This window comes from Juglans microcarpa x Juglans regia, chromosome 6S, assembly GCF_004785595.1.
Source record: "Juglans microcarpa x Juglans regia isolate MS1-56 chromosome 6S, Jm3101_v1.0, whole genome shotgun sequence".
NCBI lineage: Eukaryota > Viridiplantae > Streptophyta > Magnoliopsida > Fagales > Juglandaceae > Juglans > Juglans microcarpa x Juglans regia.
This window is the reverse complement of record NC_054605.1, coordinates 15,349,441-15,421,529: the sequence shown is the minus strand read 5'-3', so window position 1 is coordinate 15,421,529 and position 72,089 is coordinate 15,349,441. Positions and strand designations below refer to the sequence as shown.

Sequence of the window (72,089 nt, the reverse complement as noted above, 5' to 3'; positions counted from 1 at the left end):
GTATCATTTTTTATATTATCATGAACAGCAAGTAAAATGAAAAAAATAAACAAAGTAGTAAACACGAAAAATAAAAACCATACATTAATTACATCTCAAATATATAATGTTCAATACAACATAAAAAAGAAAAATAATAACTAAAACAATCATTGGGTCCTTAGTAGATCAACATCTTCTTGCAACATTTTAATAGATCATTCCAGATCCCTAAGTTTCTCCATGATGAGCTCAACGAACTCCACAAACAGAGCTCGTACCTGATCCAAAGTAGTCCCAGGAGGCTGTCTCTCAACAATAGCAGCACTACTAGAAGCTGGATCTGTGGGAGGAATACTAGGTTGTTCTGGTGCAGCCTTCCACAAGTGCCCATTGCTCTTGCTGAATGTGATCTTGTTAAGGGGCCCCATCTGTGGCGACCTCCGCTCAGTGACCCACATTGTAACCCCCGATCGGAGTAGGAGGTTAGATATCAGCTATGCGTGGAAAGTTTACTCGAAATGTTCATACAGCTCTCACAGAATTAGGGGGATTTTTCAAAGATATTTGTAGTAGAATATTAAAAGTTGATGCATTGTTAAAAATGGAAGTTGACATTGCAGTAATATTGTGCAAATTGAAGAGTTTGTACCCACCTTCATTCTTTGATGTAATGGTTCATTTGGCTATGCACCTACCTCGTGAGGCTTTAGTCGCTGGCCCGGTTCAGTATAGATGAATATATCCTATTGAAAGGTTTTTGGAAAAAAAAAACTTAAGCGATTTGTAGGGAATAAAGTTCGTCCAGAAGGTTCGATTGCAAAGTCATATATTGATAATGAGTGGCATACCTTTTGTTCAATATATTTTCATGAGGCTGATACTAGATTTACAAGACCATACCGAAATTATGAAGGTGGGCGAGAGATGGGAGTCTCATCGATATTTACTGTATTTTTCCAGACCGTATGTCCCATAGGCACACAAGGGGGCAACGATCTATGTGGGCGAGAGTTTGAAAGAGCTCGATGGTATGTCTTGAATAACTGCACAGAGATTGATCACTACTTGAGGTTAGTGATGATCATCTAAATCAATATTATTTTTTATAATAATATAGTATAACTTCATACAAATTAAACATTCACATGAACATGCACAGCGAACATATACAACTACTTCACTCGAATTGTGTAATTGACGTAGAAAAGACGTACGAAGAGGAATTTGCCTCGTGGTTTGAACATACGGTATTACTGTTAAGCCTCATTTTATAATACGAATTTCATGCCACTAAATTATACTTTTTTCTATATAATAATATTTATTGATATAGGTTGCATTGAAATATGGTAAAAATTCAGAAGAAATCTCACCAGAACTGTATGCTCTAGCATGTGGTCCGTACAGGCGGGCCATCCAGTACTCAGGATGTTTGGTGCGTGGATATAGATTTCACACAATTGATAGAGAACGATATAGAAAAACTCAAAATTGTGGGGTCGTAGTCAAAGGAAGCCATGGGGATGATAACATTGACTTCTACGGAATTGTGGAATATATCATAGCGTTAAAGTACGTGGGGGGATATCTGGTCTAGTTGTTTAAATGTAATTGGTGGGATGTCTCAAATCCTAGGTTGGGAGTGCGTAACGATGATTATTTTGTGAGTGTCAATACATCTCGCACATGGTATGAGGACGATCATTTCATTCTCGCTTGCCAAGCGAATCAAGTTTTTTATTTAGATAATCTGGAGTACGGAAACCCATGGTGGGTAGTGGAGAAGTTTGCACCAAGAAATGTATATAATTACATTCCAGAGGCAGACGAACCACAAGAAGAAGTTGATAGTCCAGCAAATAAAGAAGCATATCAAGAAAATGAAGTAGGCATCAATCTATTTGTTGATCTAAGCCAATATGATATGGTCTCATTGCGTAGAGAAGATATTCAACCTGAAGTAATTGAGGGTGAAATATCAGAAGAAGATAAATCAACTGAAGTGTCTAGTGAGGATGAGAGCGATTAGTCCAGCAAAACGGATAGTAAATGAATTTCAAATATGAATTTTTGTAAGCAATATTAACATATAAAAGTTATGATAACGTTTGTTTGAATAATAATTTGTTACAATTTCAAATAGATATGTCTCCCAAACGCAAAGCAACACGTGTGCCATCCCATCCATTACTGACTTCCTATGTAGTTCACCTGTCATGAATAGTGAGCCAACATCACTAAGTCCAGAACAAGGTATTTTATCAAATTAACATATCATATTTTATTCTCAGTTTAAGTAATATATCTATAAAATAAATTAATTTAATTAAAAATGTATGCTTTAATTACTGTATATATAGCTATTGTAAGCAAGCGCCGAGGTAGAGGCACTACGAGGGGTGTCTACATAGAGAAAGTAAGGAAAGTTGATAAAATCGAGGTTGATATTCCTGATGATCACGCCGGTGGCTCCGGAGATTCGGCAGCGTGGCTTTCTTCTTATGTTGGTACACTTACTCGCACGTATGCACCGATTACTACATCCTCTTGGTCTAAAGTTTCCCAATATGTGAAGACCGCATAAAAAACTGTTGTTTGGTAATAAGCTACATCTCAAGCAACTAAGTATATAACATGTTACTTTCAAGTTACTTTGTATTTATATTAATTCTTTATAATTTTTGAAATGATGAGTTTGAGTTTAATTTTGGCCAAAGAGATGATCGATTAACGGTTGAGAAACTGATGTCAAATGCATTTCAGAGGTACAAAGGTCGATGTCATGCACATTATAAGAAGTTCAGTACTACAATAGAGGCGCGCCAAAATCATTCCAAGCAATTCCATCAAACGAATGGGAAAAAGTTTGTGATATGTTTGAAGATCCTGCTTATAAGGTAATATCGCTGCTATCTTTTTTTAATAGTATATTACATATGTATTAAACATATAGACTAATATTTTTTTTTTAGTAACGGAGTACTGTAAATAAAGCAAATAGATTAAATTTAAAGATAAATCATCATGCAGGTTCTCGATCTTTCCATCGTTTGTCTAACAAAATGGTAAGTTATTTTAGTGTCCGTAAAATATTAACATATAATACACATTTTATGATTTAAATTCTAATATAAATTTTCCTTTTGCAGAAAGAAGAAGGTCTTACTGACTATGATTTGACTCAATTGTATGTTAAAACACATAAAAATCGAGATGGTGTTTGAGCTAGTCCCGAAGCAGAGGCAAATTATGTAAGTTTAAGTTTTTTTAATTCTATTGTCACATAATATTTTTGTTACTTATACTAACTTTAATGTTTTTGTAGGACAAGATGATATCTCTTAAGGAAACTGTTGCGGATCCATCTGATGCATCATCTGTCAACGATGCTCAGATCCTTTCTCAAGTTCTTGGATCATGTTCTGGATATTTGAGGGGTTTAGGACATTGCTTAAAACCATCATCATTATCATCCTATTTTCGAGCCAGATCGAATGACGACAAGACTAAGGAATTGGAGGAAACAACACTTGAGATAGAACGATTGAGATCCAAGGAAAAAGAGTTGCTGGCCCGATTTGATCAAACAACGAATTTGGATGCGAGATTAGAAGAGATGATGCAGTTGAATAACCAAAAAATATTTGAACAATTCTAGTCAATGATCTCGCAAAACTTTATGCCACCACCATAGTTTTCAAATTTATCTTTTCTTTCATTGCATTTATGATTTATATTATGATGTTCTAAAATATTTGAACAATTGTTGTTTGAATTATAAATTGTATAATATTAATATTATATTTTTAATTAAATTTTGATTTGTATAATTAATATAGTTTGAACGGTAAATTATCATTTGTAATTACATTCGAACCAAAATAGACCCATTCGAACAAAAAATAACCCATTCGAACAACAAAAGAGAAATACGGACGTTTGAACAATAAATTATTTGTTCGAACAACAGTTATGTGCAAAACCCTGTTCAAACGGATATAATTTCTGAAAATAAAATTTTTGTTCGAACAGACATAATTTTTGTTTGAACACAAGTCGTTTGAAAAACTTATTAGTTCGAACACATAAAATATGTTCGAACACTCCGTTCCTTCGAACAGAATCAAATATGGATATTAGTTTGAATGAATATTTCATATTGTTCAAATGGACATCTCGGTTCGGACAGAGAAATATTTCATTCAAACAATATATTGAGACGAAATCGGTTCGTCTAAAAAAAAAATTATCCGTTCGAACTGTTTCGACTGGATTTGCCCAATTTCGTCTCTAAAAATAATTTTTTGATACGAATTTTGATTTTTGTCTCCAAAAAATTTTTGAGACGGTCTTTTCTAGACAAATTTGAGATGAAATTTTTTTGTCAAAAATTGTGTTTTTTGAGACAATTTTTTGTCTCAAAAAACACAATCTCTTGTAGTGACTACGATTGAAGAAATTGAACTTCATGTTTAATTGACAGCAAAATTGCCTATATATATATATAGCATAAATCTCATGTATTCATGGCTGATCTTCATAGAATTCTCCCTCGCTACAAGAGATCAGTGAAAAGATTGCATAATATATAAGGTTCTGAATGCACATAGCTGGTTTATTGTATTTTCTTTATAGCATAAATCTAACCTTCGACTCTATATATGTACTAGATTACATTTAGATGTTTGTTGATCATCTGATCAGATGATTTGTAAATAATAATAAAAAAATAAGAGTTAGTCTACATACAATCTCCATATGGGAATTGCTTATGCAAGCTTATATAGTTATGTTTAAAAAAAAATTATAATTATAATAATATCATTTTTAAAATAATATTTTTTTCTTTTTTACCTCTATTCATTAATAGGACTCACACTCAGAACTATAAATAGAATTTCTCAAAAAATAAATAATAATAGAATAGTATATTTGAGTCAAATCACCTCAATAACCAAATATAACTCTAATTAATGTTAATTACTAAAATTGGCATTTAACAAATTAAAAGATGATTTTCAAATGGAAAATGCTAGACCTCTCGTTGGAGCTTCCCGCTGGGGTCTAGCAGTATATTTTAATGTGTTTTTTTAAGTTGTTTTTTTATATAATTTTTTTTAATAATTTTAAATATTTTAAAAAAATAAAAAAAATCATAATATTATTAAAAAATATTTTTTTAATTTTTTATTTTACTTCGTGATTAAGAAAATATTTTTTAATAATTTTTTTTTACTTTCTGATTAAGAAAGTATTTTTTTAATGTTGTTTTAAATTTATTTTATTTTTTTAAAATATTAAAAAATATTAACAAAATTTATATAAAAAATTACTTTAAAAAAACACAAAATAATACTACACCCCCCGCGGGAGCTCCCAGCGGGAAGCTCCAGCGAGGGCTGTAGCATGATAGTTTTCAAATTTTAAAAATAGAAATTTAAAACCTGTTCTGCTTGCAATCATTAAAGGTATTATTTTGTAATTATTATTTTATGTACTTCACTTTTGTTTCCGTTTTCTTTGGCATTTTATCGTACGTGCATGCAGATGATAATGATGAGTATGAACCGTCAGTTCTTAATTTTTGGAATGGCTCTTGCTTTCTGCAGCTAGGGGTCGGATTTCAGGGGCATGCACCTTAATTATGGGCTCTATCAAGCACCATCATATTGTCGTTAACATTAAAAACTTAAATGTTGGATTTAAAATGTAAAATATTTAATTAAATAAGATAAAATATAAAGTTAAAATTTGAAGTTAGAATTACTATTTTAATATCATGTGAAATTACTAATTATTTTAAAAATTTAAGTAGACAAGAATATATAAATTTAATTATTTATATTATATTATTAATATTCCCAATAAATAAATAAATAATAAAATAAGTTAAATGAGTGGATCATTGATGTTCAAGAACTAAGCAAGTTGAGAAGATAGAGCTTACCCTCTCCATAAAGTAATAATAGAGCAAAAATGCAGTCATTATCAGCCACATGGGCCGCTAATAATCATATATAGTGCATTACCGGCCACAATTTTCCTTAATCTTTTCAATTAAATTAATGATATTCAAAGTACTATATTCCACGGAATCTATGCTCTAATGCGTGGGTTTGGACAATTATTTTGTTCTTTATTGATGTGTAGGGACACTTTGAAAACAACAAGGAACGTATATTATTATTATTATTATTAATATTTCTTACTGTCATTAGTTGAATATTATATATTGTGTTCACAAGTTGGCTTAATTTAATGTGTAAGCATTTTTCAAAAAGATGGTTTGGCTGTGTTTGTCCATGTGATGTTGCTGATCAGTTGGAGTCCTTTCAAATGGTATACAACTAAGAAAAGTGCTATTCATGTCATTTTAATCATTATTCGATCTCACATCTTCGAATCAAATAATTAGTAAATAATAGAAATATAACAAATATTTTTCTAATAATATTTTAATGACACTTCGTGAGATAATAAGAAAATTGTAAGTAAAAGGATGTTGAGTAACATTACATTACAAATAATTTGATGGTGGTGTGACTAGCAAATATTATTATATGTTAAATGTTCGGATCATATGTGTATGACTTGGTGCTCATTAGTGAGAGAGAGCCTTAATTAATATCGGAAAGAAAAATTATATTTATAGTCTTAGAATGTTCATGCAGATCCTGCACATTCTCTTTGAGAAAAAATAATTAAATATAAGATTCACATGAAAAAAAAATATATATATATATATATATATAATTAAATGGACACTTTTTTTTTAAAGGTGTGCACAGAACTTGCACACTCTAAAATTGTATCTAATATTACTCTATAGGAAATTAAACACTCTGAGTTTGCAATGCCCAATGCTAGTGTATGTTATACCCCAGACACTTCACTGTTCTATCAAATAAGATTACTTCATGATCAGTAATCAGTCATATATAAAAGAAGAAAATGAAAGGAATTGATTATCAAAGACGATCGCGTGTGTACGTGATTTAATTACATGAATATCTAGTGAAGATTTACTGATCAGATCTGATCACATGCATGCATGCATGGAACCACTAGTACTAGTATTTCTGAATCTCCGCGCGGCATATAATATAGCTAGTTTAATATTTGACTTGTAAAACTGTAATTATTATCCATTTTTTCATCAACATTATTATTAAACACAAAAGATCAGCCTGTTTTTAACGTGCATGGGTTGCATGCATGTAATTGTTTATAATCTTCTAGTTAATTATGTTGTTTTCAAATGATGGATAAAATAATATATAGTAATTAATTATATAATATTTGAACAACTCGAATTAATTAAAGATTGAAAAGAATATGTCACTTTGTCATAATTAGTATATATATATATATATATATAGACCCAATTATATATGGTAGGTGTATAGTTTTCCTAATTTTATTATTAATCATGTGTACTATATGGAACGAAATGGATTCTGGTCATGTCTCTACAGAAGTTCAAGTGCTGATCATCATATAAATGATTGGTCCAAAACCAATATAATTATTTATCCCGAGGTTAGCCATTTCCAATATTATCCAAATCTTCAATGGTCAGTATAGAAATGACATGATAAAATATAATTATAATAGAAAGCACTTTTTAACTCATTAATTAACAAAATAAATAACCAAAAACATGTGAAAAGTCTACATGCTATCATAGATTTTTCTCAAATCAAAGGACACGATCGATGAACTTTGCAACTCAATAATATTTAAATATTGAAGGTTGTTATAAGTAGCTATAACATATATATAACTTTGCAACTCAATAATATATATATATATATATATATATATAACTCCTATGTAGTTGCAAAACATTTAAAGTCTGTTTTTCCTAATTAAAATCTTCTTGTACGTACGTGCATGCGTGGTTTTGCTGGATTGTTTAATTTGCCAGTGCTAGCTATATCATGTATCTTTGAGTTTTGCTCGTGGTTGTTAGCTAGTTTTATTTACCTATATATGTTGTGTTATATAACATGCTCTTAGTAAGGATGGAATTTTCCGCAAGTACATTCCGAATAATTTAAAGAATAATTTCTCCAAGTTGATGACTCTAAAAGTATGAAATAATATAGAGTTCTAATCCTAAAACGTCCCGTTTATACGGCTCACCCAATACTAACTACGTACTATACACCTGAATTATTTACTTTATATATTTAATTTGCTGGTACGTACTCATGCATGTGTCTTGATCGAGGACGCATGCGCCTTTATTAATGGATGGCTGTGTTTGTGTGTGTGTGTGTATATATATATATATATATAGAATATTAATCCCCTCTAGCTCCCCCCAAAAAAATATTACAAAGTGCTAAGTAATTATATTTAAATAAGTTATTCTGCAAACAAAAGCTAATTGTGGGGACCTTGGATTCAAGCTTTACATATATTAATGGAAGAAAATAGATAATTTGGTGTCCAAAGATCACACGTTAATGCGATATTATTGGTTGAGATGATGTTATCAAATTAATTAATGACATGCATTGTCAATATTTTATGCATCATGTATTTAATTAGACTGACCCTTTGGGAGCTAGCACTTACTTGGAAGCATCAAAGGCCGGGATAGCTAGCCATATTATAAATTAATATTAGTGCTCTCAATTATTTGAGATTTTCAAATATTTATGACATGGATGCATGATCATAACTATATATGATTCTGGTTTGTTTCAAGACCCATGCCCTATATATTCAAAACTCGATGGCCGTTACCATCTTTCATATGAACGACACATAAATAATGTACATCGATCTTAAAGCAATAAATTATTCACAACGATCTGAATTAGTACTGCAAGATCAAAAACGATTATCTGTGATAAATTAGTTGCAATAACAATGACTAGTTAATGTGAGAATCTACTTATTTTGATAAAAAAAAAAAAAAAAAAAAAAAGTCATTTTCGTTACAAATAATTGATGACGTATAAGCATTTTTCTTGTAGTACCTTGATCGCGGGTTTCAAATATATACGGCTTCCCCTTTGTTAATTAAATACTTCGTTACATGATCGGTTTTACTATTTGATACTGGTCGTAGCAACCATGCATATATAATTTTATACCAAACTTGGAATGCCATTATCATGCTGATCATCGAGGTATGTAAAAGGAATGTGGTCCAGTTACATTGATAAAGAAAATGCATGATTAAAGCTAATAATATTGGTTTCTCTGATACCACGCACGCACATATTCACATGACTTAATTACACTAGTACCGAAACACACAAAGTTGTTGACAAGCATTTTCCAAATTTTATAGCTTATGAAATGAGTTCAAAACTTGAAAGATCCTATAGATGGCCAGCAAGTACGCTCATATATATGACCCCATGCTTGCAGAGAGTGGCTCACGGTATCTAATTCTAGGGGCGCTCCAGCCCCGTGAATAAGGGTCGGTGCATGTTCTAACATGAAGCCACCGACTCCGTTAACGTTTGACATTTGAGAGAGAGAGAGAGAGAGAGAGAGAGATGGTGTACGTATTGATGTGTGAGATAGACACGGAGCATATATGGCAAAGATCGAGGGTAGAGATTGGTGGATCGATGTTCCATATTTATAAATGCATGCATGGATGATATGATGGATATTGGACTGAGTCTAGTCAACATTAAGGTCAAGAGAGATTGGCTGCCTGGGCGTTGCTTTCTCTCTCTCTCTCTCTCTCTGCCCCTTTGATTGCTTTGAAGGTCATACCTCGTGGGTTTGTCTTTTTATGAGATCAAAGCGATGTTACACTCCTCTGCGCGCATTTATAGTTTAAGATTGAGAGAGATCAGAGCCTTTAATTTGGGGATGACTCGTACATGTGTATGTCGGTGTAAGAGAGAGAAAAACATGAAGCTATCCGGTGGCCTGAATTAATCCTCGGCCTGTGAGTCAAAAGACTGCAGGCATGTTCAGCTGAGTTTGGAAGCCACGTGCCACCAAACCGAATACGTAGATCAGGGGGAATGAGGAGAGACAAATATGAAGGGACCCCCCCGGGATTTAAGGGTTTTAGATGTGAAATATAAAAGTGATCGAGAGAGGGAGAGAGGGAGGGAGTACTCAGACCATTTACCAATCCAAAACGACAAAGCTGACTCGTGGCCGACAGCTCTTCCGTGCATGGCCCCTTACCCCAATCTACGTTTTTGTTTTTGCACCTCCTCCCTGATCCCTCCCTCCCTCTTATCTCTCTTATAAACAAAAAATGTTATTTTTATTTTTATAATTTGAATAAGTCTATTTATAAATATCTCTATTGACAGTACCACAACCATACTTGAAAGCTTAGTACTATATCTATCAGTTTATATAAAAAACAAGTATTTATATATACAATAGGCATATAATTAAGTAACATATATATATATATATATATTTTTGTTATCATTTCATGTATAATTGATGCGACACATGTTGACTAGTGCCAATCACTTAAATGAAGAATCGCATCGAACTAATTGTATGACTAAGGATTATATTTCAAAATGAAGATTAATTAACAAAGCTTTTGATCGTGCAAAAGAACAAAGATGCGATCAAAAGACAATATATTTTTGTGTGCATTAAAATTAAACACATCCAAAATATGGATAGGATAATACTTCTTTTATATATTCTATATATATATATATATCACAAAATCATCATGTTATTGATCATACAATTAATTACTTTTTTTTAGTATTAATATTTAATTATGACGTTATAATCTATCTATCCGTTCCAAAACTAAACAATAACTACTCCTAAAACGTGCAAGGAAATTAAGAAGGATTCAAAGCAATCTTGGTAGAAAACGATAGCCCCAACTACTCGATAAGCATGGACTAGCTGATCTCAAGTCAAACCAATCGTCAAAGCACCGTTGGAACTTGGAACATCGTCGTACATATCCTTTTTGATACATAGGAACTTATCTAATATCTATTACTGGCAACCTGACCCCTCAGTGTATATATGCACTTGGACCTTCTAACAAATCATATGGGATTGCCTTTGTGTGGTTGAGAATAGTTTGGAGTTGTTTAAATTCTAGCAGATACAAGGAAGACAAAAAAAAAAAAAAAAAAAAAACATCTATATATTATATATATATATATATATATATATATGTATAGAAAATAATTAGCTAGGTATATATATATGCATGTCCATATATAAAACATCGTGACAAGTTTTCTTGCTTCGTAAATAGTCATGTATATAGTTGATGTTTTATTATAAGAAAAATGCTTTAGCTCCCTATAAAACATCCCGATGATCGGTCTTGATGAAATTTTGTATTTTATTTTTACTTAGTGATTAAGAAAGTATTTTTTTAATAATGTTGTATTTTTTTTTAAATATTAAAGGGGATTAAAAAAATATATGAAAAAATAAAGAAAAAAAAACAAGAAATGCATTAAGCGGGATATATAATGATCTCTCGGGAGCCATCATCAGTGTTATAGTGCTACGTTATTATAAATAACTCATGATCACAAATATTTATTTTTATTGTAAGGACCATCTATTAATATTAATACTACTTTTGATGATATTGTTTTTCCCTTTATAAAAGCGAGTAGTTGTGCATTTAAATGCACTTAAAATATACGGAATGTATTTTTAATTTAGTTTACGAACTAAGGTTATATTACCTACGTATCTAAGAATTGGATTTGATAATTATCAATCCTTTATTCAAGTACAATTACATCCTCAAAAAGGAATGAAACGTGGCTCCACTTCACATGTTCGTACAACTTTGCCGTAATTCCCTTAATTTTTTTTTTCCTTTTTATTTTCTTCCAGTACCAAAAGGGTATTAACAATTTTTATATGTGTGCTTTGACACAAATAAAATCATACAAAACATGCATGTTTTTGTACTAGAAATGTTAACTGTATGCCCATAAAAAACGTATAAAGAATTTACATGCATATATGGACGTGGCCAGATTTTCTCCTTTTTTTTTTATATATCTTGACTTTATAAAATGAAAATTGTGTACATGTGAGAAAACCATGTAAATGTGTAAATTTTTTATATGTTTTTTATGCATACAGTTAGCATTGCTCTTTTTGTTGTTGTGAAAAACACACAACAACAATTAATGACAAATTATAAGCGAAAGTAAATATAAGTAAATCAATCACACGACATGAAATTAACGTAGTTCAGCAACGTGTCTATGTCTATAGAACTCACTGTTTAAAACATTCAGGGCATACTAAATTATTCATTAAGTATATATTTATAGTATCATACAGCGAAAACTCTAACTTTTACTTTTCTGCTTTATTTGTTCACACGGAATCATGTCAACCGCGCCTCGAATGAAATCTCTGTCGAATTCTTGCTCAAGCTACATGTTGAGCGAGACTTGAATGAACTCTCAGCCTTAAGCTTTATTTGCTTGAGCTGTCTGTCACGCGAAATATTAATAATTGTGTTTAAATCTTAGTTTAGATCGATTATGTGCGCGCAGCCCTGCATCTAAATTATAATTCTGGCTTCAACCTTGTTAATACCCCTTTTGCATGGTACTTATCCACCTAATTAATCAAGGAACTCTAGTCAATGTTGTCATTCACTTACGAAACTATTGTCATTTAGGGGTAAAATTTCAACGCACGTGGCGGCCTCCAACTTGGCATATACGGCTAGCTGCATATTGGTTAATTGGTTTGAACGACAGAGTCGTGATAACTCGTCCAATAATATTGTAATAATATAATATAATATAATTAATTTTGCTGATCATATTCGGTAACAATTTGAATTGAAGGTCGCAATTGGTGCACTGGTCTACTTCTTTGCTGAATTTTGTCGTGCCTAATATATATTATATTCTTTTCAGTAGGAATTAATCTTTGATCAGTTAGGTAAGCCATGGTCAAGTAAACGTTAATTACTATGATCTCTCCATAAAAATAATCAACCCTTGCGCTTCTAATTTTACAGTTTAGACCTTGAAATTCAGGGCTTAGTCTTGGGTCTTTGCTCTATTACTTTGAAAATTAAACTAATTCTCTTTAATTTCCAGCCTGTCACGTGAAACAAGCATGCATATTTTTGTTTAGGTCTATATTTATATAGTAATATTAGATACAGTTTTAGAGTGTGTAAATCTCGAACACTCTTTAAAAAAAAAAAAAGTGATAAGGTCCATGATTAAAAAAAATAGTTTTTTCACGTAGGTTTCAGATTTATTCACTTTTTCAAAAGGAGTATGCTTAACTTGTATACTCTAAGACTGCAAATATCAATTCTCGTATTTATAGTATTCTTCCGAAACTTAATTTGGTGGGAAAATTATAGTATGCCCTATATATCTCCATCATGTCAAACGGTATATTGAATTGTTTTCATACAAGCTAGCTAATTAAATTGAATATTTGTATGTTTTTTGTCTAAAGGGCTTGCTAAATATAGTACCCCCGTACGTAGCTCCTTGATGTATGTCCCCTCTCCATGCATGTTTATTGATGTCGAGTTTATTTTCGAACATATTGATAACCAACTATGAAGTCTCACGCCATGTTATATGTATATATTTGAGCAATAGCACCACCACCACTTGTTAAAATCATTTGGTAGCAAAAGAAGATATAATATATTCTTTGTTAGCTATAATTGTCTAATTGCCATTATTAGATGCCGATTAAGCACCTCAGCTTTACCCTCACGATGCCTCGGTCTTTCATCCTATCATTCAAGTGATCTGAAAGGCGCTTGAAGGCCACACGCCACCTCAACTCACGATTTGCTTTGTATAGGTTTGTGTCCTTGCCATCTCTTTCACCTTTTTCTAACTCGCAAATATAGCATGTAATCAGAATACATATATGACATGGTCAGCAGCTTCAGCAACACCTTGCGTGGTCTCTGCTCTTCACCATAATTTCACCCCGTGTACACATCTAACACCTAATTCCCACTCGCTCACGAGAGAATACATTTTTTTTTTTGAACCATTGACATATATTAGAAAATCCTTTATTAAGACAAGTTGGGCATTATTTTAAACTTAAGTACTTCAAATTCAAAAATAAAATAAAAAATGAATTAAGACTTTTAACCAAACATGTTTAATTGTATTCTCAATAGTTGTTTGAATCTTGCATTCGATCCCAACCCTCATGTATTACTTCTTCTTTATCAATATACTATTAATTACATATTACCGAGGAAAAAAAAAAACGTGTTAGGCATCACATATAGCCAAAGGTTGGAAGCACAGCTCACATTAAGGAGAAAGACAGACTAGGGCCGTCCAATGTCCATATATGGTGGGTGAAAGAAGACAAGGCTGGATGGGTCCCATCCCCGCAGCCCCATCTCCCACTTGCCCATTCATCCTCCTCGTTTTTGTATATAATTTTTTTAAATTAATTAATTAATTAATAATTGTCCCCTCCTCAAGTTTCAATTTAACCCCAAACCTGGTCAACTTCCATACTTTAACCATGGTTAGGTTAATTCGACCCAAGAAAATTCAGACCCCACCATTATTTTCAAATTATATTATTCGTCGTCTAACCCCACCCACACACTCACCTCGTCTAGGGTTTATTTGCTCATATTTATATATATGTGCTTGTGTCATTGGATCACAAAACCTCCCCACGCGCCCTCCACATATATTAATATAACTTTTTATTTTATGTATTTGTTTTTACCTTATTCAATAGGATTGGAATTTAATTAAAATAATTTATATGATATATATGTATAATTTATTGTTAGATTAAGATATTTGTAATTTATGAAGTTGCGGAAGTATTATATAAATTAAAAGCCAAGCCAAGACACGTGATTGAAGTTAGAATTCCAAAATTCTAGCTCCCTTTTTATGAAACATGAGTTATAACTAAGTAATTAATTAAGCTTAAAATAGAGAAAAAAAAAATGAACTAGTTTCCAATCCCACAAATATGGTAGTGTAAATATTTTTTTTTTAGTAATACTAGATACTGTTCTGGAGTATGTAAGTCCTGTTAGACATCTTTGTTTTTTTTTTCAAAATAGGATCCATTGTGAGAAAATCAATTTTTTTCGTGTGGGTCTCATATGTGCTCCACTTCAAAAAAACGCACGAGATTTGCAGTACAAATCATTTTCTTATTTTTCTTGTTTAAGAATCACGAACTTAAATTAATTTTTACGAATCTCTCGTATTTTATATAAAAGGGTGGAAAAGTTTTATATATATATATATATATATATATATATATATATATATAAGAGTCAAGATTTGAGTAGATAAATGTTTTTTCTTTTTCAATACCTTTTCAAAAGACAATCTCGTTAATTAAATTCTTGTTGCAAATCTTTGTCTAAAACATTAAGATAACCTTGATTCCATCCTTAAGTTATGTTAAAAAAATAATTCACCACTTCAATATGGATAAAACCCAAAAAACAAATAGAACTGAAACTGATGAATAAGTAATATTTAACCTTGAATAATCTTATGATAGGTAAATTTATGGTGATCAAGATTTTTTATTTTTATTTTTTTTAATATTCATTAATGGACAAATTAGTTCTATTATTGGGTACATGATGCCCTAATTTTTAGCTCCAATATGCTCATGACTACCACAGTTCTCATCAGCATGATGTATAGATTTCAATACACTCTCTCTAAATGAGACTCAGATTTGCATCAGATCCCTCCTCTCCTCTGTCTACACAAGAAAGCAAAGCAAATAATATATAATACACAAACATTTCAACTAATTATTATTCTATGTCCAAATATTTAAACTTTTCGTGTGTGAGAAATGACTGCGTTCTGAGTCTTTGTCCCCGGCCCTCAACATCCCCCCCCCCCCCCCAGCTTATCATCTCTCTTTTCCTCTCCTCGACTTCCATTTTTCTACAGTCTGCACTCGAACTTGCTCTTTCTCTTGTCGTAGAAATAAAAAAATCTTAAGAAAATATCATTTTAAATGTGAGCTTCGAGTATCGGAGCTATCTCTCGATCTTTCTGATCTTTTCCTTTCTCTCTTGTTTATTTTTCTTTCTTTATCCTCTCTTTTTCTTAATATTTTCCCACTTCCCTTAAAATAAGCAAAAGCTAAAAAATAACAGTTTAATTTGATTATTTTTAATATTTTTCTTGTTTTCTGTTTTCCTTTTGTTTCCCTTTGATGTGTCTATGGCTGGTTTGGATTTAGGCCCTTCCCCAGCTCGCTACATGCACCACCTTCAAAGGCCGGACTTTAACCACCAGAGGCAACAACAGCAACATCATCAACAACATCAACAGACTGATTCCGATGACGACAACAACCAAGCCGGACAGTACTCCGGGGATCACCAGGACGATGGTCACCATCAGGGCCTCGAGCTGGTGGCCGGCAACGCAGCGGGACCCGGGGACATCGTGGGTCGGAGACCCCGAGGCCGACCCCCAGGGTCCAAGAACAAGCCCAGACCACCGGTCATAATCACCCGAGAGAGCGCAAACACCCTCAGAGCCCATATTCTTGAGGTCGGAAGCGGCTGCGATGTGTTCGACTGTGTCGCCACCTACGCGCGCCGTCGACAGCGCGGGATCTGTATTCTAAGTGGCAGCGGGACCGTCACCAATGTTGTCCTCAGGCAGCCAGCTGGGGCAGGAGCCGTAGTCACGCTTCATGGGAGGTTTGAGATACTCTCGCTCTCTGGATCTTTCCTGCCACCGCCGGCCCCACCTGGTGCAACCAGCCTGACAATATTCTTAGCCGGTGGGCAGGGCCAGGTGGTGGGAGGTAGTGTGGTAGGGGAGTTGACCGCAGCCGGGCCAGTCATCGTCATAGCGTCGTCGTTTACTAATGTTGCATACGAAAGGTTGCCACTGGACGAGGAGGAGCAGCTCCAAATTCAGCAGCCTGCATCGCAGGATTCGGGTGGTGGCGGTGGTAGCGGAGGTGTGGGGAACAATCCATTTCCGGACCCGTCTGTGGGGTTTCCTTTCTTGAATTTGCCGCTTAATATGCCGCCGAATGTTCAGTTACCAGTTGATGGAAATTGGGCTGGGAATTCATCTGCACGAGGTCCGTTCTGAGGGAATTGGAGTTCATCAGGATGTTTGCTGTAATGTGATATTTCGGATAGGAGTATTTTAAAGGCTTTATGCTGGAGGCTTTTGGATCGATCAGATGCTTAAAGGTCAGAAAAAATCATGCTGTCATGAACATGGTTATGTTTCTTCTTTTTCTCTTTTCTTTTTCTAGTTCTTCTTCTTCGGTTGTTGGTGTGGTGACTACTCTTAATTTCTACTTGATCTTCTTCTACTGCCAATTCCTTTTCCGGATTTTGGTCTCTTTGATTTCTGGGCCGGAGTAGTATTCTGTATCTTACTTCTTAATATTAAATGGTTTGAGGATTCAGCTTTCTAACAACATTTGTGTATTATTATTATTGTTTATATCATTTGGTTTAGAAACTGGCAGTGACTGATCATCTTTTACTGATAGTAATAGATTGGCTAGGTTTCTCGTTTCTTCCCCTTTTTGATATGGAGTACTAGGTTATCGATCTATTCTTGGATCAACTATTATATGTTTACCCTTCTTTACGTACATAGTACTATGATAGTAGTTCTCTCTCTCTATATATATATATATAATGAATCTATGAAAGTGTGTTCAATTTGTACATGATCTTATAGGATTTGGGAACATGGGATTGTGTTTTTTTGCATTGTTTTCGGACAATAATATATACAACAGTGTTAAAGGACAAGGGTTTTTCCAAGCGTTAGGATTCTAGCTAGCTCCTACCTAGTTGGATGGACAACGTAGGTGTCGGTGCCAAGCCAACAGATCGAACTTACATTAATGTTCAACGTTGCCAAGAAAAGAAAACAGTAGTGCTTGACCTGAATTTCCTTATCTAATCCTTTTGGGAAATGTGGAGCTCCTTTGTTTCTATTGAAGTACTCAATTAACCTCTTCTAATTATCCAAATCAATGTGTTGAAAATACAAAAAAGAAACACAAACAGCTAGCCGGGCATATGATCAACGTGTCTTTTGGCGAGTTTCTAGTGCTAAAACTATTCTTCTGATCTCGCCCATAAAGTACTCCACATGCATGCATGGGCGAGTACTATTTGATAATAATTCATGCATTAGTTACTCCAATATTTGTTTTTTCGGAAAGAAAAGGTAATTCGGGTTCTTTCTTAAGCAACTAGCTAGCTTATTGGGTCGATCGTGTTTAGATCTGATTGTCCTGGCCAGCGTTAATTCTAGTAATCAACAGGCACCATTACCTGCGTACCCGAAGGAGATCAAAAGAGTTACACACACAGTACACAAACACATATATATGGACATTAGCCTTGGAACCTTGATTAATTCTGCTGCGGCGTCCTCGATCGGAGTCAAGCATCGATAGATCATATTTGGTTTAGACACTGTTTTGTAATTGCAGGAAACATCCAGGCATGCATGCAGTAGTACTACACTGTTTGATCATATACATAAATATTAGAGAAACTGCTTAATTCGATTCTCGATCTCTAGTAAAGTTCTGATCTATTTGATATACTTCATGTTTAATTAGGGAAATTACAACAACAGTACTTAAGTACTGCTTCTACTGTTCTACATGATATATATATATATATATAGATATACACACACATGAATGAATGGTAATTAGAAGTTAGAAGCTAATTTTGCCAAAGGTGTTATGCTCAAAGATGAGTCTATTATGACTAGATTTTGGTGGGGTTAAAAGAAGAATGAAAGAAAGATCCATTGACTGAGTTGGAAGAGTATGTGTGAGCCAAAGCATAAGGGTGGGCTTGGTTTTAAAGATCTGAGAAGTTTTAATCTTGCATTGCTAGCAAAACAAGGTTGGAAAATCTTGCATGAGAAGGGTTCTCTACTTCATAAAATTTTATAAGGCTCGATATTTTCCCGAGGGTCAGTTCTTTGATGCAGGGCTGGACTATAACCCCTCCTATGCTTGGAGAGGTTTATGGGAAGCAAAGAAATGGTTGATTCAAGGTTGTAGATGGAGGATAGGGATGGACAGGGGGCAAAAATATGGAAGGGCTGCTGGATCCCGAGGCATCAAGCTCTCTGTATAGAAATGTCTATAAGTAGTGAAGAACAATGAGAGGAAACAATGAATAGCTTGATTGATAAAGATACAAACTGGTGGAAAGTAGATAAAGTCAGAGCTCTATTCAATCCAAATGTTGCAGCTGAAGTCTTGAAGCTTATCATCTACCCTGGCAACCATTCTGATAAATGGATAATCTGTCCTGGCAACCATTCTGATAAGTGGATATGGGGTTATGAAAAAAGTGGAAAATTTACTGTGAGAAGTATGTACAGACTAATCAGAGAAGAATGTCATTACAGAAGGGGTCTATTGTTTCTGTAAAAGTGTATTGGAAGACTTGCCGCATGCCATATTGCATTGTCAATCTATTAAGAAGTATTGGAAAGAATATTTGCCCATAATAGGAAATATGGAACCACAACCATCCATGATGGAGGTTGTAATGAAATTGAAAACAAGAGGAAGTATGGAAGATTTGGAAGTGTTTTTCTCAATGGCTTGGGGTGTTTGGTTCAAGAGAAATAAGATGGTTCACGACAAAGAGAATATGGAGCCTAGACAAGTCATCGAGCATGCATTGTCATTACAGAGGAGCTTTGCAGTTTGTAAGTACCTACTTGTTACGAAGACTAGGGACTATTTCAAATGGCAACCTCCACTTGCTGAAGCTTTGAAATTAAATGTGGATGATGCTATGTTTAGTGATACACACAGAGCAGGTGTTGGGGTAGTGCTTCAAGATGAGAGGGGTGACATTGTTATGGCAGCAAGTATGCTAGAACCTATTGTAGTTGAGCCTGAATCCATAGCATTACTTGTTCTATTTTGGGGCATGCAATTATGTGCAACGATGGGGATCAATAGACTCATGGTGGAAAGTGACTGTTTACTCATGGTGAGGGAATTGCAAGCTAAAGAGGATTCATATGCTATGTATGGTATTCTACTGCGTGAAGTAAAAAAGAGTTTGATGTTATTTGAAGATTGCTCTATTCAACATGTAAGCCGATTGGGTAATGAAGTTGCTCATGATAGGCTTGCTAGATTTGCTTGTAATGTTGAAAGTTTAATGATGTGGTGAAATTATATTGCAGACTTTATTTTCCAAACTGTATGGCTTCATAAATGTATGTACGTAATCACTTTTTTAATATGAATGATAGTTTGTTTTGTTATATAAAAAAGAAGAAGTTAGAAGCTTTAATTTCTTCCCCCGGTGGCCACCTGCAGTCGCCGATCCATAACATGCATGATCACACACGCACATGAATTGATCAGCTCATCTTTCAGTTGATTAGACAAATTCAATTAATTTCCTGCTTTGATGAGTTAAACTTCTTATTCTGTAACGTCGTAGATTATAGGGACGGTGATCTGCTGATCAATACTTACTAGTCATGATCAGTACTAATTAGGTTTGCATGCATTAGATGATGATGATCAGGTTATAACCTATTGTAATAGCTAGTACTCCGCGTGTCAACTGACCTTAATTTTTCTCCAGTACTGAAATGATTAAGCTAGCTATCTAGCTGCCATTATATTTATGAAACTAATTATCATGGATCTTAACTTTGGACAACTGCATTCATGTATTCCTTTATAAAGCACTTAATTAGCTAGTTTATTAATATGCTTACATATATATATATATATATATATATACACTAGCTAGTGAATTATATTGTCAAGGAAACCTTAGGTTACATTTATATTAATACGATTAATGTGCATGCAGACTTGTGACCTAGCCTTGCATGAGTATGAATGTACATGTGTGCCTGCATGTCATTCTATAAGGAAAATAATTTCTATAGATTAATTTGGTCGCTAGATTAATTATATTTAAAGCTTACATATATATATATATATATATATATATATATATATATAATAGAGTCAATCATGATGTTTATTCATGCCAAGGGGTATTTTTTTAAGCTCGATTAACAGTACTCGATGGTTTCTTAATTAAGGAATTATATAAGCGCGCGGCCTTTGGAGACCAAATATTTATTCCTTATATCCAAGAAATTAACATACGATGGAGTTTAATATTGCACGTGCATGCATGGCTGGATTAATGCTACTTATGTGGATTAAGAATTGTAAATTTACTTGTTTATCGGATATCATACATGATGTGATCAATGTGAGACTATTATTAATATTAATCGGACAGCACGAGTCATGATGTACAACTCCATCGGTTTTATGGTCATGTCCCTAAGCATGCACACATGCATGCGCGCAGTAGGCTTGTGCAAAAACACAATAAACCCGACCCACCCGACAAAACGGATCCGATCAACCCGCATAAAATCGGATTAAAATTAGATGCGGGTTGGATGATGTCCAACCCGCTTTTAAGCGGATGAAACCGATCAAACCGTAGCCCCCCTCTCTTCTTTCTATCTAGCACAAACCCTAGCGCTCTCTCTCTCTCTCTCTCTCTCTCTCTCTCTCTCTATGTAGCAAAAAGACGCTATAGACGAAACCCCTCTCTGCGAACTGCATTTCACCTAATAAGAGATGAGAGTCTCGAAGCAGTTCAGCCCATCCAAGTCCTGTGCGAACCGCGGTGAACTCCGCTGCTGCAGCTGCTTCTCCTTCTTAACATACGTCGCCGATGGTGGCTGTTTCTTATTCACGTCAATGCTGGCGGTAAAGTAAGAAGAAGACGCTGAAATGCTGAAATGGTTTACAGAAAGCGTTAAAATGGTTTTTTCCTCTCTCTCTCTCTCTCTGTTTGTTTCCCAAGAAATTTCCTTCCGTTTTCTCTTTTATTTTTCTCTTGTCGGTAAAGTAAGAAGAAGACGTTGAAATGCTGCAAACTGCACTTTTCATTCTTTTTTTGGGATGTTGATCTGAGATTGATAATTTGCTATTGGATCATATAGATGATAGAAATATTTTGTACATCGATGCAGAAGTGAAGAATGCAATTTTTTTTTTGGCCCTCTTCTGTGAATGTCGGGTCATACGGGTCCGACCCGATCTCTGTTTGTTCGGGTAGAGTCGGGTCAGTTTGGAACCTTGGATGTGGGCACTCGGGTCGGGTCGGGCGCATACCCGGTTGTTTCAGGTCGGGTTGTAGCCTTAGCACGCAGTACAAACTGTTTTTTTCTCTTAATTCAGAAAATAAAATAAATAATTAAATTTAAGGTGTGATAGAAATTCTGCTAATGGTTAATGCATGGGGAAAACCCTCCGACTTTTTTACGAAGAAGAAGAAGAAGAAATATTAATGGTTTTGAGATTTGAAAAAGTTGAATTATTTATTATATACATTTTGTCTGGGAGTTTGAGAAAGTTGTAATGATGAGATGAAACTGTTTGATCTATATCCAAACGGGCCTAAATTTATAAATTGATATAATTTGATGTGGTATATTAAAATATAAAATTATTTTTATTGTAAAGAAAAATCTAACATATCATATAAAAAAATATGATCAGTTTATACATTTATTTTTTCATATCAAGAATAACTCATGAATTTTAGATTCCCGCAAGATCCGGTAAGAAAATGTTTATATTTAATCAGTTAGTTATGATAAAAATATCTTTTGTTTTTTATTAAAATGAAGCTATTTTAATCATAAATAATTATTTTTATTTCAAATAATTGATTGTAAATACCCGTGAGAAATAATAACATGTAACGCATCTCCACGTATGGTACTGATCAGCATCAAACAAGATATATGTTTATTAATTAGGAAAGCTTTGAACCACCCTAGCTATCAAACAAGATGTTTAATTAGAAATTACCACGTACCCTAGCTATCTATCTAGCTAGATAGACACAGCATGAATATTAATGTGAATTCCACGAGGAATAAAAACACATATGATCTGTTCTACCAAAACCACTCAGAAACACACTCAAACACAAAATAGAGACAATATGTAAGTGGTTCGGCAACTTGCCTACGTCCAGTGTAGCGGTAACAGTAGATTTCAAAGTGTTTGTACAAAATCTACAAACTCCAACAAAATTATCTCTATCTCTACAAAAGGCTCTCTTCTATGTCCTACATAGATACTATTTCATTTACAAATGATTTCATTTTATAGGAGAAGCCTCAGGAGACAAACAAACATCAAAAGTGGTTGTAAGAGAGACAAACTTGATATTTTGGAAACAAGCTTGATATTTAGAGACAAACTAGATATTTGAAGACAAGCCTGATATTTGGAGCAGCTATCCAAGACTGTTGAGGAGCTACTGTTCACACTATGGGTTAATATTTAACAATCACCCCCTCCACCCATGTGTGCCATATTAAGCTGTTGCAAACTATTGTTTCCTCCAAATGATTTCACCTCTTTATTTGAAATACTCGTTAGATCTGCCATGAGAGATTTCCGCTACCAAATGTGCCCTAAGACACCAACGCACCCGAAGGTACTTAGCAGTGTGAGATATTGATCAATTCTAAACAGTGTTGGAATTTGATCCCTGTGACAACTTTCGTCAACATATCTGCTGGATTGTCTTCAGTGCCAATCTTCTGAAGTAGAATATCCCCTTCATCTAATATCTCACGTATGAAGTGAAAGCGGACATCTATATGCTTTGTTCGAGAATGATACACTTGATTCTTGGCCAGATGAATTGCACTCTGACTGTCACAGTAAACGGTAACCTCTTGCTGTTTAAAGCCCAAATCTGTTACCAGTCCCTATAACCAAATGGCTTCTTTCACGTCTTCTGTCACAACCATGTATTCAACCTCTGTTGAGGATAGTGCAATTGTAGACTGCAAAATAGATCGCCAACTAACTGGTCCTCCAGCCATAGTGAACACATATTCAGTTGTCGATCGTCGTTTGTCAAGATCACCAGCATAGTCTGAGCCAACATATCCAGTTACTAGACTATCTTCACTCTTCTCAAACTTTAAACCAAGATCTATGGTCCCTAGAATGTATCGTAGAATCCATTTAGCCGCATGGCAATGTGTCTTTCTAGGATTATGCATATAACGGCTGACTAAGCTAACGGCCTGGGAGATATCAAGTCGTGTACACACCATGGCATACATTAAGCTTCCTACAACACTTGCATACAGGACATTTTTTACATAGTCCCGCTCTTCATCACTTTTAGGAGACTGCAATGCACTGAGTTTGAAATATGGAGCCATTGGAATACTTACAGGTTTCGTCTTCGAGTTCATGTTGAAACGTTGTAGTACTCTCTCCAGATACTGCTTCTGAGTAAGGTGAATTGTGTTTTTCACTCTATCTCTATTAATCTCCATTCCAATATTCGTCGTGCTTCTCCTAGATCTTTCATTTAAAACTCTTGACTCAATTGAGCTTTCAATCGATCTATCTCCACCTTGCTTTTACATGCAATCAACATGTCATCTATATATAAAAGCAAATATATGAAAGATCCATCTGCAAGTTGTTTGAAATACAATGATCGTATTGGCAACAAGTGTATTTCAAGTCAATCATGAAGCGGTCGAAACGTTTGTACCACTGCCGAGGTGACTGCTTCAAACCATAGAGAGATTTCTTCAGACTGCAAACCAATTTTTTTTTACCGGCTTCTTTAAAACCTTCCGGTTGAGACATATAAATCTCCTCCTCCAGATCACCATGTAAGAAAGCTGTCTTCACGTCAAGCTGGGCTAACTCAAGATCATATTGTGCAACTAAAGCTAGCAATATCCGAATGGATGAATGTTTAACAAGATGAGAGAATACCTCACTATAGTCAATTTCCTCTGTTTGAGCGTAGCCCTTGACTACCAATCTAGCTTTGAATCGCACCCCACCTTTAGTAGCTTGATCATCTTTCTGATTGAAAACCCATTTACAACCAATTGTCTTCTTTCCATTTGGAAGCGGCACAAGCTCTCATGTCTGGTTCTTATGAAGAGATTGCATCTCCTCGCTCTTTGCACTTTTCCATTCAGTCTGTTCACTAGACTGTATGGCTTCTTTGTAAGTGGTTGGGATCTGATCTGCTTCAGCTGGAAGTGCATACGTCACAAAGTCTGCATAACGTGCCGGTAAATGTGTCTCTCTTTTCGGCTTGTTTGTTGCAATTGATTCAGGTTGGCTTGGAGATATCGTGTTTGGACTATCAACCTCAAGTTGTCCATGCTCTCCATTAGCGACTCCTGATATTTGGAGCAGCTATCCAAGACTGTTAAGGAGCTACTATTCACACTATGGGTTGATATTTAACATGATCATTAGGGCATGCATGCGCAGTGGCTGGCGTCTGATCAAGGTTTAAGACCCAGCAGCTAATATTATAAAGTGCTAGCTATATAGATTATTTTCTCAGGGTATATATTAAAAATAACTAAAATTGTATGCAAAATTAGATTCTAATTCTGGGCTCGTTTGTTTTCAGAGATGAGATGAGATGAGATTAAAGTTAAAAAGTTGAATAAAATATTGTTAGAATATATTTTTTTATATTATTTTTATTTTGGAATTTGAAAAAATTGAATGTTTATTTTATTTTGTATTGGAAGTTGAGAAAGTTGTAATGATTAGATGAGATGAGATGTTTTCTGAAAACAAACGAGGCTTTAGTTATGTACTTTGAATTAATTATGGTTGCACGATTTTTAACACAATCCGCGAGTACTCCAACAACATATCATTAGCAAGTTACGATTAATTCATGTATGATATACATTTGATAGAAGGCATTAATCGAGCTAGCTCTCTGTTGATCCTATAATTTCCATCTGGCAAGACGATTAATATGGCCAGTATGCTACGTTTGGATATTAAGATGAGTTGAGTTAAGTTGTGAATAGTAGTATTTTGTAAGTCCCATTAAGATGATTTTAATTTTTTTAGATTGAGATGAGTTTAATTTTTTTATGAAAAGTTGAAAAAGTAGTAGATTCCATTAATAATTAATTTAAGATAAGTTGAGTTTGATTCAACAACCAAGCGCAACTATTGCACAAGGAATTATGTATTTTTTTAATCTTTTTCACCCATTTGATCTTGGTTGTAACTCGAGACTATAGAATATGAGTAAGGCCCATAAATATGGGCCGCCAAGCGAAACTTTATACATCTGAATGGGCAGACAAAGATAGATATCCAAGAAACCCAAAACGAGCCCAATAAGTAGATGGACACGATGGGCCGAAACCAGCAAAAAAATAAAAAGTAAAAGGGTTGAAAACTATGTCAATCGACCAACTCGATGGGTTGGTGCATGGCCATCAATGGGTGTGGACTTCGGCTGATCAAAGGAGAAGGTCGACAAGGATTCAATCGTCAAGCTCCCACGAACAACAATCACCACACCGATCGCTATAAGTCACCCCTAGAAAGCGAACATCTGATTTTAATTTCAGAATGCGACGAATGATCAAGATGTCAGCCACATCAAGAGACATCTTCTCTGGTGTCGTGAATTTCTCTTTTCCATTCAACTCTTGGATTTACTGATTGTCAAGTTGCTTGGTCGTATTGACGAGAAAGATTCTTATGAAGTGCTTCCTGTCTGGAATGCCAGATTTGAAGTTGGGTTTAAATGATCAAATTGGCCTGGAGAAATAGTGACAAATTAAATCACGTCCTACGAAAAGGTAATTTGATGACACTTTCTAGTTCTTCCTTTTAGATGGTCAAGTGTTCGTAATAAGTTCTCTTCCGTATGCTTTCCATCACAATTACTCGTGTTTATGAAATGCTGGATTGTGCAAGGCAGTATCTTTATATTTTTGTTTGGTCACTCTTATCTCCGAAAATGCTGTGTTTTACAGTGGTAAAACAATTGTGCATTTTCCATCAATGTGTGAATTTGACAAGATTTAACTCAGAAGACACTGAGTTTTGTGCCACCCGATGGAAACAATTCAGCTTTGACCTACGACGATGTCTTTTCCACCCTTGTAAAATTTGTTCATCTGTAAATATTGAGTTTCGTAGAAAACAATTCATTAACCCACTAGCCTCTGTTTCAAAAGCATATACAACTTGCACCCATTTTGATTTAAAAAGCTGCACATCTACTCCTTTATTTTCCTGGGGAGTGGATCCAAACATCATTGACAGCTTGGAAAAGCAATGTTGTAATACATTTTGTTCATTATCATTTAGCACTTTTTGTCTTGTCAAGGTACCTCTATTTTATCATTTATCAATACGGAGTTTCTTGGATTTGCCTCTGTTTTCTCGTCTTCTGTGGACAATATTTGTTTTCTTTTGAGCTGAGAAATGTCTTTCGCCTTTGTCATTTTCCTTGACCGATGAGTGTAATACCTTGCCAAGTTCTACATCCGATGCCGATTTAGAGGTGAATGAGTAAAAGTACACTGAGTGCTATGTCCCACCTTGCTTTATGAGCCTAAACATCGTTTATAGGTGGACTGACTCGAAACATCGTTTGTGCAAGTTCCTCCCATGTTCACAGCATCTGGCTTACAGAGTCCATTTCCTCGAGGTTACTTTTATAATTTCTCAGTATGGTCTTCTGCGTGCTCAATTTTTGAACTTTTTTGCTCCCAACAGTTTTCAAGTTTGATCATTTTGGTTCTTGTCACTCTCCTGTTAGACCTACTAATGGCATCCATTTCACCTGACTCTTACACCAAGTCATCTCTGATGGGATGTTGACACATGTGGATATCCTATTGGTGCTGACTTGACTTAGGAGCCATGTGGCATGGGCTTGATTAGTGCGATTGATGGGAGGGTAATGGATGAATTAAAATGATCGAACTTAAAATCACAAGGACTAAATAAGTTCTACCGGAATTTAACCGTATTAACAACTGTGACATCTACCTCACTGGTTTTACTTGAAAAGTTTTACTAATAGTGATTCACTTTCTACACACTCCGTTTGGATTTAGAAATAAATTTATATGAGGTAAGATAATTTGTGAATAGTAGAATAAAATATTGTTATAATATTATTTTTTAATATTATTATTATTTTAAAATTTTAAAATAATAAATTATTTATTATATTTTATATAAAAATTTAAAAAAATTATAATGATAAGATAAATGAGTTGACGAGATTCTAATCCAAAACCGTATATGTCAAAATTACGATATAACAACGGATAGATTCGTGAAGACTTCGCGTCTTATCAAAGATGACATGAAGCCATAAAAAAAATCTAGTGATTTTGAGAGGGGAATATGAAGTTCGAGCCCTCGAGTTGACCATTTACATATAAAATCCATAGAGGATGGAAAAAAAAAAAAAAAAACTTTAATTTTATGTTGTGTTGGCCGTTATTATCCATCACTATCAGATCATCTTTTTCCAAATACGATATCATTAGGTTTATCACATTAAAAAACAAAAATAATAATTAAAAAAAAAAAAAAAAACAGCAATAACAACAACAATTCCTCTTACAAAAGAGGGCTCCGAACTCCAACTTTTTTTTTTAAAAAATACATATGATCAAAACGACGTAGTTCCACATCAAGGGAAACGACGTCGTTTCACAGATTCTATTGAAGCGAGAAACAACATTATTTTGTGAAGGAAGAGGGTCCAAAACGCAGGACCCCCTTCTTCCCCCTCACTTTCACACAATAGTTTCTAGTGAGTCACTTTCGCACAACTCAGTTGAGCTCCGAATGCCGTCTGCCGTCACTTGAGGCCGCCATCTGCGACTCTGCCGTCACCAGAGTAATTATAAGAAAGATTTATAACTTCCTCCTTAATAGATTTGTTGTTCCTCCGAGTAATTATAAAATATGATTTGTAACTCCATTTGTGAAATGTGTATGATTTGTTGTTCATTTCAACTTCTTTATTGTTTTCATTTCAATGATTTCGATTTTTAGGCTGTTAAATTTAAAAATTGAAGGATTTAGGTTTTGTAAAAATCGAGTTTTTGGTTCCAGGTGACATTTGCTCAAGTGGCGCTCGAATGTGGCTCGAGCGACATCACACAGATTGTTCGATTGAGCCTTCGCTCGAGTGTGGCTCGAGCGAACATCACACATATTGTTAAATGACTATAAAAAAGATAATGCATCTGATCAATAAAAGTTAAAACTTCATGCAGGAAAATTGAAAATCACTATCGAGTCATCAATTCAAATGCATAGACTGTCAAGACTGATGTTGGGTATTGTGGCTATTTCATATTTAAATGAAATCTATAACATCATTCAATATTTTGGTGATGTAAATTTAAATTTATTGTGATTTGTAGTTTTAAATTTAAATTTTTGGTTTGCGATTTGTAGTTTGATTTCAAGTGGCGCTCGAGTGTGGCTCAAGCAACATTACACAGATTGTTCGATCGAGCCTTCGCTCGAGTGTGGTTCGAGCAAACATCACACAGATTGTTAAATGACTATAAAACAAATAGTGCATCTGATCAATAAAAGTTAAAACTTCATGCAAGAAAATTGGAAATCACTATCGAGTCATCGACTCAAATGCATGGACCGTCAAGACTGATGTGGGGTATTGTGGCTATTTCATATTTACATAAAATCTATGACATCATTCAATATTTTGGTAATGTAAGTTTAAATTTATTACGATTTGTTTTAAATTTAAATTTTTGGTTTGTGATTTGTAGTTTGATTTAGTTATTGTATTTAAATTTTAGCTTTTAACTTATTTTTTTACAGTATTTTAGATTTTTTTAATTATTTTTCTTACATTATTAAATAGGGATTGATATTGGGCCGATCGAAGCCCATTTTCTCAGTAAGGTAACTAGGCTTGAAAAATTCCATTTTCTATTCCGATCGGAGTTGGAGGGGGTTTTAACCTTCGACCCCAATCGGAGTCGAAGGTCGAAGGTGGGCATTCTGACTCCGTCGGAGTTGAAGCCCACCCCTAGTTCTAGAATAATTTGTATTCTCATTTCCTGTATTATTATTTGAATTTTATAAATCAAATTATATTATATAAAGGATGTGCAGTATAAAAGTCTTTAAATAAAATTATTCTTTATCAAATCACCCCTCATCATGTGTACGAGCAGGATGTAAAAAAAAAAAAAAAAAAAAAGGAAAACCGGAAAAGCGGTCCAAACCGGTCCGGAACCGGTTTCCGTAATGGTAAAACCAACCGAAACCGGTCTAGGTTTGGTTCCTGTTCTAGGCTTTTTCGGCTCGGACCGGTTACATATAATATATATTTTAAATTATTTTTTTAATATTACATATAATATTTTTATATTATATATAATTTTTATATATAATAATATAAATTATAATTATATATAAAATAATGTTATTATAATTTATAAAATCAAAGTTTAATCTTAAATATGAAAATTTAATTGGTCATATATTTTTAACATAATATATATATTAATAACTTTTTATCATAAATTAATTTAAAAATAAAAATTATAGTAAAGCAGATTTTAGATCTTCACTTAAAATTAAGTATATTCTTTTATCAAATATATATATCCTTTTCTAATTAATTTAAGTAGTATTTTTTCGTCTTATGTACACAGAGAGACAATTAAGCAGCTGCTAGATTAATGCCCATTTGTCTTCCTCGGCCAGCCATTTGAATTCAAGCCATACAACAAAGATGACAGTAGTGTTTCTGCATATATAATTTATATATCTCATTCAAAATAATGTCAATTACTAGCTTTTAGTAAAGCATATTTGAGTAAATTAGATTTTTTAGTAAAGTAGATTTTTGTAATAGTAACAGATTTTGGAATAAAAATATAAAACAAATTTTTTATAGCATTTTTTTATAATTTTTTTTTTTACAAATTTACAATTTATTAAAACTGAATCGGAACCAATAAAATCGAAAGTATCGGTTTATGGAGATAACTAGTGCGTAATTGATTTTTTAAAATATAAAATCGGTACATTCCGGTTCAATCTTAAATTTTATCCAAACCGAATCAGACCGGACTAATTACACCCTATATACGAGAGCTCCGACATATAGCAAAGGCAAATAGCCACCTCAATATCTCCCCTCCCACCACCCTCACCAAATAATTGTAATTATAGTTTTTTGTATGGTTTTTATTTCTATTTTACTTTTATAAAATTGATATGGCATATAAAAAAAATAAGGGTAGTGGGGCGTGCCCCGCCCCCTAAGCCAAATCACAATTTTTTTATTATTTTTTTTTTTTATATTTTTTTAAATATTTTTAAAAAATAAAAAAAAAATATACCAATACATTAATAATTACTTAATTATTAAGTAAAAAAAAATTAAATGAGAGAACATATTATGATTTTTCAAAAAGTAAATACCCTCACATATTCGTTGCTCATAGAGAATGTATCACGTGATAAAAGGACATGCATTTGGAAATTCGGATAAAAGAAGTTGATTAATTGATGATACTGATTAATTGTAGTAAATTGATATAATTATAAGTTTATTTTTAATTTAAGAAATATTTTAGAATTTAACCCAAAGCTTAAAATTACAAAAACCCTATAAATGTAAACCCTATTTTATAAATAAACTCTATAAACTACAAATTTTACGGCTTCGCTTTATGATTTCCAGTTGTATTAATTTCATCTCCACTCCCTCTTTCTCTCTGGCCGACGTAGGTTTGAAGAATATTTACTCCACTGATCCAATCTAGCTGCATTTTCCTCTAATTTCCCGCAAACCAAACACCCCAAGAAGTCAAGAAAAACCCAAGAAAGAAAAAACTTGTTGAATGGATTCACGGGAAGCTCCTCCTCCTCCTCCCCGTCCTCCACAGAACATGATGGTGGGCCCCACGTCGTACGCCATGCTCAACACCATTGCCACCTCCAACAACAATTCCAATGTTCCTATTATGATCAACACCAGTTCCGGCGGTGGGCCCACGATGATCCCTCCTCCTACCGCGGCCCGTTTCCCTTTCAACTCCGCGGTCTCGGCAAAGCCGTTGGATTCTTTCAACAGCAGCAACAACAACAACAACAACGCCAACGCCAGCGCCAGTCCCTACGATGGATCGCCGCCTTCGAGGCAGTCAGGGTTCAGCATTGACAACCCCTCCGCCGCGGCGAAGAAGAAAAGGGGCCGGCCGAGGAAGTACTCGCCTGACGGCAACATTGCGCTCGGCTTGGCTCCCACGCCTATCTCCTCTTCTTCCGTCGCAAATCACGGGGACTCCGGCAGCACCATGCCGTCCTCGGAGCCTCCCCTGAAGAAGCATCGGGGTCGGCCGCCCGGCTCCGGGAAGAAGCAATTGGATGCTTTGGGTAAAATCTAAAATTTATTATCGATCAGTTTTGATTGTTGTTCATTTTCGGAAAGGTAGGTCGTGTTTGTTAAGATTAATTTCGTGTTGCAGGAACGGGCGGTGTCGGCTTTACTCCGCATGTTATTATGGTGAATGCAGGCGAGGTAAATTTTATTGTAGTAATTGATTGCAATGTTGAGACTATTATTGTAGTTTGTCTTCGGCTCTATAATGAAAATGTTATTAGTTGGGCTGGAAATTATTTTTTTTGTGAGATGAATGCTTTATTGTTATGTTTAGTTGCATATATTGACAACTTCTAGCACCAAAGAATTATCCTTAATTAGTTTATTGCTTTAATTGTTTGAAAGGAAACTGTAATTATTATATTAGTGAGCTGAAAAGGTTTCCCCTGACCATAAAGCTCGAAATGCTAGAGTTGGGTAGTTTTGAAAATCTTTTGTGCTTTTGAAGATGCTAGTCCTTTCTTTCGAGGCTCTATAACACGTAAAGGAATCATCATAAAAGTGATATTCAGAGTTGGATGCACCAAAATGAAGAGGAATCATTTTGATTGCAATAGAGTACACAACGGATGCTTTTGTTTCTAATGCTATTTCAATGTGCAAAATGGTTTATTTGCTTCCATGGAAGTACAAAAGAAAATTTTTTGTAAAATGAAGGTCCTTCAACTATTGTTTAATGCGTACACAAACACCTACACACTTAATTATACCCAACTATTCAATGGAGCCAGCCTTCATGACTTTTTTGTATCACTTTCTAGCTCCTAACTTGTGACTAGGTGTTCTCAGTCGTATACATCCAATGTACTTGGGCTATGCCCTATTTACTTGTTTTAATAAAACTTTATTTTACCTATAAAAAATTATGCTCAACTAAAACTTAAATCCCCAGATGGGAGATTGGCTTTATGAATCCTTTATTAGCCCATTGTGTTTGATGTGTGATTTTTGGTTTGATAAGTAACGATCATTTAATTGGTAAAAGCAAGGCATAGCTTGAGTACGCAGGTCGTATATAAGATAAACGCTTAGCTAGAATTAGAAGCCAATACAAGGAAATCATGTACCTTAAGTCCACTAAAATGTATGCATGAGCCCAACAGAACAAAGTGTTAAAAGAAAAAGTTTTTTTTACCTATCAAAAAAATAGTTTTTTATTTCATCCATGTGCTGCTTGCAGTCTTCAAAACTTTTGTTGTTCCGTTCCCTCTCAATGCGCAATAGTAAGCATAAGGGAGCCATCTTCCTTGTCGCTGCGATTTGAGGTTTGTCATATAGACGTCTCCAGGATGTAAGGAAGCCTACTGCCCTTCTTGGCATGACCCAAGCTAGCCCCATTTTGCCAATAAATTGTTCCCAAGAGCCTGGGCTACCTCACAGTGAAGAAGTAGATGGTCCACATTTTCCCATCCTGTTTGATTGATAATTAAAACAAATTCCTACTTGCACATCTTGTAGCTTGCTTCCTTTTGCTTTTCAAAGGATGAGGGACTACCTTGGAAGTCTTTATTTTGGCTACTTTTTTTGGGTCGTCGTGATGTTTTTCCAGAATATCAACTTTGTGATTTACCATGCCCATTATGATGCTTGTTGAATGTTTTCATGCATAATGTAGTTATAATAATTGAGTCATAATCTATTTGATCTCGAACCTTGGGTGTTGACACTTAAGGTGACAAAATAACCAAAGGACGTTAGTTGTGTTAAGACAATAAGCAGAGAAGGTATCTAGCTCTCCCTTTCAATACACATACAAACTCATAGAAATATAGAATAAGTTTGATGCTGTCTTATCCATGTGAATATTTATTGAGGCACAGAACTAGTCATGGATAAGTTTGATGCTGTCTTACCTGCATTAAAGGAGTTGCAAATGTAATTGATTATTAGATGCAGTTGATGGAATTAAATAGTTGATTTGCTTTTAATTAAGACGTACTTTTGGTAACTAATGTTTAATTTGTAAGATGTTGAAGCCATGAACTTATTTATATATAACAAAAGAATCTTTTGAAAATATAGCTCTTGATATTAACTTTTTTAATGATAAGGAAAATAAACAGTTTGTTGGCTCATGCAAGTCTTGATATTAATTTGTGTGTTTAGTTTTGTTCATCATTAAGCTTCTGAGTGAAGCATTGGTGATATTGGGGAAGTTATAGCCACCTTTTAACTTCTATTGTCTTGCACATTAATTGTTGTGTTGCATGATTAGTTGCAACTTTTAGCTGGATCTTAGAAGGGAGCTATTTGCGTAATTCATAGCAACCTCCTAATTATTCTAGCATCGTGGTTTTCAGGATATAGCATCCAAGATTATGGCATTTTCACAGCAGGGGCCACGCACAGTTTGTATTCTTTCTGCAAGTGGTGCCATCTGCAATGTTACCCTTCGTCAAACAGCATTGTCAGGTGGTACTGTGACATATGAGGTAACTTTAATTCTTATAAGATCATGTGAGATAATTATTTTGAGGTTATGTTACATATACACTGATATGGGAACATGCATGTGTTACAGTAGGGTACCCTAATATGGAAAGTTCCTAAATTAAAGAAGATTTAATGCAGAAAATGAAGTACATAAATACCATCGTAAATGTGTATATATCCCATCCTTGCATTCTACTGAAAACTTATACTCACCCTTTCTCTAATGAAATTTATGCTATTCAAGTATTAATGTGAAAGGTCTTGTTCACCTCTGCAGAAGCTACATGTCCAAAATTCATATCTGCTGAAGTTTATCAGTAAGAACTAATGGCAATCAATATTGATAGTGGTGTTTCCTTTTGGTGTTGAGAAGATTCTATTTGAATTTTAAATAGTATGGCTCAAAGTATATGGCTTATTCGTGGCTTAGCTTACTTAGGATACCTCGTAAACAAGCTTGTGCTATTTTCAACTCTTATCTCTAGAAAATCTAGTTTTTAAGACTTCAATGCTAATTCAAGCATGAGGTGTATGAAAGACTACAACCCTGCTAGCGCATATGCCCTGTAAGTCTTAATTTTGAAAATTCTTATGATTTACCTTTACTAAATAGGCATGCAGAAGTTATTAGAGGGAAAAAATAAAAGCAAAATTGTCCTGGACATGCTAATATTCTTCTAGTATATTGACTTATCAAAAAAAGATTCTTATAGTATATTGATTTATTTGAAAAACTAATACAGTCATTTCAGATTTGAAGATTGTAATTGAAATTTCTCTAATGAAAAAGCAGAGGCATCTTTTAGGTAGTTTTACTAGGTTCGATGTACTTGGCACTATGTTGTTGTTTCTTGGACTAAGACTACCTTTTATAGAGTTCAATTTTGACCAACCAAGCAATGTTTGTGGCACATTTGTACTGGATAAGAGAGCTACATGATGAGGTCCTTGATCAAAGTGAAGTTTTGCGATGTATGGTGATATGGTCTTCCGCTTAGAGCAACCCACTTCTCCATCTCTCTCTCTCTCTCTCTCTCTCTCTCTCTCTCTCTCTCTCTCTCTCTCTCTCTCTCTCTCTCTGTGGGTTATAGTTTGTTAACAATTCTGCAGTGGCTTCACATATGTACTGCTTTCCATACTAGAAAAATGATGTCACGTGTAATAGATCAACCCTAATTCTGGAACATAAAATCTTATAACTCTATTCACTAGTTAAGTTTTTGTGGCATAAAAAAACCCTTGCACATGTGACCATAAGATACAGGGATACATGAATGGAGCTAATAATTGTTTGTGCTTCATTTTTCTTCTCTTTTCATTGGAAAACCATGGGGAGAAGGGAGAACAAAATGAAGCCCCTTTAGGAACGTCTATTTTGTCATATCGGCAATGAGAAGAGATTGGAATGACATTGATGGGTGACATCCCCAAGAATAACAGTTCCTGGTTTGCACTTGATCCAACTATTTCATCTTGTGGATGGGAAGATAACGAGAAAAATGCATGAAAATTTAATAGCTTAATGGTAGAGAAATACTGTAACTTGAAAATTTGCAAGTGGTTTTATTTCGTTGTTTTCAATTATAAATGATAAGAATGTACCGCCATGCCATAATAGATATATTAATTTAGAATGACATGATTGCTGGTGAATGAAAATGTAAAACTTAGTTATGTTTCTTAAATATCTTTTCTTTATATATTATAGGGGCATAACTTTTAATATCAGTCTGATTTACTTTTTGTAAGAAGTGTGGGTAATATAACAAATTTTTTAAGCAAGACCACTTTTGGAAACTGGGCATAGAATTTGGGAAGTCTCCAAAATGGAAGTAAGAAAGTGGAGGGGAGCTCGGCGCCACCACACAAGTATACGACAAGGCACACATACTTCACCTCTTTTGTAGTTATTATACAAGTGATACTAAAGGAAAGTAAGGGGTTAAAATGGTAGGTAAAACAACTTTCCCAAATTTAGGCTATATAAAAATTTCATTAAAGGAACCCAAAAAAATTGAAATTGCTGTCCATCTTCAATGCAAGCTTTTAAGTGAACCGATGTTTACAAGGAAAGATCGAGAGAAATCCACATCGGATACTTCAAGATGGCTCTCGATTTTAAGTTTTCTGTACAAAGTGAGATTAGTTCCCTTATTAAGATGGTGAGTATTATCTTCCAATTTGATCCATGTACATTAGAAATACATTGAAACGTCCTCTGAAATGCCTTCTGCTTAAGACGATACTTTGCAGTTTTTGTTTCTTGTTTATGGCAAAATGGGACCCAATGCAAACCACAGGGAAAAATTAGTTTTCCATTCGAACATGCTTAGATTCTACTGTCAAAATTTGTAGCTTGAGATTTTTGGGCGTTCTTTTTTTTTTTTCCCCTGTAGAGTTGGAAAGATCTCCAATATTACTTACATAGCTGCCCTTGCTGTTAGTTTTTCTTTTTGTTTATTTTTTTATGTGTCTCATAAATAAAATTAAGATGTACTTTATGGAGTAGAATGGTGGATAATGTGATACTGTGCTGCTATGATTTTAGATAATGTCTTGGTTTAAAATTGCACATCTATTAGTGAAAAGTTAAAAATATAGTGTTTTTATTGAATGCTTCGTGAGATTTCAGTATTTGAATAATGGAAAAGCCATTGAAGAACTGGAAGCTGCTAATGAAAATTTGAAATATATGCTGACAAGCTAGACTATAGGTTTTCTTTCGCGGTTTATTTTTAGTTCCCTTATTCACAACTTGTATCCTTCATGGTCAATTTTCTTTGCAGGGTCGATTTGAGATTATCTCTCTATCAGGTTCCTTTTTGCTTTCTGAAAACAATGGCAATCGTAGCAGAACAGGCGGTTTGAGTGTGTCCCTGGCAGGGTCAGATGGTCGAGTTTTAGGTGGAGGGGTTGCAGGAATGCTAATTGCAGCTTCACCAGTTCAGGTAATTCTCAATTATTTTCAAATGCATGCATCATTTATGAAGACATCGTGAAATATTCACCTTCTGCACATCTAAGATGTTTTTGAAGTGGATATACTTGTATAGCATTTTGCTATGGATTCCACAAAGTGTCCAGCCACCTGAAGAATTGATAATGAAACACATACATTTCATTTTTATATATCTCACCCAATGACTTCCAGGTCATTGTGGGTAGCTTTATTGCGGATGGAAAAAAACCGAACTCAAACAACCTGAAATCTGGGCCTTCATCAGCGCCAGCACAACAAATGTTAGACTTTGGTGCAACTCTCACAGCAGCCAGCCCCTCCTCTCAAGGCGCCTCAAGTGATTCATCAGATGACGGTGGTAGCCCTATTAATAGAGACTCTGGATTCTACACCCATGCTGGTCAGCCGCTACATAACATGCAGCCGATGTATCAAATATGGACGAGCCAAACACAACAGTGAAGATGCTACCTGTTAAACAGTTCACAGTGTGCTGGGTTATTAACTTGGATATGTTCTGCATAGTGGATAGGGAGGTGAATTCCAAAAGCTAACAAAACGAATTGAAGGCATAGAGGGAGAGATCTATTTGAAGTTCTCTTAGCGGGTTACTTGTTCTTTCATTTTAAGCTAGTCCTTTTTCCCCCTTTTTCACATGATTTTTAGGATCTCATCAGTTCAAATTGCTTTTATATTACTTTTGAGTTGCATCTGTTCTCTCCTATTTGCAGTTTATGCACTTAATATGCCAACTTTTTCTAGGATTATGAGATCTAAAGCTGCATGTAATATAGTTGGGCGCGATTGTCTTGCAGTAGTTCAATATGTTTGGCTTCTATCACTATATATTCAGGAGTTTTAGCTTCCTTTTTTATTAGCAGGAGCCTCCAGTTTTCAGGACAAGAACAATCCATACCGCCTTATTATTGATGTCGGTTTTGGGTGTTCTAACTGTCAAACCATGTTCTTGTTTTCTCTAATTTGGATCTAGAGGTAGCGAACATGCAGGATAGCTCCACCAAAAAGTGTCAAAATAGTCTTAACTTCGGAGCCCTTCTACTCCATGTGGCTTCCAATCACAACTCCACCCCTAATCCACCTGCGGGTCTATAGCAAATTGCCCATTTTTTGGCTGAGCCAAGGAAGATGAGCTCGGAATATTGGTTCATTACTCATGTTCCGACAATGATTGGTCTATACAGAAATTGTACACAAGGAAAGTTTATAGACCGAAATGGTTCAATGCAATCTGCAGATTGTAAAGCATTTTTTTTATTATTATAAAGTAGTTTTGACATATTACATCAATTCACGTGTATAAAGTTTTAGTGTAGACCTCCCAGCTTTCTCCTATTGTATTATCTATTATTTTAATGTGTTGATAATTTTTCTAAAAAAAAAAAAAAGGACCAATCAACCTCCGGGTATAGGAAGTTGCGTATGGTGGAGAAAAATCATTAAGTTTAAGAAGAATAAAAAAAAAATGTGGTATGTGAAAATGATGAGTAAAAATTCATTTCTAGAAGTGCTGCATATACAGAAATATATATATATATATATATATATATTTCACACAAAAAGAGATGGAATATAAAGCATTTTGGCGTTTGATTTGATATCGAGTTGAAAATAAATAAGTTGGATGAGGAAGACGCATCCTCTCAAAAGTAGGCCGATGGACCATTCCCCGAAAGTTGGAGTCCAAATCTGCTCTTTAAAGCTCCGCACGCGCAAACACATCAAATCATATTGCGTGAAATTCAGAGCTCCATAAGTCATAATCCAATTCCTAACACCAATGCATTCTTCTTCCTCACACCAACGGCTCTTTCGCCACCGAATTAACCCTCAAACCGCAAATTTCATTGTTTTTTGGTTCTTTTATCTCTCTAGCCGTTGGTTTATCCTATTCAAATCCAACTTTTCAACCTCTCTCTCTATCATCATCAATTTCCTTCGCTCCCACTTCCAGAAGCAACCAAAGAAACCCAACCTCAATCTGCTCGCACTGCGTTTATATATATATATATTCATAACACATTACATAACAATCGACCAAAGTTCACGTATATATAGGTATTTGTTGTTTTATTTTTTATTTTTTTTCCTTTCAAATGGGTTGCTTGGTCTTGCCCGTGACTATCTTGAGGAAGTGTTACTCGGGGTCTCGGCCGGGCTACCGGCCTTTAACCGAAGATGGTTTTGGCGAGCCAGGTAGGCTGGTGACCGTGGTGGCCGGCAAGGAGAAGAGGGAGTTCTTGGTGGATTCCTTCGTGTTAGAAGAGAACCCGTTTCGGGTGTTGATTGAGATGAAGAAGCAGAAGAAGAAGAAGAAGAATGAGAAGGAGGATATCCATGTGAAGAGCAGGAAGAAAGGAGTGATTTTTGTGGATGTCGACGCCATTTTGTTCGAGCACTTGCTGTGGCTGATGCGCAATGATTGTTCTTCTCTGCTTCAGCTCAATCTGGAGGAGATAATTGATTTCTATGCTCAAGATTATTAGAGAGTACACAAGGTGAAACATCAAACAGACTTAGGTACTCCATTAATTATTTTGGCTTGTCGATGTACCCATATTTATATACATGCATACATACATATATATATATATTTAAAGCTAGAGTTTAGAATATAGATCGAGTTTATACCGTGACTAATAATACTATGGATCGATCTGTACATATCCATGAATACGTTATCATCTTAGTCCTTCATTTTTCCTACGTTTTCTGTCCTTTTTATGTGATTATCAATGGATTGGGTAAGGTATAATTATATGTCTTTTGAGTTTAAAATTAGGGATATATTCATGTCCATATCCAAGAGTGTCAACCATTGTGCCCTATAATCATGGCGGGTTACATGAACTATGTAACTTCTCATTTTGATGTCCTCCCAAGTGTTGTTGGGGTTGGAAACTTTTTTTATGGCAAAACCCGACATGCATGGATTTAGTAGAAAATTATCAAATTGAATACTTTTGACTCATCTGATTAAATGGGTTGAAATTAAAGAATCTACATGTTCAATTAAATGATCAGTTGGATTAAGATTAATGACTCAAATACGATATGAATTTACGAATTGCCAGCCGGCCTTTCCTTAAGTTAATAAATGATATAGATATTACATATATGGGATATTGCACCATATAATATATTGCCCTAGAACCAACCAAATGGGCAACGCGGTCAGACGTTCATCTGCATGAAAAGAAGGTGAGCTAGCTGTTCAATTTCTAGCTTTTTGTCTAATATTTAGGGACGGCAGACATTAAGACAGATTAGATTAATACTGCCGTTTTGGAGATCAGTTAGTCAATATTAGTAAAAAATTCACTTATGAGATTGGCTAAAAATTCCAAGATAGGTTGCTCGATCTCATTGAAATAGGCAAAAGAAGCTGCACATGCATGGAGTTGGATTACCATCAAATAATCAAACAAGTACAAATAAGCTCGATCAAATTTTGTTAGTCCTTTTCTAGGGGGGTGACTTAATTAGGAAATCGGTGTGGTGAATGTTGACACCGATTGAAGGCATGTTGAACTTTTCCTATGTGACCACTACAAGCCAACCACACCCATTGATGATGGATGGGACTGCACCAACCCATCGGTTTTCAACCTTTTATCTTTATATTGCTGGTTTTGGAATATAAGTATGGAATCATTGATCACATACTACTGCAGCATCCAGGAAGGTTTGACCCAAAATAAATGCAAATACTTGTCTTCCATAGTACTTTGTCATCATTAATGTCTTAATGCATGGTCACAATAGTATTGTACATAACTAAAACCAAAATAAGCAAGATAGATGATAGGTACATGTGATTAATTCTGGTGGAAATATAAAATTCAGTTTCTCTTGATTTCTTAACAACAATTTAACAGCTTAGATCAATCAAATTCTGTGCAAGCTGCAAGACAATCGCACCCAACTCTATTAAATATAGCTTTAAATCTCATAATCCTAGAAAAAGTCTTACATATTAAGTTCATAAACTCCGGAAATGTGAGAACAGATGCAAATCAAAGTAATATAAAAGCAATTTGAACTGAAGAGATCCTAAAAATTAATCAGGTCGCATTTCCTCAGCTATCACCAATGGCCGTCTCTTAATCATGTGAAAAGGACAAAAAATAGGACTAGCTTTAAATAAAATAAAACAACCCACTAAGAGAACTTCAAATAGATCTCTCCCTCTAAGCCTTGGGTAATTCGTTTTGTTAGCTTTTGGAATTCACCTTCCTATCCACTATGCAGAACATATCGCACGCTGTGAACCAATTAACAGGTAGCATCTTCACTGTTGAGTTTGGCCAGTCCATATTTGATACGTCGGCTGCATGTTATGTAGGGGCTGGCCGGCATGGCTGTAGAATCCAGGGTCTCTATTAATGGGGCTACCACCATCCTCATCTGATGAATCGCTTGAGGCGCCTTGAGAGGAAGGGCTGGCTGCTGTGAGAGGTCCACTAAAGTTCAACATTTGTTGTGTCGGCGCTGATGAGGGCCCAGATTTCAGGTTGTTTGAGTTCGGTTTTTTTCCATCCACAATAAAGCTACCCACAATGACCTGGAAGTCGTTGGGAATGATAAAACACAAAACTGAAATGTACTTTGTATTATTATCAATTCTTTAGATGGCTGAACACTTTTTGGAGCCCATACCATAATGCGTACGTACGTCAGCTTCAAAAACTTCTTAGACGTGCAGAAGGTGAATATTTCATGATAGCTTCATAAATGATGCATGCATTAGAAAATAATTGAGCAATACCTGAACTGGTGAAGCTGCCATTAGCATTCCTGCAACCCCTCCACCTAAAACTCGACCATCTGACCCAGCCAGGGACACACTCAAACCGCCTGTTCTGCTACGACTGCCACCGTTTTCAGAAAGCAAAAAGGAACCTGATAGAGAGATAATCTCAAATCGACCCTGCAAAGAAAATTGACCATGATGGATACAAATTGTGAATAAGGAAACTAAAAATAAACCTCGAAAGACAACCTATGGTCTAGCTTGTTCAGCATATATTTCAAATTTTTATTAGCAGCTTCCAGTTCTTCAATGGCCTTTCCATTATTTAAATACTGAAATGTCATGAAACATTCTATAAAAACACTACATTTTTAACTTTTCATTAATAGATGTGCAATTTTAAACCAAGACATTATCCAAAATTGTAGCAGCATAGTATCACATTATCCACCATTCTACTCCATTAAGTACATCTTAATTTTATTTATGAAATACATAAACAATAAACAAAAAGAAAAACGTTTTTTTTTTTTTTAATAAGGTAAACAAAAAGAAAAACTAACAGCAAGGGCAGGCTATGTAATTAATATCGGAGATCTTTCCAACTCTAGGGGTAAAAAAAAAAACAGAACGCCCAAACATCTCAAGCTACAAATTTTGACAGTAGAATCTAAGCATGTTCAGATGGAAAACTGTCTTTCCCTTTGGTTTGCATTGGGTCCCATTTTCCAGTTAACAAGAAACAAGAACTGCAAAGTATCATCGTAAGCAGAAGGCATTTCAGAGGACGTTTCACAGTATTTCTTGTGTACATGGATCAAAATTAGAAGATAATACTCCCATCTTAATAAGGGATCTAATCTCACTCTGTATAGAAAACCTAGCACCGAGAGCCATCTTGAAGTATCGGATGTGGATTTCTCTTGATCCTTCCTTGTATAAACATCAGTTTTTACTTAAAAGCTTTAGCTGGACAGCAATTTCAAAATTTTTTGGGTTCCTTCTATGATATATAGCCTAAATTTGGGAAAGTTCTATTACCTACAATTTAATCCCTTTTACTTTCATATAGTATCACTTGTAGAAGAACTACAAAAAAGGTGAAGGACACGTGCCTCATTGTATACTTGTGTGGTGGGGCCGAGCTCCCCCTCCACTTCCTCCATTCAATTTAAATGTCTTACTTCCATTTTGGAGACCTCCCGAATTCTATGTACAGTTTCTAAAAGTGGTCTGTCTTAAAAAATATGTTATATTACCCATACCTTTTTCGAAAAGTAAATCAGACTGATATTAAAAGTTATGCCCCTATAATATATAAAGAAAAGAAATTTAAGAAACATAACTAAGTTTTTACATTTTCATTCACCAGTAATCATGCCATTCTAAATTAATATATCTATTATGGCATGGTGGCAGTACATTCTTATCATTTATAATTGAAAACAATGAAATAAAACCACTCGCAACTTTTCGAGTTACAGTATTTCTCTACCATTAAGCTATTAAGTTTCCATTCATTTTTCTCATTATCTTCCATCCACAACAAGAAATAATTGGATCCAGTGCAAACCAGAAACTGTTATTCTGGGGATGTCACCCATCAATGTCATTCCAATCTCTTCTCATTGCCGATATGACAGAACAGAAATTCCTAAAGGGGATGCTTCATTTTGTTCTCCCTTCTCCCCGGGGTTTTCCAATGAAAAGGGAACAAAAAAATGAAGTACAAACAATTATTATCTCCATTTATGTATCCTTGGATCTTATGGTCACATGTTACAAGGGTTTTTTATGCCACAAAAAACTTAATTCGTAAACAGAGCTATAAGATTTGATGTCACAGAATTAGGGTTGATCTATGACGTGATATCATTTTCTAGTATGGAAAGCATTTCATATGTTAAGGCACTGCAGAATTGTTAAACAATCTACAACCCACACAGAGAGAGAGAAAGATGGAGAAGTGGGTAGCTCTAAGCACAAGATCATATCACCATAGACCCCCAAATTTCACTTTGATCAAGGACCACATCACGTAGCTCTCTTAGCCAGTAAAAATGTGCCACAAACATTGCTTGGTTGGTCAAAATTGAACTCAATAAAAGGCACTCTTAGTCCAACAAGCAACATAGTGCCAAGCACATCAAAGCTAGTAAAACTACCTAAAAAATGCCTGTGTTTTTTCATTAAAGAAATCTCAATTACAATCTTCAAATCTGAAATGGCCATATAAGTTTTCCGAAATAAATCAATATACTATAAGAATCTTTTTTTGACAAGTTAATATACTAGAAGAATATTAGCATGTCCTGGACAGTTTTCCTTTTTTTTCATCTAAAAACTTATGCCGGCCTGATATAACTCAAACACGTCAAGGAGTGTTAGAATTCAACTCAAACTTTGGGCATATTCATATTCATTCAACTCAAACTTTCCGCATCAGGGTACCCTACTGTAACATATACATGTTCCCATATCAGTGTATATGTAACATAACCTCAAAATAATTATCTCACACGATCTTATAAGAATTAAAGTTACCTCATATGTCACAGTACCACCTGACAATGCTGATTGACGAAGGGTAACATTGCAGATGGCACCACTTGCAGAAAGAATACAAACCGTGCGTGGCCCCTGCTGTGAAAACTCCATAATCTTTGATGATATATCCTGAAAACCACGATGCTAATATAATTAGGAGGTTACCATGACTTAAGCAAATAGCTCCCGTCTAAGATCCAGTGAAGAGTTGCAACTAATCATGCAACACAACAATAAACATGCAAGACAATAGAAGTTAAAAGGTGGCTATAACTTCCTTAATATCACCAATGCTTCACTCAGAAAGCTTAACGATGAATACAACTAACCACAAAAAATATCACGACCTGCATGGGCCAACATTAATATGTTTATTTTCTTTGTCATAAAAGAAATTAAATATCAAGAACTACATTTTCAAGAGATTCTTTTGTTATTGATAAATAAATTCATGGCTTCAACATCTTACAAACTAAACATTAGTTACCAAAAGTAGGTCTTAAATAAAAGCACGGCAACTATTTAATTCCATCAACTGCATGTGATAATCATTTACATTTGCATCTCCTTTAATGCAGTAAGACAGCATCAAACTTATCCATAAATAGTTATGTGCCTCAATAAATATCCTCATGCCAACAACAATTGACCCAGAGAAATATTATGCCCAGTCAATATGACCAACAAATGAATAACCTTTTGGCTTACCTGACTCAATGTGACTCATCATTAAAATGTCATCCACGCTCTAATAGCACCCTAGTTTCAACTAAACTCAGAGGATTGACAGCAAAATTATAGAGCACTAAATCTTAAGCACCAATTTTTGGAATTGGAAGAAATTCAAAATTGAAACTTAAATATGATTCAAGCTCTTGTGCTGGGGAATATCCAATTGTCTACAATGGTCCTTTGAGTAACATTTAGTTGCTACTTTGTAAATAAAAAGTGAAATCATTTTGTTTTATTGGCACCAGGTGTCCGGAACAAAGTCCCAACTAATTCCGAATAAAAAGTGAAATCTTGAAAATATAAACCAAATAACTTGAGATTATTCAATTCTGTCTAAAGTAATTATTTATGTCAGGGTAGCAACCTTTGGACACATAGATCTAATTAGCTACGCTGAAAAATTGAATGATTCCAAACATTGCATTACATGTAAAAAAAGAAAGAAATAACAAATCCGCTAGCTAACCTTTAAGAGTGTATGTCTACACATTTTATCCCATAAATTCTATATTTCTATGAACTTGTAATTGTATTAAAAGAAGAGGGAGAGAGATAGATACCTTATCTGCTTATTTTCTTAATACAACTAACGTCCTTTGGTTATTTTCCATTTGTTAGTTATAAACCCTCCCCACAAAAACTAACAGGAGAACAAATCCCCCTCCCTCCAACAACCGCAATGAGAAGCAACCACACTCTCTCCAACCAACTTGATACAACATCAAGTGAAATCTTTATTTAAATGCAAAAATTTGGTCAATGGTTCACAGGTTAGATATCACCTGATAGATTACAAAACCCTCAAATCTTTATTTGCATTACTCAATTTGCTTATGATGTCACCTTAAGTGTCAGCACCCAAGGTTCGAGATCAAATAGATTATCATTCAATTATTATAACTACATTATGCATGAAAACATTCAACAAGCATTATAAGTGGCATGGTGAATCAAGAAGTCGATATTCTGGAAAAATATCACAACGACCTAAAAAGGTAGCCAAAATAAATACTTCCAAGGTAGTCCCACATCCTTTGAAAAGCAAAAGGAAGCAAGCTACAAGATGTGCAAGTAGGAACCTGTCTTACTTATCAATCAAACAGGATGGGAAAATGTAGACCATCTACTTCTTCACTGTGAGGTAGTCCGGGCTCTTTGGAACAATTTTTTGGCAAAATGGGGTTAGCTTGGGTCATGCCAAGAAGGGCAGTAGACTTCCTTACAACTTGGATATGTCAGTATAACAAACCTAAAATCGCAGTGATATGGAAGATGGCCCCCATATGCTTACTATTGTGCATTCAGAGGGGAACAGAACAACAAAAGTTTTGAAGACTGCGAGCAGAACATTAATGAAATAAATAATAAAACTATTTGTTTGATAGGAAAAAAAAAAAAAAAAAACTATTTCTTCAACACTTGGGGTTTGTTTGGAAGAGGTTTTATCTCATCTCATCTCATCTCATCTCATTCCCAAACATCATTCAAATAGAAATATTTTTCAATTCCAAATATTCAACTTTTTTATCTAATCATTACCTAATCATTACAGCTTTCTCAAACTTCTAAACAAAACACAAAAAACAATTCAGAATTTTCAAATTTCAAAACAAATATAATATTAAAAAATTATATTCTAACATTATTTTAACTTTATAATATTTTTATTCAACTTTTTCTCTCTCCTTTCCCAAAACCAAATAAAACATCATAACTCAAACCATTTCACTACTATTCACAAATTTCTCATCTCATCTCATTCCCTAAACATCCCCTTAGTTTCGTAGGGCTCATGCATACATTTTAGTGGACTTAAGGTGCATGATTTCCTTGTATTGGCTTCTAATTCTAGCTAAGTGTCTATCTTATATACGACTTGCATACTCAGACTATGCCTTACGTATAGGATCCCTTTTTTTATGACCAAAATTGATACATGTCTCATATAAAATATACATTGATAAAAGCTTCTTGTTGCATTTTACAAATTAAATGATCATTCTTATCAAATCAAAAATCACACGTAAAACACAATGAGCTAATAAAGGATTCATAAAGCCAATCCCATCTAGGGATTTAAAGTTTTAGTTGAGTATAATTTTTTTATGGGTAAATAAAGTTTTATTAAAACGAGTAAATAGGCATAGCCCAAGAACATGGGACGTATACAACTGAGAAAACACCTAGTTACAAGTTAGGAGCTAGAAAGTGATACAAAAAAGTGATGAAAGTTGGCTCCATTGAATAGTTGAGTATAATTAAGTGTGTAGGTAACCCCTAGGAGCTCAAGTGGTTAAGGCCTTGGGCCTGAGGGTATGCTCCCCCCAGGTCTAAGGTTCAAATTCCCTTGGGTGCAAACAATTTCTAGGGGCCATCGGACTGGAGGATTTTCCCCTTGAATTAACCGAGGTGCACTTGCGGAAAACTTCTTGCCGAGGGCCCGTGTACCCCCAGGATTAGTCGGGACATTGTTCCCAGATACCCGGTGCCAATCAAAAAAATGAAGTGTGTAGGTGTGTGCGCTTGCGGGCGTGTGTATGCATTAAACAATCATTGAAGGAGCTTCATAATTACAAAAAAAAAAAAAAATCTTTTGTACTTCCATGGATGCAAATCAACCATTTTGCACATTGAAATAGAATTAGGAAAAAAAAAAAAAATCGTTGTGTACCCTTTACATTGCAATCAAAATGAATCCTCTTCATTTTGGTGCATCCAACTCTGTATATCACTTTTATGATAATTCCATTACGTGTTATAGAGACTCGAAAGAAAGGACTTGCATCTTGAAAAGTCACAAAAGATTTTCAAAACTACCCAACTCCAGCATTTCGAGATTTATGGCTGACGGAACCCTTTTAGGTTCTTCACTGGTGTAATAATTACAGTTTTCTTTCAAACAATGAAAGCAATAAACTAATTAAGGATAATTCTTTGACCTATAAAAAAAAAAGACGATGTCAACATATATATTTCTTATAAGTAAGCCGTTGACAATATATGCAACTAAACATAACAATAAAAGCATTAATCTCACAAAAAAAAAAAAAAAAAAATTCCAGCCCAACTAACAACATTTTCCATTCTAGAGCCTAAGACATACACTAATGTTCGTAAAGACATGTAGTCTCAACGTCGTAATTAATTACTACAATAAAATTTACCTCGCCTGTATTCACCATAATAACATGCGGAGTAAAACCGACACCGCCCGTTCCTGCAACACCAAATTAATCTTAACTAACACGACCTACCTTTCCGAAAATGAACAACAATCGAAACTGACCGATAATAAATTTTAGATTTTACCCAAAGCATCCAATTGCTTCTTCCCGGAGCCGGGCGGCCGACCCCGATGCTTCTTCAAGGAAGGCTCCGAGGACGGCATGGTGCTGCCGGAGTCCCCGTGATTTGCGACGGAAGAAGAGGAGATAGGCGTCGGAGCCAAGCCGAGCGCAATGTTGCCGTCAGGCGAGTACTTCCTCGGCCGGCCCCTTTTCTTCTTCGCCGCGGCGGAGGAGGTGTCAATGCTGAACCCTGACTGCCTCGACGGCGGCGATCCATCGTACGGACCGGCGTTGTTGTTGTTGTTGCTGCTGCTGTTGAAAGAATCCAATGGCTTCGCCGAGACCGCGGAGTTGAAAGGGAAACGGGCCGCGGTAGGTTGAGGGATCATCGTGGGCCCACCGCCGGAACTGGTGCTGATCATAATAGGGGCATTGGAATTGTTGTTGGAGGTGGCAATGGCGTTGAGCATGGGGTATGACGTGGGGCCCACCATCATGTTCTGTGGTGGTGCATGAGGAGGAGCTTCCCGTGAATCCATTCAACAAGCTTTTTCTTTCTTGGGTTTTTCTCGACTTCTTGGGGTGTTTGGTTTCCGGGAAATTAGAGGAAAATGCAGCTAGATTGGATCAGTGGAGTAAACATTCCTCAAAACCTACATCTACGAGAGAGAGAGAGAGAGAGAGAAAGGGAGTGGAGATGAAATTAAAACTACTGGAAATCAAAGCCGGAGCCGTAAAATTTGTAGTTTATAAAGTAGGGTTTATATTTATAGGGTTTTTGTAATTTTATGCTTTGGGTTAAATTCTAAAATATTAAATTTTATTTTTATTTATAATTTATTTATAAATTTAGATTTATTTCTTAAATTAAAAATAAATTTATAATTATGTCAATGCTTTGGGTTCAATTCTAAAATATTACAATAAATTTATAAATTATTTATAAATTTTAATTTATTTCTGAATTTTAAACTAAATTTATAAATATATCAATTTACTCCAATGAATCATTATCATCAATCAACTTCTTTCCTCCTAATTTCTAAATGCATGTCCACGTGACACAATCTCATTTAATAAATTGCCAATGAATATGTGATATGTAGTGTTTTGATATGTCATGGCTCTTTTTTATGATCATTTTATAATCTGATTTAGGCGATCGAGAAGTGGCACACGATAATTATCACTCTCCTTTTCAAATCACTTGTAGTCTAATTAAGCCTTGTTTAATTATACAGTTGAGATGAGATGAGACAAAATGATATAAAAGTTAAATAAAATATTATTAAAATATTATTTTTATTTTAAAAATTAAAAAATTAAATTATTTATTACATTTTATGTATGAGTTTGAAAAAATTATAATAATTTGATACATAAAATGAAATAAGATGAAATGGTTTTGTAATCAAACGAGAGGATCAAAGAGGGCAATCTTATAATAGCCTAATTTATAATATCGCATAAGGAAAATGTCCACATTTATCGTTAAAGCGGTAAATGAACAAGATTACTCGACAGACAAATCGAACTCGACTCAATTATTAAATGGATCGCTCGTAAATAAATAATTTGACTCAATTATTAAATGATATAAGTTCGTATAAAGCTAAACTTGACTCGACTTCACTCATATACATATGTTATATAGTATTCTATAAGTGTATACAATATTAGCTATAACTTATCGAATGTTATACAAGAATATATGCTTACATATAGAAACAGTGGTATAATAGTATTTATGCTTACAGTTATCACTTATTACGTTTTTTTTTTTTTTTGAAGGTACTTATTGCGTATTATTGGTAGTATCTTATTTTTATAAGTAAATGCATATTTAGTATTCATATGCATTCTTAATAATTAATAAGCTCATATTAGGAAAATCAGAATTAAAAAAAAAAAAAAAAAAAGTCTCACATATACCCTTTAGAAAAGTTAGAAAAATTTGAGACCTATATAAAAAATCAAACTTGTTTTTAATGTTAAATCTACTTTTTTATGTTAAAATGATTTTAGTGCATGATTTGCACGTACTAAAATTGTATCTATTATTATTATTGTTGATGTATTTTTTAGCCTCAACAGTATAATCGAATGACCCTCTCGACTCTCATCTCACGTAGTGGTTATTGGTGATGGTGTGTTCATTCATGGCTTGCTTATATGGCTGGAAATAAAGAAACGTATTTACAAGACTAAGCAGTGAGGCCTAGGTCCATTGGTCTTGGGAGAAAAACACACAATCAACATGGCTGAGTATAAGCTCTTCATTCACACTAAGCTCTCTACAATCACTCAGCTATTGGAAAGTAGGCTCGAAGCTCTCTTGATTCTGCCCTTCTCTCCAGCAGTCCCTCCATACCTCAAAGATGGCAAATCCTTCTCTGTTCCCTCCCTACCTTCTACAACTCCATTTTCTTCTTTTTTTATGTCTTATTCTCCAGCTTTATATTCAATCAAATCTGGCTTTAATCTTCCATGATCCTTTGGTGGACTTAATTAACACGTTTTACCCCGTCAACTCTAGATAATAACGGCCAGCCAACTCAATAAAAAAGCACATCAGACCCCAAAACTCCATGTTTGAACTACCAGAGCTTCAACAACACAAGAGTTAGGTTGCATTTCGATAATAAGGTATTCTCGGATATTCTGTTAATATTAATGAAAATGTAATAATAAAATATTAAATAGTAGTAAAAAGTAAGTAAAAAGTAATAAATAATAAATAATAATGAGGTATTCTCAGCACCTAAACTAAGTCTACACAAGAGATTGTAGCAGGAATACACAATTCAATTTAGTCGAATCTCCAGCTACTGCTATCACATTTCATATGCATGAAAAGGAAAAGATTCATTGGGTATGATTTCTAGTGAAGTTTAAGTCAACCATTTTACCCAATTGACATAATCTGGTTTCGATAATGCATATCTCATGGAAATTGCAGCACAAGGATGCCCCAAGGCTTTACTACCATGGGAAAAAACAAATTCACTTCTTCACCATTTCTCTACAGAGGTTGAGGGGATTAAAAACTCGAGTTCTGCTATGTAAAGTCACTTTTGTATATTTTTTACACACTCTACTAATGTGATTAATCAAAACAGTTATTATATATTAAAAAAAATGATTCAACCAATCACATCAATAGAATGCATAAAGAATATGCAGAAGTAACTACATAAAATTTTTGTTAAAAATCCAATCATGGTCAATCCAGTCCAGTTATGACCGGAGTGACGTCACTACATAATACAGACGCTTTCAGTCTAGAAAGTCATTGTCATCGATTAAGCGTTCTCAATGCTTCATAGTCTGCAAGTAACAGTCAATTTTTTTGTATCTATAAACGAAAAGAGTCAAAATGTACCAGGATTTTTAAATCACGTAATTGTGACACTAAATCATTGCAACAATATCATTTAATGCACACACTACCAAAGCTATTTTCTTACTGTATAGTATATGTTACAGGAAAAAAATGATAGGCTCCATAAAAGATACATTATATATCATAAAGCTACCAATCGCATCCTTCAAACACAGGTACAATATTTCAATCTCCACCATTTTAAATCCCCAAAAACCTCAGCAGTATTTCCAACTTCTAACACCTAATCTCGTAAGAACCAGCTTTGGTAATATAACGGACCCATTCAACAGTGTTGTAGCCACTCTTTTCCCATACCTGCAAAAAAAAAAAAAAAAAAAATTCAAGTCAAACTAGTGAGGTAAATGCCACATTTTGTAATACAGTTAAATTCTAGTAGAACTTATTTACTCCTTGTGATTTTAAGTTTGATCATTTTAATTCATCCATGACCCTCCCGTCAATCCCATTAATTGAGCCCATGTCACGTGGCTTCAACGTCAAGTTAGCACCAATAGGATATCCGCACATGTCAGCATCCCATTAGCGACGACTTGGCATAAGAGCCAGGTGAAATGGATGCCATTAATAGGTCTAAGAGGAGGGTGACAAGGATTAAAATGATCAAACTTGAACTCTGTTAAGAGCAAAAAGTTCAAAAATTAAGTATACAGACCAATATGTCCATTAGGCAAAACCATGAGGACATACTGAGAAATTATAAAAGTTACCTTGAGGAAACGGACTCGTAAACCAGAGGCTGTGAACATGGGAACCTGCACAAACAATGTTTCAAGTCAGTTCCACCTATAAGGCTCATAACCCAAAAGTAATAGCTAATGTTACAATTGAAGCATCTTAGAATCACTATAAGCCCAATTCCACCTATAAAGAACCAAGGTGGGATTACTTATCAAAAAAAAAAAAGAACCAAGGTGGGGACATGGGCCATGGCACTCAATGTGCTTTTACTCACTCACCTCTAAATCAGCATCCTATGTATTACTTGGCAACGTGTTACACTCATCAGTCGACGAACATGACAAAGGTGAAAGATATTTCTCAGCTCAATAGAAAACAAATATTGTCCACAGAAGACGAGAAAACAGAGGCAAATCCAAGTAACTCCGGATTAACAGAAGTACCTTGACAAGATAAAAGCGCTAAATGTACAAAATATTTTACAAGATTGCTTTTCCAAGCTGTCAATGATGTTTGGATCTCCTCCCCAGGCAAATAAAGGAGTAGATGGGCAGCTGTTGAATCCAAAATGGGTGAAAGTTGTATATGCTTTTGACACAAAGGTTAGTGGGTTAATGCATTGTTTTCTACGAATCTCAATATTAACAGATCAACAAACTTTAGAAGGCCGGAAAAGACATCATCGTAGGTCCAAGCTGAATTTATGGTCTCTAATTGTGCTGATAGCTGATTCTTTTTTTTTCTTTGGGTCAATCTTCTAGAGTTTCTTACGTTCATTGTACTTTCGATTTTCGGTTTGTCAAGGTCTGTTGCATACTTCTTGCCTACTTAGTCAGTGCCCCCTTAGTGTTTGTCAATGCACCTTATAAATTGTCGACTAAAAAAACATATCCTCATTTAATTTTTTTTAATGGATAACATTAAGAATTTCAGGAAACATATCCAGAGTACTGGGAAAAAGGACTCCCACAACTTGCATTTGTAATGGGAATGTGGATGTGACAAAAGTAATTGATTAAGCACCTGGAACTCCATCTGAATTGGTGGCCTTGTCCAAGATTTCTTTTCTGCCATCGTAGAAATCAGCTCAACTTCTGCACTCATGGTTGGCTCAGTTTGACCAGGAAATTTTCTTATCCTACGAATTGAGCAACATCAATTAAACTATAACTACAGATGAAACATACAATCGTGGCACATAAATAAAGAAAGAAAGCAACAACCTAATTCAACTTATAAAAATAATATAAAAACAACTACTAAAAAATTTGGCGATCACATCTACATCAATTGATGAATACATAAACACATGACAGCTCAATCAATAGGTACTGGTTCTTCAGCTACAAGTATAATTAAATTACCATCATGGGGATCTTTTTTTTTTTTTTTTTTTTTTTTCAGTTTGCAAATTGATTTTATCTTAATCTATATAATCATTAGCCCATGTATGATCTCCGCTTTGTCTCACCCAGCTCTATGATACCGCATATAATAAGGATAAGGGTAGGTGGTGTATGAGATCCCACATTGCTTGGGAAGGAGAAGTTCTTGCTCTTTATAAGGTTCCAACAGAACTCCAATTGTATTATTAACTAGTCCTTTTGGAGTATAGACCATGTGGTTTGGGTCTTCCATTGGGGCGTTACAAGCTCTGTGCCATATTGGGTTCAACACAAATTTTAGAATAGTTTTTTTGTCTTCCCTTTTCTTTTGGGCATAGTAAGAGTCAGCAAAGAGTCATCCTTTCAAAAACCTGCATCTTCCTGCCATCATCCCCTTTTATGAAATAAAAGAATTAAATAGCACCAAGGGTGTGCAACCCAGGTACACTAAAGACATTCCAGCCCAAGAGCTAGAAACACTAATCTTGGATTTAGAAAAAAAAAATTCAAAAAACAAGAATTAAAGTAGATTAGGAACAAACAGAAGCAGCTCAAAATAATCTTTTTTCTACTTTAAAAGATATCTAGTAATTCCCCGCCTGCATCAGGATTTTTTGGGTACATGCATGTTTAATATGGGAAAAATGCAGGAAGCAACCTTCCACATACCACAACATAAATAAAACTATATGTCACTGCAATGGTGAAACAGATTAAAAGGAAGTGGGAGCTTAAAATGTTCGGAAGTTCGTAAACTAAGACACTCACTTCCAAACCAAGCAATCAATAGCTGCATTGTACTTTGCTCGACCTGATGTCACTTGAAAACTTGTTTTTGCTGTTTGTTTTGGCACAGGAATTTTGATGACAACGCCAAGAGCAAACATTTTTGCACCAAAGACACTCTTTACCTGAAGATAAACATATATAAGCTAATGGAAAAACTGCTTCACAATTTAAGAGATGGGAAACTTCAACAATTATAATTACAAACCTTAACATTTACTTCCATGCGTGTTCTACCAAGTTCCTTAATTGTTGGCAATACTCGGAATGGAAGATTAACACCCTCAGTGATACGATACCTACAGTAATATGATGACAGAAGTGAGCACTAATTAAGGGGATGCTTGGAGACTGAGATGGGATGAGAAATCCGTAAATAGTAGTGAAACGGTTTGAGTTATGATGTTTTAATGGGTTTTGGGAAATGAGGGAGAAAAAGTTGAATAAAAATATTATAAAGTTAAAATATTATTAAAATATAATTTTTTTAATATAATTTTTGTTTTGAGATTTAAAAAAGTTGAATTGTTTTTTATGTTTTTTTTTGGAAGTTTGGGAAAGTTGTGATGATTAGGTAATGATTAGATGAAAAAGTTGAAGATTTAAAATTGAAAAGTGTTTGTGTTTGAGTGATGTTTGAGAAGGAAATGGGCTGAGATGAGAAGGAATGAAAACTATTCCTAAACAACCCCTAAAAGTCCAAAAGCTGAAAATTCAGGCCCCACAAAGCAAGCGGGGCACTTTATCTATATCATGTACTAGTTTGTGCATTTATTATATCCCCTTGAAGTGTGTGTCAGATTCACAGCAGCATATTGGCACCTCCTTTCTGATCTCCAAAAAGTAGGGTGATTGTATCATTGATAGTGCCATTGATAAGAAAGAAAGAGAAAAAGATGGGATTCGTAAATCTTTCTGGCTACTGAATTTAAATATACTTGAAATTAAATTAAATACTGGTGGCTACAAGAGAACAATCACAAATTCAAAACTGTTATTTTCCTTATCAAAACTCTAAAAATCCTGCATTGAGCCAATAACCTCAAAACTGGATAAGCAAGAGAGGGAAGGGGGGGGGGGGGGGGGGGGGGGGGGGGGAGTCAGGTTGTTGCATGCATTACTGCCTATTAAAAAATAGTACAAAGGTTGTGAGAAATTTAAGAGCTTACTTCATCAATTCAAATTCCCCATCAGGTGGCACAAAACTCACAGTCTTCTCTGAGTTAAATCTTGTCAAATTCACACATTGATGGAAAGTGACGTCATCAAGCTCAATTGTTTTACCACTGTAAAACACGGCATTTCAGAGAGAGAGTGACTAGACGAAAGCAAAAATATAAAGATACTGCCTTGCACAATCCAGCATTGCATAAAACTTGAGTAATTTTGGTGGAAAGAATACGGAAGAGAACTTTTTACAAACACTTGAACATCCAAAGACGAACACTAAAAGGAAGAACTAGAAAGTGTCATTAAATTACCTTTTAGTAGGACGTGATTTAATTTGAGACTCTTTCTCAAGGCCAATTTTATCATTTAAACCCAACTTCAAATCAGGCATTCCAGACAAGAAGCACTTCATAAGAATCTTTCCCGTCACATCACAACGCAGAACGCTACCTATATTGACCAGACTGTTTTTTAAGTGATAAAATTAAGAACAGCCGTGCAAACTACCACCAAAAACCACTACCCACCTTTTGAAGACATGAGAAGATTTACACTTTCCACAATATCCAGAAAGACCTGTACAGAATGAGTCTTTAAATAATCCAACAGAATGGCTTTATCCAAAACAGAAAAGAAATGGAAAAATTAAAATCACCTCGTTCTTTTTATAAGCTAGACCTTCTCTCCGCCAACCAACAGCACCTGTAACTTGTAAGGTTGCATTGGGAACAGGTTTATCTGTAGGCTTTTTTCGTGCATATGGTAGAAAAAAAATTATCAGATCATCTTTTACAAGCATTTCATACATAAAATGAAATATACTTCTTAAAAACCTAAAAACTACACAGAACAAATCCCAAGAAGACTGCTAACAGACATTGATGGATCACCAAACCCTGAAATATTTAACTACCAACTAACCTTCGATGAGAATGGTGATCGCACTCCTTCCTGAGTGATGTAAAGCTTTAAAATCTCCGGAGATAGATTTTGTGGGTAACCAAAATCCATAATTTCTGCAATTAGAGTAGCATTATTCCTTAACACCTTTATATGATCTTGATCACAGTTAAAATAAATTATGTGAATTTTCATTTGCTGAATAGGCAAAAAATAAGCAACTGGTTATTAGTCATACCACCTTCTAAGTGGCATGACTAATAAGTGGTCTGTTAGCAGAAATGTATGTTTTCAATTATGGCACACGTGTTTTCCACCTGAAGAACAAATTTTACGGTGAAAACTAAATACAACCACGTTCATTACAACCCAGTTAGGTCACATGGGTCATTGAAAATACAACCCCGCAAAATGGCTTTGAGTGGGTTATGCTAACATCTGATGGAATGGAAGAAATGGATCGGTCTGGGTTCTGAGCCGAGTTCACCAATCCAAACCATCCAGGTCAGCTTGAGTATAATAACCATGACTAAATTTTTTTTTTTTTTTTTATAAGTAAAAATATACCATGACTAAATTTATGCATATGGAAATAATTAGGCGTATTTTCCTCTCCAATTACATACCATCCAATAACTCATAAATGAGAACAAAATTATTACGGATTGCATCTTCATCAAAAGCTCCACCAAAATAAGATTTAAAAAGTGCAACAGCCTGGAAACGAAACAGAGAAAATCATTAGCAACAACTACCAAAAATTTGTGAATAAAAGCATTATTAACCACTAAAAGCCCAAGGGCTGAAGTCACTAACCATAACCTAACACCAAATTGAGGATAACAGGATCATGTTTTCTGTATCAAATGGAATACCACTAGATGATTTTCGGATTGTAAGTTACCCTTACACCCCAATGAGTCTTGAACTCAACCTACCATCCACCCTGTAAAATACACCTTTTGACATATCAAGCCTCCCCCAAACACTAATGCATATAACTTCTAATTCCAGATCGATTTATTTATTCATTGATAAGATTTTAGAAGCTTCTAGAAACCTGAATACAAATAAATATAGAAAAAAAAAATTCCCAAAAAAAATCTTGAAATTGAATTCAAAAAGGGAAAAGCTGCAGCCACAAAGAATGTAAACAATAAGAGGAAGCTAAATACCTCAACAACAAACTTGAAAGCACAAGCTACATTTGCATTGCTGCTGACAACAATCACAATGTAGACATTGCTGATTCTCATATAAAAGAAAGAGCAGCCGCCAATCTGCCGCACAGGACATGTACCAAGTTCTTTGGTTTGCATTATATGCACCCGGAAAGCATCAACCATATTTCCCCTGACAAAAAGAATGAGGGTTGAAAGTCATGTAATTATTTTTAACATATGTAGCAAGAGACAACTTGATAAAAGATGGATCAAAGAAGGAAATGACAAGCATAATAAAATAATATGACATGATTAACCAAGTAAGTGATGGGAATATTTGTAATGTTTTATTTTAGTACTGTTTTTCTTTAGCTTGTATTTAGGTGTACTCACTTATATACGTCCTGTGTACTTGAGTTATGCCTATTTACTTGGAATAAATTCTCTTATTAACTATAAAAAAAAGAGCTAATTGGAATCATTATAAACTGCAAAAATTCTCCAATCCAGATAATGCAGGATCTCATTCACTACCCTTCCTATACTTGGTCTTGACCGTTATAATCTCCTCACTCAAATCTCGGACATTCTCCCTAGGCCATTCTTAAGGTGACATGACTCAAATCTTGTACTTTTGGTTGGAAATTGGCTCCGATACCATTTACAACTACCTAAGGAAATCCAAGACATCTAGACAAATACCAAAATGACTAGCTGAGGTTACAACTAGAACCTCTCAAAATCATCATAAACCATAAGAACTTCTCCCCAAACAATGCCAATCACATTCATCACCTTTCCTATTTGGGTCTCTTCGTACTTCGACAGTACATAAAACAAAATGTGAACGAAGTCTACCATGTGATCTATATTTTAGTATGCTTTGGTTGCTTATTTGCGACCAAAATGATAGTACAGCGTACCCCCTACCCCGTATGCATTAACGCACAAACAGAACAAACAATTCGGCAGTACCCAGATACTTTTACCCCGATATAAGTCAACCCATTATTGAAAGACCTTTGAATAGATGCACACAACTATCGGCATCAAGATTTTGTCACACCGATGCCCCAAATCCTAGAATTAAACAATAATCTATACATAACCAATCCCACCCTACATCCATAGCACCAAATTAAAGCGAGCGGGAGAGAAAGAGAGGGTAATCACCCAACGTCGTCGCGATAAAGGCGGTTGATGAGAACATCGCCCCGGAGGTTCAGGAAGTATATAGCCGAAGCGGCCACCGGCATGGCTGATCCAGTGGGTCGCGTCCAAAATCAAGATACAAAGACCCAAACCAGATGGACGGTGAAGAGGCGTAGCTGGGATACCAGATCTGCTGAGCGGAGTACGTTGGGCACGCGGCTACAGCATCGGAAATGGTCGTAAAGATACAGAGAAGGGAAGAAAATGAAAATTCCACCAGTTGTATTAAGGTCGTTTGGATGGAGAGAGAGTTAAATAAGGTCGTTTGTATCAAGGTCGGGACGGAGAGATGGTTAGGATATAATTTTGGATAAAAATTAAAAGTTAAATAAAATATTATTTTTATTTTAATATTTAAAAAATTAAATTATTTATTATATTTTATGTAAAAATGTAAAAAAATTATAACGATGAGATAAAATGAGATAAAATTATTTCTATATCCAAATAAGATAGTATATAAATAAATTCTCAAAGTCACACGCGTAGTTCAAATGAAAATAAAGCCTTTGCCTTTCTTTTAGAAATATTTTATTTCATTTTATTATTATAAATTTTTAAAATTTATCTATAAAATATAATAAATAATTTATTTGTTTTAAATTTTAAAATAATAATAATATTAAAAATTAATATTTTATTTAACTCCTATTTAATTCATCTCATCTAAATATATTATCCAAACAGTATCATAAAATACAAATTTAACTCGAATATTATGAATTTTGAAGCTTTTACTGTTTACATATTCCGCTGTAAAATATTTTCTTACCTTCTAAATTCCAATATTTGATTCGAGAGAAGATTGATCAATAAAATATTAAAATGTTATTGATTTGAAATTCTGACATGTAGTCTTCTTTAAATATAATTATTTTGGTAAAAGCATATGTTAACCTGCAGATTTTGTCATTTTATTTTTAATTTATTGTACATTAATTTTAAATAATAGAATAATAACTATTTAATCTGAACAGTTAGTATTTTTTTTTTTAGAAATGAACAGTTAGTATTTAAATAGATATACAAGGGAAAATGTTATGTTGAACATAAATACCTATCCGTGGGTATTCAGGCCATTTCCAAATCAAATCCTCCAACAGATTTGGACAATTCATAATATTACCAGAGATATTCATTACCTGCTCCCTACGTTTGGAGATTGCAGTGAAGAAAATTTATCGATCTTAAAATCGATGTGCGCATCAGATAGCGCAACGGGCAGCTTCCAACCACCTTTATAAAAGTATTCCTCTTATTTGTATTCCAGACTATGTTCTTGATTTTCGTAGTGGCAATGACCTTCCTAATATTTTAACTTAATTATGAATTCAGTTGTGATAGTGTAGTTTGTTCTTGAATGAAGCTTGTTTAAAAAAAAAAAAAAATACCCATCCGAGGGTAGTCCAAGCGGTAAGAACGAACTTGTGTGCATGAGCCACATATCACATGTTTGATTCTTCTGAGATAAAATTGCGATCTAAGTGAGAGCCTGGTGGCCATGCTCGCATGTTGCTATGCTAGTCTCTCCGTGAGTTTTAAGTTTTATAGGTGAGTCCTAAGAGCTTGCTTTAGTAAGATGGTTCCCTTGTTATAAAAAATAAAATAAATAATAAATAATAACAACAACGTTATCAAGTGCAAAATAGCTATGTGATGAACTTGATGATGGGTGTCAATTAACAGCACTAAGATCCTCTACAATTTTTTAATTGAGTAATTTATATAATTAAAAAGAAATAGACATAATATGTAGACTATATATAATTAAATATTGTTAAAAAATCGCAATAATTCTAATGTTAAATATATTACAATCCATACGTTGTGTTTATATCTTATTGAATTGAAGACATCATTTAATTAAAAAAAAAAAAAAAACTTGATCCCAATAAATATTGCAAACTAATATGGTATGAGACACTTCAAACTTAAAAGGCTCTGTACTTGCAATCATAGTTTCAAAAAAAGGCATGTAATGTTGGATGTTTTGGTCTTTAGGTGGAGCTTGATTGGTGTTAATTTGGAGGTTACCTGTTTAGTTGCAAGGTCTTTTAAGATGGACCAAGAAGTTGGTTCAATCCAATAGTTCAATGAGTAATGCTAAAGAGAAGTCATTGTAGCAGTGCACACTTTGCACTCACTGCATGGCTGTTTCTAATTGATTGTTCCCATCACTCACTTGGAAAGATGTGTGAACTAAATGATGTCACATCATGTATGCAAAATGGATGTTTCCAATAGTAACTTTTATCTATATTTATTCTAGTTTAATATCCTGAAGATGAGAAGTAGGGCAAATATATTCTATAAGAATAAAGGTACTCATCATACATTTTATCATCATTTTCTCACCGTTTTATGATTTGATAATAAAAATTATTTATTATGTTTTATTTATGGATCAATCAAAAGATGTTACGCGAAGAAATATTGAACAAATAATGATCACGTTAAAAGAATATTGAGAGAATAATGATTTCGCATTAAAGAAATATCAAGAAGGTGGTGATAAAAATATTTGTAAATAAAATTTATTATATTTTTTTAAGAAATGTATTTGTTAAGCATGTATATTTATTCGCCCTCTTTGGAAAATGCAAGAATATTTTCAAAAAAATAAGGTCTGATTTGTTTTGACAACATTTGAAATCATCTCATTCCATCTCATCTTATCTCAATATCCAACGACTATTAAACACAAACATTTTTCAATTTCAAATTTTCAAATTTTTCATCTAATCATTATAACTTTGCCAAACTTTCAAACAAAACATAAAAAATAATTCAAGTTTTTCAAATTTCAAAACAACAATAATATTTTAACCATATTTTAATTTTATTATTTATTTATTTTTCTCATTTTTCAAAATTTTGTAAAAATCTTAACTCAAATAATTTTACTACTATTTATAAATTATCTCAAATTACTCTAATGTCATCTTATATGCATAACAAAGGGTGGACTAAACACAACGGAAACTATTCCCCAAATAGGCAAATACTCTCAAATTTTTCATGCAAACAAGCTGTTATGGCTTCGTGAAGACTCGACAGAAGAGAGAAGAAGTTAGGTCTTGAACTGAAGTAAGAAGCCTTCAGTTGAACGAGGTCGTTTTTGGGTAGGGAGAATAAAAGACCAAAACGCAGCAGCAGCACGAGGCCTTTGGAGTGCACTGTTTAAGGAGTCATAATTATAATGTGTCGTTTTGATTACTTTCAGTAGAAATATGCACTAGGATATTTTATGTTTACATTCTATTATTTATAGATTGCCACGTTCATGTATGTCAGAAGTTCTTAGTAATAGACAGAGGGAATATATGGGAGAAGAGAGGAAGAAAACAGTATCGAATATCTTGTATGAATTTGGCATGAACACTGGCGGCTAGGGTTCCTTGAAAACCCTTATCATTTACAATCATTTACAGTAATATTCCATCAATTTCATCTCTATTTCACATCTATTTTCATCTCTACTTCTTTTCTCATTTCCAATTACAACCAGACCCATAACAATTAGTATCCAGAAACACCGATTCTAATGGCTGAGGGCACCGATCCAAGCAACAACAAGAGAGAATTCAGAGGCAAGTTGAGGCACATGAACATAGCATCCAGGAAATTAGAGAGTAGATGCGTACTATGATTGCTACCCAAAACCAAATGAATGAGATAATGCGTACTATGGTTGCTATCCAAAACCTAGTACCTCACCGTGAACCACATGTAGAATTGGAACAAGAAAACTATGACCATCGGAGGCATGGGCAAAGGGAAATCAAGCTGGATTTCCCACATTTTGATGGTGCAAACTCAACAGGATGGATCTTTAAGGCATCTCACTATTTTGACTTTCATCAAACACCTTCGGCTCAAATATTACTCATGGCTTCATATCACATCGATGGAGAGGCATTGATTTGGTTCCAAGATGCAGTTGATACTGGACAGTTTACTTGTTGATAAACCTTCTTTCAAGCCCTCCAAATGCAATTTGGCACCACCGTTTACAATGACCCCATGGAAGCAATCACAAGGCTGAAGCAAACTTCAATAGTAGCAGCTTACAAGGTCAGTTTGAAGTCCTTTCAAATAGCCTTAAGGGGCTCTTAGACACTCACAAGTTGAGCTGTTTTCTTAGTGGCCTCAAATACAATATCTGCGTCTCACTCCGTATGTTTAATCCGATGAATTTGAGTGCTGCATTTGGCATTGCAAAAATACAGGAAGAATATCTGGTCACTACAAGGAAAACTGTGAAACCGTGGATGGAAAGAAGCAACTCATCATCATTAGGTGTTGGTCAAGGGGTAAATTCTAGTGAAGGTCAAAACAGAGCCCCTAAATATGCAACCCTACCAAGAGAGTTTTCTCTACACAGATGGATGAGAAGAGAAAAAAAAGATTATGTTACTATTGTGAAGAGAAATAGAACCCCTTCCATATATGTAAAAGACCCAAAGTGTATTTGTTGCAAGGGTATGAGGGAGGGGCAAATGAGAAATCAAATGAGGTTTTTTATGATTCCAAAAATTTTGAGGAAGGAAGTGTGTAATACCCTATATGATAAAGATATGGTAGGTGGTATATGAGATCCCACATCGTTTGAGAAGAAGAATTTCTTACTATTTATAAGTAGGGGGTGTAAATTTAAACTGGAAAACCGGACCAACTAAGAAGAAGAATTTCTTGCTATTTATAAGTAGGGGATGTAAATTTAAACCGGAAAACCGGACTAGTTGGTCCGGTTTTGAACCGGTCCGGTCCGGAACCGGTTCCTATATTATGAAAATCGGTCGGAACCGGTCCGGTTTCGGTTTCATAGTTTCCAAAACCGGACCGGACCGAACCAGACCGGTTAGAAAATATATATATAAATTAATTTTATATATTATACAATATATTTATATATAATATATAATTATATATTAAATTTTTATATATAATATATAATTATATATCATATATGAAATAATTTCATATTATAATTTATAAATTATAACATAAAATGTTAATCTTAAATATGAACATTTGTAATTTGTTTGATCGTATGTTATTAATATAATTATATATAAGATAATGTTATTATAATTTATAAAATAAAAGTTTAATCTTAAAGATGAAAATTTAATTGATCATATGCTTTAAACATAATATATATGTATATTAAATTATTAATAACATTTTATCATAAGAAGTAACACTTTATTATATGTTTTTTATATTTTAAAAAAATCGAAAAACCTGACCGAACCGGACTGGAAACCAGTAAAATCGGATGTACCGGTTTAGGAGGGTAACCGGAGCGTAATCGGTTTTGAAAAATGAAAAATCGGTACATATCGGTTTGGTCCTAGATTTTGTCCAAAATCGGACCGGACCGAACCGGATCGGTTACACCCCTATTTATAAGGTTCCAATGAGACTCTAATTGTATCATTAACTAGTCCTTTCGGAGTATAAACCATATGGCTTGGGTCTTCCATTTGGACGTTACAAAGCGTGTTACCTACTGTCTGATGCAAACCAAGGAGCTGGACATGCTGATCATACAAGTGGGAATGAAGCTAAATTTGCACAAGACCCTTTGTCACTTCCTAGTGGCCCAATTACAAGACTTAGAGCCAAACGTTTCAAGGAAGCACTAAATGGGCTAATCCAAGAGAATTGGGCTGATTTTAAAAAGACCAAGGTGGGCTTAAAAAATAATCAAGGCTTAGTCCATGTCATCAAAGCAATTGAAGATGCTAATTAGCATGCAGAAACGTGACCAGTATGGTCTGACCATTAAAGGGCGTGAATTTGTTGAGTTTCAAGGATATTAAATAAGAGAATGAACTTGGTCTTGGCTGGGTATGTTAAATACATTGAATTTAGTCATTTAATTATTTTTGGCTGCCTCTATAAGTCCAAAAGGCCTAAAAACGTGGGGACTTGTTTATGTTAATATTTGTGTTGTTTTTAAAACTGTAATTATGACTTTTCTTATTCTTGGAGGGTTGTTCCAAGTATATAGATGGACATTACGAATTTTAATGGCAGATTTTGCTCTTCAAAAAATTATCTTTGTGAGGTCTTGTGTTGCTCTTGGTTCTTAAAAGAACTCTTTAAACTTATCAAGTTAATCTTGTGGCGTTCAAACACCAAACTTATCACCTTGATTCTTGATAGATTCTTAGGATTTCTTGGTGTGGCGTTTCAATCCTTCATAGCTTGGTTCTCATCTAGTTGGGTGACAGGTCAAGGCTCAACAAATCTTGTCTATACAATCTTGGGGTTCCAAGCCATCATTATTATCGAGTTTCATCACAATTGTTGGTGGAGTTCATATCACTGTCCAAGGGGGACCTGAGATTTCCATTAATACAATCACGAGAACTCCTACTTCAAACACTACGAGAATCCATGGTTAGATTGAAAGATAGGGGTTGGTGATTTTGGTGGATTCGGGTAGCACCTACAATTTCTTAGACCCCTCTATAAGTAGGAGAACAAGCTTATATATAGAACCAACAACGAAGTTGTCAGTCAAGGTGGCAAATGGGGATACCATTCATAGTGGAGGACTTTGCCAAGTAGCTCTACCTTTGAGGGTGGGAAGAAGTCCTTGCTGGACAGTGTTGGTAAGGGCAGGGGACTTTTTTTTACAGTAAATTACTACTCCTACTCATAAAACACAGCAGCCATTATGTCCTAAAATACAACTCCTACTACTCAAGAAATTTAACAGGTTTTTGAAGAACCTATTGGGTTACCACCCAAATGACACCAAGATCACATAATAGTATTGAAAGAGGGAATCCTTTCAATTTCAACTCGACTTTATCGATATCCTTATTATTAAAAATCTGAAATTAAGAAGATTGTAGCTGAGTTGTTGAAAACTGGTGTGAAAACTACTCGACGTCAAATATTATTTACAACTGATAACTCTTATAATGTCTTTCAATTGATATATGCTTTATAATTTCTTCTCGCACGAGTCCTAAGAGTACTGTATTGCGTCTTTGTCTTTGTCTTTGATGTGGTTTACTACATGCTCCACCAGGAATTTTGTGATAAGTTTATGATTAGGAGATGGGATTTCTGCCAGATCGTATGGGTATGCATTGAGAAGAGAGGATGGGTGGTCCATTCGTTAGAAAATGTAAAAATTAAAATTAAAATTATTTTTTTGAATTTTACTTTGTAAAATAAAAAAAAAAAAAGAGAGAGAAATGTTGCTTGTCAATTATTATCTCGATTTTCTATACCATTAAATAACATGTGATTTGTCATTTTATTATTTTATTTAAACACACACATTTATACATTAATATATATGTGTTTAAATAGAAGAAAAAAATAATAAATTACATAATTAATATGTGATGTAAGAGATGATAAGTAAAATTTTTCATAAAAAAGACCTCATTCAAAATCTTCGTCTCATGCCCTACAACTAATTGAGTCGGTCACGATACGATTGATCCGCAATCAACTTATTTATCAATCGTGTCTTGTTAAATCAATTCGTTTTATCAAAATTCATTTATATTAAATACAAACTCGTTTATTTATGTGGAATTCACGTTGCCACCCCTAAGATCAAAATTAATACAGATCAAAATTGAATTCAATATATATATATATATATATATATATATATATATATAAGATCAAAATTAATAATGTTTTTTTAAACGATTTTCTGTCAAATTGATCAGACGGTCCGTAGCTCCTTACTACATATCACTCTATATAGACGTGGCCTCTAGATCACTATCTCTTTGCGTTATCCCGATACCGAGCAAGAGAAGGGAGCGACAGAGAGCAACGATGGACCTTACGGTTGCTTGCAATCCCTCCTGCACTGCGGTGTACCGGAGACCAGCGCCTCGCCTGCAATTGGCTTCGCAGAAGAGTTCCATAAAATGTCGCCGAAAAACGACGTCGGAGCTGCAAACGCCCTCTGGATTCACCGCTCGGGCCGGCAACAGCCATTCTCCGTCGATCCCGACCCATAAAGTCACCGTTCACGACAGACAACGTGGAGTGGTGCACGAGTTCTTCGTTCCCGAGGTACTACTAACCGGTTTGGATCCCAAGAAAATGCGCCAAAACAACAAAGGAAATCAAATTGTTTCCGAATCGTATACACTTACTTTTAGAATTTCTTGGCCTAGTTGAGCTCTTAAAAAAGTAAAATCTATGATATATATATATATATATATATATATGTGCGTGTGTTCTTGTGAGTGTGTATATATTTATTCTCCAATATAATCAGTACTTTCGAATTCACGTGTAGTTCATTAGGTTGTAACTGCAAATGCAGGACCAGTATATACTGCACACTGCTGAATCTCAGAACATCTCCCTTCCTTTCGCTTGCAGGCACGGTATTGTTCTCTAATTCATTGGTTCATTAACCATCTTGTTAGAATAACAAGTTATAACTATACTGTCGAGTTTTTTACTCTTTTCTTAGCATAGGCTCTTGAGATACTTTATCATGACATCAGAATGGAGGCTCACCTTGCCTCATATTAATGATGATATGTCTTATATTTTCCCTTATCATGATATCAGATCAGACATTCATTTATATATCATTTTTGGCGGAGTATAGTATTTGCCGTCACGGTATACTCATAGCATCATAAAAAAACTTGCGATGTCCTATCTAATGAATAAATTACAGAAAATAGTTATATCAGTGTAAGTTATAGCCAAAACATTAGTTGGATGTCAATGTTGCATCTCCTCAGGCAGCCAGAGGGCACATAGACTCCAGAAAATATGCACGATTTCCTGTATTGGGCAATCGACTTATCCTCCCAATAATGGTATGTACCAATGTAGACTGGTTGTGAAACTGAAACATTAGTTGAGATTTGAACTTTGAATATCAATTCCAGCATAAGGAGTTCTAGAATCTCCAGAAAGCCATGTGGTGGTAGTAGATTTGAGTATTTTTTTGATACGTAAGAAGTAAATTATATTGATATGAATGAAATAGGCATAACCCATGTACACAAGAAGTATACAAAAGAACACCTACATACATTCTAAATTAAAGACAAAAAGTCATGAGCATTGTTTCCATCAAGTACAATGGCTGAAAACCAAAGCATTAAAGTGTGCATAAAAAAATTCTGAAGCTCTGCTATTGTGCGCTCCCTATCTTCAAAGCATCGCTCATTTCTTTCCGTAGATTTGAGTATTTGCAGGCTACCTTAGTGATCAAATATTCTGGTTCATAATTCCTACTCTCTTTTTTTTTTCACTTGATATTCTATAAAACTAAAGTTTATTTGTTATTTCAACACTTAAAAGAAAGAAAAAAAGGGGGCAAAAACCGACTATAACATGGGCCTTGTCTCATCTCTTTTAAACTTGCTCTTTCTGAAGAGCTTCTTCTATGTGGTAGGTTGTTGTACTAGCTGTGCTGTACGTGTAAAATCTGGACAACTTAGGCAGCCTGAAGCGCTAGGAATATCTGCAGAATTGAAATCAAAAGTACGTATTGTTACCTTCATTTGGAATTGGATTACATTTCCTTTTTACTTGCAGGTTTCGTAGTGACCATGAATGAGGGTCTCAGTTCTGAAAGTTATCTATTTGAATGCTCCTCTTGTATAATTGTGCTGGAAAAATCAATTTTTTGACTCCTAGATTATGATCTGGGGTGGTAGTCCAAAGAATTGATCAATTTGACAGAAGAATGTCATCTCTGAGGTGATCTGGTGCAGTTTGTCTGAGATGATTTTGGAAGCTAGATGAAATCAAAACTGTCTTAGAAATGTTGTTGTTGAGGACCTCAACTAATTGAACAATTTTACTAGATCAGGCTTTACAACCATCTTACATGTGTAATAGGCACATTAAGTTGGATATACTTTGCACAAATGGTCATTTAACTGACAGGGTGCTCTTACACTTGCCTTTCAGCAAAAGATTTTGGCCTGCGTAATTTCTGCAAGATTTTTTTTCCAGCATTTAGTTTTCTCTAAAACACTAGGAAAGTAAGCAAGAAAAGAAAACAATATGCATGGGAGTCAGAGGGACTTCGTCAATCACAAAGTGAATCCATATAAGTTAACCTAGTATGCAGAAACATTAATAAAGAATGGACGTAATTGCTTTCAAAAGATCCTTCTATACTAGCCCGATGCATTGGAAAATGCATGGTTCAATACAAACAAGGTCAATAACTCCCTGATGTCATTCAGCATCCTATATTAGATGTGAGGCACTTTCTTTTTTCCCTTTTGGAAGACCTTGTGGCAACATTATACTGCAGAAGCACATATGCAGTTTACCGTGTACATGGGGTCTTTTGTAGTTATATGTTTCTTCATATATCTTTTCCTCCTTTTTTCCTTCAAAAATGTGTTAGGTTTATGTTTGTTTCCTCTGTCATGCAGGGGTATGCATTGCTTTGTGTGGGCTTCCCATCATCTGACCTTGAAGTGGAAACGCAAGACGAGGATGAGGTAAGACAGATAGTTACAACCATTTGATTAGTTGGAGTACTAACCGCATTTTTGGATGTCAAATAGGAATTGGAATTATTGCTTCGAGATTTAAATATGTAAACTAAGTCCTTGGTGATTGTGCTTTTTGTCTAATCATTGAGGTTGAATTGTATAAATGCCTGAAGTGATGTTGGTTCAGTTCTCTGACTATATCCTAGAAAGAAACTAAAAGGAGGGCAAAAAGAGTGGTGGTGTATTTTTGAATTATTCTGCTTATTACTATTTTGATCTAACATACTTGGTGATTTGAAAAATTTGGTGTATTCAGGTATACTGGCTTCAGTTTGGAAGATATTTTGCCCGAGGACCAGTTGTAAGCCCCTAATCCTTTAAATCCCCCCAAAAACAGGAATTTAATGAGCAAAAACGGAGGAATACAGTTGTCAATAAAGAACAAGAAATCAAACAAACTCACCCTTTTCATTGCGTTGAATGTTGCAGGAGAGGGATGACTATGCATTGGAATTGGCCATGGGTGACGAATAAGCAATGTACAATATCAGTTTAGGAGTAGAATCGATGGAGTAAAACATCCAGATTGCATTTTCCCCTCTCTTTTTCTAGTTCCCTTTCCAATTTTCACCCCTTCCCTGTATTTTACCCTGTTAATAATGTATGCGGATTACTAAGCAAACATTATATACCATGTATCATCTGCAGATGGATATTATTGTTGAAGATAATTTCCTCTTTCAATCTTCCAACTTACTTTTTCATAGTAGTGTCTTGGCATCTTGATGATGTTAGTCTGGATAGACCTGTGTATGCACATTTCCTTTTGCCAAGTTCTAGTGTCAACAAGTTATCTTGACATGATGACATCTGGTTCTTGTACAGCAGCAAGAAATAGTAGCAGTTTTTGTTCATGGGCAACAGGGTGAGCAATCTTTAAGCTGTCAATTTCTAGGAGGTTTTGTTTTGCCCCTCGGAGGTTCATGAAGAAGGGAAAAACGGAAGGAAACTGCATATTTGTTCAATCAATGGCGAGCTAGGTATGACTTGGTTTTAAAAAGAGAGATGTTTTAACCTTCTACAAAAGTAAATTTACAAACTGACATAGTTTGATGTGGTTCATTAAATTATAAATCTACTTTATAGAAAAGTAGATTTTTCGTATCATATGAAGTTATGTCAGTTTGAGAGTTTATTTTTGTAAAATCTTTTTGTGGTTGTAGTACTTCTCTTTAAAAAAAGTCTTTAAATTTGAAATACAAATCCATTCATTCTAACCCTCACTTGCCCATATTTGTCATCTTGATGTGGATTTGGCTCGCTTATCTCAGCTAGTAGGGCTGGGCAGAGGGGCACCGCCACCCCGTTCGGCATCTACTTGGCTGAGGCGGGGTCCCCGTCCACAAACGGGGGCATGTGGGCGGATGCTTGCATGTAGTTGGCAGCCAGGGTCTGGGCCCTGCCTCGGCCAAGCAGATGCCGAATGGGGTTTACCTTGTTCTCCCGGCCCAGCCCATATATATTAAAAAAAAAAAGAATTTTCTTTAATAAATCGTTCTCCCCAAAACAATTGGGGTTAGGTTTAACTTAGCCCCCTTTTTTTCATTCCTATCTGGTTCTCTCAGTCTCTCTTCCTCCCCCTCCCACCCCCTGGTTGTTGTCTCTTTCCCTCCCTCTTGCCATCGTGTCCTCTTCTTCTCCTCTTCCTCTACTTTTTCTTCTCTTTCTTGAAGCATGAATGGTTGAGGGTTTGTGAATAGACCCATGACCATTCGTGGGCGTGGTTCTTTGTAGTGTTTGCTTAGAAGTTAGATTTGTTACATTTTTTTTTTATTTTTTTATTGTTTTCCAATTTGTTGTGGATTTGTATTTTATTGTTTTGGCATTTTCTAGTTGTCTATTCATCGTGGGTGGTCGGT

The 72,089-nt window shown here is 34.7% G+C and overlaps 7 protein-coding genes across 7 annotated transcripts; 4 read left to right on the top strand and 3 right to left on the bottom strand.

The window, feature by feature from the left end:
* The first annotated feature begins 15,755 nt into the window (after nucleotides 1-15,755).
* On the top strand, nucleotides 15,756-17,447 carry LOC121237082 (AT-hook motif nuclear-localized protein 23-like). Its single transcript, XM_041133653.1, has one exon. The coding sequence runs from the start codon at nucleotides 16,170-16,172 to the stop codon at nucleotides 17,058-17,060; it is 891 nt and encodes a 296-aa protein (XP_040989587.1). The 5' UTR covers nucleotides 15,756-16,169; the 3' UTR covers nucleotides 17,061-17,447.
* Nucleotides 17,448-23,299: 5,852 nt separating this feature from the next.
* Nucleotides 23,300-24,338, bottom strand: LOC121237081 (secreted RxLR effector protein 161-like). Its single transcript, XM_041133652.1, has one exon. It carries the CDS (start codon nucleotides 24,258-24,260, stop codon nucleotides 23,763-23,765), a length of 498 nt encoding a protein of 165 aa, XP_040989586.1. The 5' UTR covers nucleotides 24,261-24,338; the 3' UTR covers nucleotides 23,300-23,762.
* A 7,189-nt stretch (nucleotides 24,339-31,527) lies between these two features.
* On the top strand, nucleotides 31,528-38,481 carry LOC121237080 (AT-hook motif nuclear-localized protein 8-like). The gene is made up of 5 exons (XM_041133651.1): nucleotides 31,528-32,259; nucleotides 32,352-32,404; nucleotides 34,567-34,698; nucleotides 37,486-37,647; nucleotides 37,851-38,481. The coding sequence occupies exons 1-5, from the start codon at nucleotides 31,725-31,727 to the stop codon at nucleotides 38,118-38,120; spliced, it is 1,152 nt and encodes a 383-aa protein (XP_040989585.1). The 5' UTR covers nucleotides 31,528-31,724; the 3' UTR covers nucleotides 38,121-38,481.
* Nucleotides 38,482-39,667: 1,186 nt separating this feature from the next.
* Nucleotides 39,668-40,382, top strand: LOC121237079 (auxin-responsive protein SAUR77-like). The gene has a single exon (XM_041133650.1). The coding sequence runs from the start codon at nucleotides 39,773-39,775 to the stop codon at nucleotides 40,160-40,162; it is 390 nt and encodes a 129-aa protein (XP_040989584.1). The 5' UTR covers nucleotides 39,668-39,772; the 3' UTR covers nucleotides 40,163-40,382.
* A 1,201-nt stretch (nucleotides 40,383-41,583) lies between these two features.
* On the bottom strand, nucleotides 41,584-49,738 carry LOC121237078 (AT-hook motif nuclear-localized protein 8-like). Its single transcript, XM_041133648.1, has 5 exons — nucleotides 49,018-49,738; nucleotides 48,873-48,925; nucleotides 44,974-45,105; nucleotides 42,445-42,606; nucleotides 41,584-42,240 (listed from the first exon to the last, which is right to left on the bottom strand). The coding sequence occupies exons 1-5, from the start codon at nucleotides 49,532-49,534 to the stop codon at nucleotides 41,968-41,970; spliced, it is 1,137 nt and encodes a 378-aa protein (XP_040989582.1). The 5' UTR covers nucleotides 49,535-49,738; the 3' UTR covers nucleotides 41,584-41,967.
* Nucleotides 49,739-52,428: 2,690 nt separating this feature from the next.
* LOC121237077 (AP-2 complex subunit mu) lies at nucleotides 52,429-59,931 on the bottom strand. Its single transcript, XM_041133647.1, has 13 exons — nucleotides 59,657-59,931; nucleotides 58,496-58,673; nucleotides 57,947-58,037; nucleotides 57,342-57,436; nucleotides 57,076-57,165; nucleotides 56,948-56,996; nucleotides 56,732-56,870; nucleotides 56,420-56,536; nucleotides 55,459-55,549; nucleotides 55,233-55,375; nucleotides 54,103-54,217; nucleotides 53,109-53,153; nucleotides 52,429-52,695 (listed from the first exon to the last, which is right to left on the bottom strand). The coding sequence occupies exons 1-13, from the start codon at nucleotides 59,737-59,739 to the stop codon at nucleotides 52,615-52,617; spliced, it is 1,317 nt and encodes a 438-aa protein (XP_040989581.1). The 5' UTR covers nucleotides 59,740-59,931; the 3' UTR covers nucleotides 52,429-52,614.
* A 7,504-nt stretch (nucleotides 59,932-67,435) lies between these two features.
* On the top strand, nucleotides 67,436-70,914 carry LOC121237076 (ferredoxin C 2, chloroplastic). The gene is made up of 6 exons (XM_041133646.1): nucleotides 67,436-67,759; nucleotides 68,016-68,079; nucleotides 69,111-69,199; nucleotides 70,108-70,176; nucleotides 70,487-70,531; nucleotides 70,660-70,914. The coding sequence occupies exons 1-6, from the start codon at nucleotides 67,517-67,519 to the stop codon at nucleotides 70,702-70,704; spliced, it is 555 nt and encodes a 184-aa protein (XP_040989580.1). The 5' UTR covers nucleotides 67,436-67,516; the 3' UTR covers nucleotides 70,705-70,914.
* The last annotated feature ends 1,175 nt before the right edge of the window (nucleotides 70,915-72,089 follow it).

Coding starts and splice junctions, on each gene's coding strand:
- LOC121237081 (XM_041133652.1), bottom strand. CDS start 24,260: ATGAACTCGAAGACGAAACCTGTAAGTATTCCAATGGCTCCATATTTC.
- LOC121237080 (XM_041133651.1), top strand. CDS start 31,725: ATGGATTCACGGGAAGCTCCTCCTCCTCCTCCCCGTCCTCCACAGAAC. Junction 32,405..34,566: donor TTATGGTGAATGCAGGCGAG/GTAAATTTTATT, acceptor CGTGGTTTTCAG/GATATAGCATCCAAGATTAT. Junction 34,699..37,485: donor GTGGTACTGTGACATATGAG/GTAACTTTAATT, acceptor TTTTCTTTGCAG/GGTCGATTTGAGATTATCTC.
- LOC121237077 (XM_041133647.1), bottom strand. CDS start 59,739: ATGCCGGTGGCCGCTTCGGCTATATACTTCCTGAACCTCCGGGGCGAT. Junction 57,166..57,341: donor GATCACCATTCTCATCGAAG/GTTAGTTGGTAG, acceptor GCACGAAAAAAG/CCTACAGATAAACCTGTTCC. Junction 55,550..56,419: donor GGGGAATTTGAATTGATGAA/GTAAGCTCTTAA, acceptor ATATTACTGTAG/GTATCGTATCACTGAGGGTG.
- LOC121237082 (XM_041133653.1), top strand. CDS start 16,170: ATGGCTGGTTTGGATTTAGGCCCTTCCCCAGCTCGCTACATGCACCAC.
- LOC121237078 (XM_041133648.1), bottom strand. CDS start 49,534: ATGGATTCACGGGAAGCTCCTCCTCATGCACCACCACAGAACATGATG. Junction 48,926..49,017: donor GAAGCAATTGGATGCTTTGG/GTAAAATCTAAA, acceptor TTGGTGTTGCAG/GAACGGGCGGTGTCGGTTTT. Junction 42,241..42,444: donor TGGCAGCTTCACCAGTTCAG/GTATTGCTCAAT, acceptor AACGACTTCCAG/GTCATTGTGGGTAGCTTTAT.
- LOC121237079 (XM_041133650.1), top strand. CDS start 39,773: ATGGGTTGCTTGGTCTTGCCCGTGACTATCTTGAGGAAGTGTTACTCG.
- LOC121237076 (XM_041133646.1), top strand. CDS start 67,517: ATGGACCTTACGGTTGCTTGCAATCCCTCCTGCACTGCGGTGTACCGG. Junction 69,200..70,107: donor CTGCAGAATTGAAATCAAAA/GTACGTATTGTT, acceptor TCTGTCATGCAG/GGGTATGCATTGCTTTGTGT. Junction 70,177..70,486: donor AAACGCAAGACGAGGATGAG/GTAAGACAGATA, acceptor TGGTGTATTCAG/GTATACTGGCTTCAGTTTGG.